We start from the raw sequence: 71,534 nt of genomic DNA, 5'->3' as shown, positions 1-71,534 counted from the left end.
CTCCTGAGAGCAGCTCCAGCAGGAAAGCACTTCGGACAACCAGAGCAAGCATTCCCTGGCCAAATTTGCTGTTTCCTTGCTCACTTTCATTACACTGCCTTGGGCAAATTCTCAGGTGGAGCTGGACCTGAATCTCACAGAATCACAGAACATCCTGAGTTGGAAGGGACCCACAAAGGTCATTGCACCTGACAGCAGCAAGAATCTCACCATATGCCTGAGAGTGCTATCCAAATTCTTCTTGAACTCAGGCAGGGTGGAGGATGTGACCACTAAAGCTTGAGGGCTTTAAGTCCACTGACCCACTTTAAGTCCACTGACCCACTTTTGAATTTTCCTGCATCCAGAAACACTTATCTGACAATCACAGCATCACAGGATGGTTGAGGTTGAAGGTGCCTTGAAGCCCATCCAGTCCCAAACCCCAGACATGGGCAGGAACACCTTCCATTAGACCAGCTTGCCTGTCCAGCCTGGCCTGGAGACCTTCCAGGGCTAATCCTTCCAAAATGGCTCAGTCTGGAGGTGCTGTCTTAAGAGAAGGATGAAGGTTATAAAGGAGCTGGAATCTGACATTTGGAGACCCAAAGGTGAAGGTTCTTTGGGCTTTGGGAAAGAGCTGCAAGGCTTGGCCAGGCTTCCCCTGAGTCAAACTTACACAGCCTCCTCCACAAACAAAGGGGAGAACAGACACATCCATTCCTTTTCCTGGCCTTGGAGCTGGTAAAGGTGGCACTGCCAATGGTTTGCTTTATTCTAAGAGGTGGCAATTTAAATCACATGTGCATGGTGTTCCACTGCTGTGCTCCAAATCTGTCACAGACATCTTTTATGAAAAATCTTTTCCTTAGGATTTTTCCTCCTGAGAAGCTGGGAGGCTTCAGGAACAAAATGTAAACAATGATTATCTGCTGCTGTGGAAAGCAACAGGTGGATCTGTGATTGGCCCATGTTGGTTTTTTCTAATTAATGGCCAATCAAAGTGAGCTGGCTCGGACAGATAGCCCGAGCCACAAGCATTTGTTATCATTCTTTCTTTTGCTATTCTTAACTAGACTGCTGATGAAATCCTTTCTTCTATTCTTTTAGTATAGTTTTAATATAATATATATCATAAAATAATAAATCAAGCCTTCTGAAACATGGAGTCAAATCCTTGTCTCTTCCCTCATCCTAAGACCCCTGCGAACACGGTCACACTGAATCCAGTGGGGTGAGATGGATGGGATGGGATGAGACAGGGCTGGGGCACCATCACTGAGGTGCTGAAGGGGCTCTTGACACATCTGCACATGCTGGATGTGGTGATTGGAGAGAGGATGGAAAGCCAGTGCCAAAGGACAGCTCTTTAAATGAAAAAGCAGAGCAGAGACAGCCCAGAAACCACCCTGCAAATGTCCTTAGAGACTGGTAATATTTCCTCTGACTGGCCAAAGAGGGCTTCCTGCTGGTCTGTGCAAACAACCCCACTGTATTCGTGGATTTCTCAGGCATCTGGGGACAGGTGGGGTTCAGAAAGGAGACCTGTCCTCTGCAAATGGGGTTAAACAAGCCCCAGCTGCATTTTCACATATCCTCAGTGGGGATGCAGCTCTCTGCACCACACCCAGGAATTGGAAACTGGGCTGAACCCCAAGATATCTGTCTCTGACAAAATGAAGACAAGCTCTGAGCCACAGAAGAGCTCTCTTCTTCCTGGCTTATCACCCTGCCAGTATAAAAGTCAAGAAGTGCTTAGCTGTTGTGGTTTGTAAGGATAATATTTCAAGCCTGAGGAAATGCTTGTTCCTGAAAAAAAAAAAAACCTCCAACATTTTCAAGAATGAACTTTAGAAATAATAAGCTTTTTCAAATTATATCATTTGTTTCCCATAAACCTGGCCTGGAAAGATTAAGTGTTCCCCAAGAGAGCAGAGTATTTGAGATGGTCCTGACCTCTCTCCATGTGTAATGTGCGTTGTCAGAAGGGCTTTCACCAGGTGTTGTTTGTTTAAACAGATTTCTGGTGATGGCATGGCTACACATGACCTTTAGGGACTGGGCTGATAAGGAAGGAGTAATTAAAACAAACCCCTGAAAGCAGATATAGAGACCCATCAGGAAGCCAAGGATGCAGATGAAAGTGCACTGGCCCCACAGCTCTGGAAAAAAACCCAAAAAAAAACAACGGGGAAGAGTCCTGTGGGTTTTGAGATGTCTGGAAGAGGATAATATTTCTGGGCAAAGAGATTTTGGGTCAGTCTTGGGGTTACAGCAGCATGTTTTCAATAAAAGTACAACTGTATCAATGCACCTTCCTGCACTTACAGTATTGGTGTCTCAACAGAAACAAACCCAAAGACCTCAAATCTGCTGAGATCAGAAAGGGTTGCAGTGATTTATTGATGATTTTGAGGTGGGGAGGTTCAACAGGTGGGAAACTGGCAGAGGCTAGGCAACATGTACATTTCCACTTGGGAAACCTATGTCAGAGAGCTGCTTTTGGATGTCTTAAACTCCAAGGGAACATCCTAATTGCCAGAACATCCTTTTGCTCTGCAAGAGGTCTCAAGTCCCTGTTCCTTCTGTACTAGGGCTGCTGCAGGAGCCAAACAGTTCAGCTTCATCTGTTCCTTATCCCATTTCATTTATTTGTTTCACATGGTTTGCTATTTCAGAACAGTGAATCATCCTAGAGTCTCTCCAAGTGCTTGGTTCAGAACTTTCCCCTCCCAGGCACCATTCCTCACCTACTCAACTTGGCAACAAGCTATGGGTACTAACCCCCCTGCCTTACCCCTGGTGTGAATTTAGTATGTTTTGAGCCTGTGAAAAGATTTTGCATTAAAGCCTGGGGCATCAACTGATGAAAAATGACTCAGAAACCACCGTAAGTCATAATTCTTTTCCCCTCTGTGTCCTGGCTGGGTGGGAGTCTAGGGTGAGGTGATCTGCCAGCCCTCCAGGTGCTAATGGGAACAGATGGAGACATTCCTTCTCTTTCAGGGGTGCTTGGTTGGGTTTCCCTCCTTTTTGTGCAGGTGATGAGTTTCTCTTTGTCTGTTAACTGAGAAACAAATCAGTGGGAGCGTTATCTCGGAGGCATCTACCCCACTTTTGAATGCGGTTAAAACTGGCGAGCTGGTTCAAAAGTTTGAGGGTGGAGAGGAACCAACAGGCCATATCCTCATATAAACCTTGTTTCCTGAGGTAAAAATGGCTTCTGCTCCTTCTGCACAAATCTCACTTCCTTTGGCTGTGTAGCAGGCAGCTAATTGCTCATGCTTAATAAAGAACTCATCTGTTCACAGCTTGCCCTGACTAAGTCAAAGGGAATCCTCCTTCACTCTCCAACTCTTTCTGCCACCACCCACCACCCAAACCTGCTCTGCCTTCCAGGGTCTTGGAGGCTTGAGATGTGCTTTGATCCCAGGCTGAGCTCTCTGAAGAGCAGCTCTCTGCACCTGGGATGTGTCCAGCCATTGTTATCCCGGTGCCTTTGAAGCTGCCTATCTGCAGTGCACTTCCCTGCACCGCTGTTTTTACTTCTCCAAGCCCTTTTAACAGCCCCTTCACAGCTGCCTCTGCCTCCACCACAAGCATTTGGCACTGCAAAACCAAACAGGGAAGTGGAAGAGTTAATTAAATATTCCCCCCTCCACCCCATGGCTCTGGAGCTCAGGGATGCTTTCCTGTGCCCAGTGTACCACTGGCTCTTTCCCACCAGAACTGCTGGATTCTGCCACATCTCCAGGGCTGAGAGCAGCACAGTGGGACAAAACCAGTCCAGCCATCATGCTGGTTGGAAATCAGCCCAGGGGAAAATCCCTGCTTCAAACAGCTCTGAGATTTGGAGGGAAGTTTTAGCACAGGACCAAGAACTGATTAGTGAGTGGGGATTTTTTTTACTGAATGTATTTATCCTCAGCTCATTGCCAGGATCCCCAGGCCTCTGGCAGTGGTAAAACAAGCCAGATGTTGAGATATTCAAAATCTAAGCAGGTTCCCATCCTGATCAGCTTTTGCTCCATCCAGCCTGCCCTTGAACCCCTCCGGGATGGGGCATTCACAGCTTCTCTGGACAACATCTGGGAGGTTGTGACAACCTTGCCACCCTCACAGCCAATATCCAATCCCTTCCTAATATCCAATCTAAATCTACTCTTTCGGTAGAAGAACAATCACTATAGAAGATTACAATGCATTTTGGGAGTTAGGTGAAATCTCGAAATGCGTGCTGGTTAACGGGGAATGAGTAAATGAATTTTTCATTCAATTTGGCCTTTGCTGGTTAACTGGGAATGAGTAAATGAATTTTTCATTCAATTTGGCCTTTGCTCAGGACAAGTGGTTGAGTCTCCCCTCCCTGATCTCACTTATCTTTGAAGCTGTGGGGAGTTCATTAGAGTTGTCTGTCTCAGAGCCACTAAAGATTAAGGTGTGCATACATTAGCCCAAGGAAAACACATCAAGCCAAGGAGACAAAATAACCCAGGCTCAGCACTACAGCTGAGCACAATTGTGCGCTGCATATGGCCCTGGATCTCTCTCAAGTAAGTCTGATTCTGCACAGGAATAATTCAGGGATGAATATGGGATCTATTTGCAGGTCAGCCTGTCGAGCTCCAAGCGTGACTCCCAGCAGAGGTTACTTGGAACGGAGCCCACGAGTCCCACTGAGATTCCCATTGAGATACATATAGACCATTGTGTATTGCACATTAATGCAGGGTAATTATGTCCTTCTGGAAACCTTTCAAGTCAGCATTCATCATTCAGAAATCGTCTTAAACCAGTTTGTGCTGCTCTTGTGCTGGAAAGTGAATTGTGCGAAGCTGGCAGCCATAAGCACCACTGCAGCAGGGTGTATAAAAGCCCTTTCATTGTGCACTTGGTGGTTTTACTGTAGCTTCCCTGTCTCATTAAGAAGCACCATAATTCACTGCAAAAATCTGTGACTCCTGCAGCATCCAGAGCCTCTGGCTTGCTGAGCACGAGTGACTCCAGCCTGAGCTGTGGTGGGATCATTGCTCCACATCCCCAAGCATGCCATCAGGAGAGAGGCTGGGTGGAAACTCCCCTGGAAGTTGGTCCAGATTGCCCTTCCCAGGTGGCAGGGCTGTGCTGGCTGGATGGGAGTAGGGCAGGAGGAGGAACTCAGCCTCAGCAGCCATTCTCAAGTTGAGCTAATAAAGAGGCAAGCAGGCATTTGCAAATATCACGCTGGGCAAATTCTCCAGGGCCTCTGTGGCAGCTGCAACATGAAAGAGATGATAATGAATATCTCGTCTGTTCCGTGGCCTTTCGGGCTCTTCCTGAGTTTGCAGCAGGAGTGTGGTATGCAAAGAGCAAGCCTCCAGCCTCGTGCACCAAATTAGGTGGTAAAAATAATTGTGAAGCAATTTGCGGCTCAGTTTCATTACGTTGTTTTTTCCTTTCCTTTAGGAGCTGCAGACACATAGGAATAGCCTCGAGACTCCTTTGGTGAAGATCTTCCAGCTCAATTATGTTTTCCACCTCATTTCAGTGTCCAGCATGTAAATGAAGGATGATCCACCCTGGCTGCTGGTGGAGGGAAGGAGTGAAACTGAGTTAAAAACCCCTTTGAAGAGTGCATACAAAACATTGCTGCCACTAAAGCCAATGCTAAAACTTCCATGGATCTCATTACAGACAGATTTTCACCAGGCTCCAATTTAAGTGGAGCTGCTCACATCCTTACAACAAGCATCTTAATAAGTTTTGCAAACTTGAAGCCTTAACTCATGGTCCCAGCTGCTGGATGTGGGGAAGATATATTAGTCCCGCTTTTTGCCATGTGGAAGACTGCTCTCTACATGACATTAATTGCTCTCTGCCTCACTTAATAAGAGTCTGCTTTCAGCAGCCCAATATAACCATGTAATCAGAAGAATTTCTGTTTATTGTTAAAATGTTTTCATGCCTAGAAAATGAAGACTTCTGGAATGTGTCTGATGGCAGCACGACATGGGCGTCGGGAGCGAGCGTCTGGAGCGCTGGGCTGGGATTTGCTCCTCAGCCTCCCCATGCCCTGCTCAGCCAGGACCCACAGCCCAGCTAGAATTTCATTTCAGTTAAGGATCCTAGGGCAGAAAGGGCATTTCATGAGAAGAGAGGGAATAGTGTGCCTGTTAATGCTGCCTGTGTGCTTGGGGGTGTGAGCACACACAAGTGATCCATGGCAATCCAAAGGGATGAGCAGCTGGAAGGTGTCCTGAGCACAGGCACCATTCCTGGAGTGAGGGTGACCTGTCACAGGTGTCAGAGCTTTGCCACAGCAGGGATGGCATGGAGACATCATTGGTAATGCCCTTCTTCCCAGGATAATCCCATGCCAGCTGTCCACACCACCCCTCACGGGATGCCGTGCAAGGAAGGAGGGGACAGCCTGTCCTTTGGGTGCCAGCTTGCACTGTGGGATGCTGTCACCTTCAGCCATGTCCCTGGCAATCAGCATCCCCTCTGGATCTCCCCATCCCAGGAAATTGTCCCATCTGTTTTCCATGGAGAGAGAGGGCTCCAGGGTAGGTGGATGTCATTCTAAGGAGGGACTTTCTCCCAGGTGCTTTCATTTCTTGCAGGAGCTGTGCTGGAGAAAACCTGGGTCAATAGAAGACATCCTCCCTCCAAATCAAAATCTCATACTGGTGCTGGTGATTTTTAATTGGGCAGCACCCTCAGCTAAATTAACTGGTGCTCATCTGGTTCTTCCTGCTGCACACTCCCCCACCCAGATCCCAGACTAGCATCCACCTGGATCTAATTAGAGCTGGGAGAAAATGAAGATTTTTGAGAAGCTGTGCCTGGAGCGGGCATTTTTCAGAGGTTCTTTTGCCTGAAGGCAGCCACAATGCAAGAAGAGCAGGCTGCATGTCAGGGGACAGATCCCCAGCGTGTCCCCTCTCTAAGCATCCCAGAGAGGGGTTCCTACAGTGCTCAGCTGCTGTGGCAGCAGGGATACACATGCCTCAGGCATCCCCTGCCCTGACTGGCCTTGGCTTTACCTATTTATTTCTTGGTAAGTGCATCTGAGCCAGGAAAATTACTGGTTTGGCTGCTTCTCCCTTCACCCATGAGTGATTTTTTTCATCTGCAGGCAGCCACCTGTGTGTTGAGCACAAGGGACTCAGTAAGGACTGAAAAGCACAGATTTTAAAAATTTTTTTTTCCATTGCATCCTGCACGTTTCCAAGGGGAGCCCCTTCCCCTCTGCCAAGGTTCAATGCAGCTCTTATGCACTGGATCCACACACACACACAAAAAGCAGTAAATACAGCACAGAAGCATGCTTTGTGTGCTCTCCTGCCTGAGAAAAGTGGTGTAGAGCAAACTAGGGTTTCAAAGCTTCCTTCGATAGGAGCTTTCACTCCCTGTGGGATTTGGGGCACCATGGAGCCGAGCTAACTCAGCAAATGTGTTTACTTTTGTGAGCTGGAGAGCCACAAGGCAGGAATTCACAGCAACCCCAACTTCTCAGCACAGAACCAATAACATTATGAGCACCTCAGGGCAGCAATGAACAAGGGCTTCTTTTATAGGCAGGGAAGTGTAATACAAAGTGATTCTCGGCCACAGGAAAAGGGAAAATCGCCCAGGTAAACGTGCAGTGGGAACTGCAAACTGGATTCTTTCTGAAAAGTTTAATAATTCTGTGTTATTCCATGAAAGCTTTCCGGTATTATGAGCAATAACCCCCTCCTCCATGTCTACATGTTAAAGTAATTAGATTGCAAAATGCAATGGCTGCATAATGTATCTATGGCTTTTGTTATTTAGCAAGGATTTTTTGGTTTGTTTCTCTACCCACATGAGTTTTATTGAAGTCCAAAAGAAATCAGAGGCTAAAATAAATGGTAACAAGCTGGGTGCTCCCTCTGGGTCTTCAGCCTCACTGACACACACATTTCTTCAACAATTTCTAGGAAATGTAAAGCCAAATTAGAAAAGCCTCAATATGCCAAGATGCTGCAAAAGATGTTTGGCTGCTCCTCAGGAACTGGTTCTGTGGATCAGCTCTTTAAGAGTGAGGATTTTCCCTTCCAGGCAGCCCAGCACACTGGTGTTGCTAAATGAAATTACACACGAATCACCAGGGCAAAGGAAAAGGAAAATTAAGTGTGCCATTCCTCAAATAAAGGGCTGCAGTGTATCACCTTGTCAGGCTGGGAGGAAACTCCAGCTTATGAGGGAAATAGCAGTGTTGGCTCTTTTCTGAAGATGGAATTTAATTAAAGATACATGTATTTGCTTTATATTTTTGCTTGCTGTTTGACCAGAGAGGAGTTGGGATATAAAGCCAGGTGCTTCCTAGAGAGCTGAGGGTAAAATCCAAGGTCACATCCTGAAGGGACAGTGGTGGCCTGTCAGGAGAGGGAGCTCTGAGCACACCACCCAGCTGGGAGCCCTCTCTGCTGGCTCCCAGATTTCTGCCCACACCTTCAGCTCTGTGCTCCCTGTGCTCTGTGTTCCAGCCAGGAAAATGGGATCCTCCCCAGGGCACTTTTGGTGCCCCCAGAGACAGCTGGAGGCTGGGTTTGGTGCCTGGCACAGCACAGACCATCATCCCCACATCCCTCTCCGTGTTTATGGGGTTCTGGGGAAGCTTTCCATAAGCAGAGGTTCTTCTTGGGGGATTTTAACACTTGCAACTGTAACACCAAGCAAGATGTGTCGTGCAGAATGCTCTCAGCTAAATAAATGAACCCCAGTTATTTAAATTTATGCAGAAAGGCTGCAATAAATGGAAGAGTATTTTTTTTTAAATGCATGTCACACAACGATTCTACAGAAAATGGAGATACTGAGGAGTGGTTATCAGCTGCTGGGATCCAGCTGATCAATATGTATCAATCCAGAGGACAGTAGAAAATGATGAATAGAGATTTCCATCATCATATTAATTCCTGTAGTACCTGATGACTTCCCAGTCCCCTAATTAATTTATCCTCATGATCTCTGGAGTGTCCTGAAGGGGAAAATAAGCCCAGACCAACACACAACTTCATTTCTAGGCCTCAGCTCTTGGCTTGGGTCATGGAATCACAGAATGGTTTGGGTTGGAAGTGAGGGTGCCAAGAGAGGATGGATCCAGCCCTGTCCCAGACCATCTCAGCCCCACTGCAGACCATCAGGCCCAGATGTCCCTCATTCCTTCTGCAAGCTGACATGAGATGGATCCATCTCATGAAACCCCTGAGCTTTGAAATGCAGCCCAGCAGGTAATGTGGTGAGCCCACAGAGATGGTTGTAAAAAGGCACAAAAGGTGCTGCCTGCCCCAGATCTAAAATACACTTTCAGCTGTAAAGTGTTTAGTTTCCTTGATTCCCTTCTAGACCACAACCTGGCTAGTGTTTCCCTGTGCTGGGATTTACCTTTCCAAGTGATTTGGTCATTGTTTCCACTCCAGAAGCTTCTCAGATGGGGAGAGCTTTCCCTCTCTGAAGCATTTTTTCTCTCTGTGGATAAAGGCAGTCCTTTGTAAATCAGAACTCTCACCTTGAACATGAACAGTCCCAACCACGATTTAATAAAAACCAAAGGTCACAGTGGGAGCCAAAGCAGCTGGGACCAAGAGGCTTCTTTGCATCTCTAAATGTTGTCCTAATGCTGAAGAGTGTTGCAAAAAACAAATGTTCTTTTCTGGAAATCAACACCAGCATTTCTCTGCTTCTGGCTGCTGCCAAGAATGTCCCCCTCAGCACAGGATGATCCAGCCCCAGCCCCAGCCCCTTTTTGCTGCTGGAAGTGATGGGCTTGGTGTAACAGGCTGTGACCAGTGCTGGGGCTTACCTGGCCATCCAGTAGCAGGGTTGTAACTTCTCCCTGGAAGATTTTAAAAATCCAGGGTAAAATACAATGAAAACACAAAGGGGCTTGCTTGGCACGTAGCATCGATTTCTGTCCCCACAGCTGGCTTCATGTGATAGTCTGAAATATGACTTGTAATATTATGAGATCCAGAGTGATCTTCAAATCGATGATGTCCCTTTAAAATGACTTTCAAAAAAATCCCTTTAAAGTAGATGACAGATTTTTAATACCACCCGCAGAGTTCAGCATGTATCAGTGTCACTGTTCTTACACAGCTGTAGCAAACCCTCCATCTGGACTTTAAAAGATTTGACTTTAAAAAGGAAAAACAGCAAACCCCCAATCATTAAGCAGGACCTATTTGCCAGAGATCGATGAAATTAAAGAGCACTCGTGTTAAATTACTTCCATCCAGCATGTATGACACATTGAATTTGTTACACTTGGGAAATCGTGATATTCCTTCTGCTATTACGAGGCAGAAATACAAAAATTCCTAATAAAAGAACACACACACTCACACATGAAAAATCAGCTTCTTATGGCATTTCTCTTTGAAGTTGCTGTGGCTCAGTGCCAGTGAGAAGTCCCAGACTCATCTGCAGCTGCCTTGCTGGACCCTTTGTGCTAACACAGACATTGGACTTGCTGCCAGAATTTGAATCTGTGCCCCCCTTTCTCTCAGACTATATGACCAGCATAGTGCTTTGCAGGCCCAAAAGGGATCCTCCTTTTATTTCTTTTTAAAATTCTGTTTCTTGATTTTCAGAAGATGCAAACTGTTGCTGTCTCAAGTGCAACAGGTGACCTGCATGGAGAGATCTGTCACAGACATCTTTTATGGAAAATCCTTTCCTTAGGATTTTTCTCCTGAGAAGCTGGGAGGCCTCAGGAACAAAATGTAAACATTGATTATCTGCTGCTGTGGAATGCAACAGGTGCATCTGTGACTGGTCTCATGTGGTTGTTTCTAATTAATGGCCAATCACAGTCAGCTGGCTCGGACAGAGAGTCCGAGCCACAAACCTTTGTTATCATTCCTTCCTATTCTATTCTTAGCCAGCCTTCTGATGAAATCCTTTCTTCTATTCTTTTAGTATAGTTTTAATGTAATATGTATCATAAAATAATAAATCAAGCCTTCTGAAACATGGAGTCAGATCCTCATCTCTTCCCTCATCCTCAGACCCCTGTGAACACCGTCACAGAGATCTGCACTTCAGCAGCCAGGGACATTGTCTGAGAGGGGAATTCACCTTCTACAGCAGCATCTTATCCTCAGAGTCTGCCCTCTTTAGCAGATTGTTTGTCCAGGTTTTGATGGCCATCTGTCTCTTATTTTGTGCAGGTTATCCAAGGATACAGAGCTGGAGGACTCATCCGAAGAGCTGTGGGGGCTATCTGAGGTGTGAGCTGTGAGCATCAGAAAGGAACCATCTCAATCCAACGTGCAGAACTGTTGAGAAGCAGGACAAGCCCCTGTGAAGCTTTGCCTCCTCCTCATCCTCCCACATCCCAGCATGGGCAGACCCTGCTTCCATTGGGAAATGTACAAAGAGCCAGGAATCCAGCTGGTGTGAGGGAGGGGAGAGGGTGAGGATGCAAGAACATGGAGAAGAAAATGAGGAGGAGTTGATTTTTCTTGATATCTTCCACAGTCTGACCTTTGTCATTGTCTTCTATGGAGAAATTATCTTTTTCATCAGCTCTTTGCAAATTCCTTGTGAGATGTATACAAAGAGGATGCCCTAGACTCTGATGGATGGAGGGATGGACATGGATGGATGTAAGGACACAAGGAAAAACACAACTTCTCCTCTCCTGCTTCTCCACTTTTCCTACACATATCTGTCCCATCACTTATCACTTCCCTCAATCTTGACAACTGATGAGAAAATGTTTAGGACTCAAGGTCTCTATTTAGTTTTCTAATCAAATAATTTAAATGTATGAGTTGACACAATAGGCAAAGAGCCATAAGTCCCACTGCTTGCTATTATGTGTGATTCTTCTTTGAGCAAATATATAATCACAGCCCTAAGTTATAATAATTATGTAATATTTCTTGATAGAAGCAATTGGAATCCATTGTGTAGGGAAGTAATTACAGCCTACTTTGGTTCCTTTGTTTCTGAGTGGGTGGCATTTATGGGCAAAAAAAATTATGCATGCTCAAAAATCTTTATAAAATGTTGGGTTCTCAGAAAATCTTGGACCTCCTCGGATGCAAGGGATTTTTAAGGGATAATAAAATCTTTTTATTTTCTGCAGAGCAAAAATGTATATTAAGTTAACCATGAAACATTTAGTTCGACGGATGAAAGAACATCAAGGCAAATGTTTTCCTTACAAAAAAAGAGGAGAGTTTATAAATTTACACATTCAAATAAGCTTGATGGGTGTGTGCACATGTTCCCTCTCTCACACACAGAAGGTATGAGCTGCTTTTAAGATGACACCTTAAATATGGATTTTTATCCTGTAGCAGTTTCATGTTGGAGGGTTCTTATTTGTAATTAAATTTCTGAGAAAACCTTCACAGTAGTGACAGAGCAAAAATTGGCTTAAAGGAATAAATTAACAGTAATAGCACAAAAGAAGAAATGTCAGGCAGACTGCTACAACACTCTCTAATTTGCTTTTTTGATCACATCAGCGGAGGTCTGGAAATAACCAGATGCATTAACATTTATCTAGGAATGATAAAAGTTGCCATCCTGCCAGATATTCAGTTGGTTTATTAATTACCAGCAGAAACCTGAGATGAGATGTGTGTTGGTTTAACTTCTTAACTGCTCACTGGTGAATGTTTTTAAAGGGATTTCCTGCAGAGAAATAAGAGATGTTTGGGAAATATTTTTGAAGCTTGAAAACAAAAATGTTAAGTTTCAGTTCCTGCCATGATCTTGGTAAGTCTTTCATCAAGTGTATGGGGAACTGGTAAAGGATGCAGGAAGTGGGCTGAAGAGGAGGAAAGATCATAGGAACAAAAATATTTATCCTGGAGGTATGAGGTGGCCTTTTCTACATAGCAAGTGAAGGGGCTCTTCCAATAACATCGCAATGTTCTCAGTCAATCCTGCACCCATTGCTGTCGTGCTGGGTGCCAAAGTCGCTGTTGAAGAAGCTGAAATTGGTGTTTTCCATGTCAGAGTCCTCTGCAGTCCTGCCAGTGCCTTTTCTGACTAAATCTCATTGCTGAGTGGAGATTAGGTGGGACATCTCCCAGTCAGGGCATGTCTGGTGCACTAAGCATTTCTCCACTCAGATCTGCCTATTTTATCTGCCTGCTTCCCGTGGAAAGCTTTGCAAGTGGCTTCCTCAGATGAAAAGAAAATGTGTTATTTTCCTCGCTCTGCACAAAAGCCCAGATATTTTTGTTCCTTTTGACTGCTTCCTGATCAATAGGCCAATTTTAGCTGGTGACCCTTTTCAGAATGTTCTCTTGGCCACTAGAGATTCTCTAATTTGCTCAAAAATTGCCCTGGTGAGAGCAGAAATAGGCAGCATGACCCCAGCCCTGTGCAGTGCATATGCATGGGCTATATATATATAATTCCCTGTTTCTTCTGGGTATAGCTCCACATGCAGTCCCCCATTGGAAGCCTTTTCTCTGTGGCTGAGTAGCACTTAGGATGAATTTTTTTTATGTGCATTTTCAAGATACACTTTTTCATGTGTCAATTTTTATTCTGGATGCCTGCTGCCTAAAAAAGTGATGGCACGATAGCAAAGCCCACCCTCTTCCACATATTTTGACTAATTGCCTCAAAACATCCTGTGTTAGATCCAGGCTGTGCTCTACACCCACGTCACCACCATTTTTTCATACATTTTGTTTTTTTCCCACTGGCTTTCTGAAGCAAGGCTGCCAAAGCAGCCCAAATCCTCAGAGATAAATCAGGGTCAGAGTTGGCTGCTCCTGAGTGGAGGAAACCACAACTGTTCCCTATCCTAAAGGGCAGCTCCTATAGCTATGGAAAACTTCATTTGCCAGGAGAATAAAGGATAAATTCATATTGAATTAGGTGGGAAGCATAATTGGTGGGTTTGGACAGGGTTTGAGGAGGTTGCTGCTGCCTTGCTTATCCCTGGCCATGGGCAGCTCCTATAGCTGTGAAAAACTTCATTTGCCAAGAAAATAAAGGAACTTCAGACTGAATTTGGTGGGAAACATAATTTATGGGTTTGGACAGGGTTTGAGGAGGTGAATTTCTGCTGCCCTGCTCATCCCTGGCCATGGAGCCTGGTTTTCCTCCAGATCTGAAGAGAGAATTCCAGGAACACACGCTTTCAGGGATGTGCCAGCTCCAGAGCTGCTGCTTGCCTTATTGATGCTTGGCATTGAGATTCAAATTCTTTTTTGAAAGATTGCAATTTACACATCAGTGTTATTGTAGCAGCAGAGATTTCTTAATGACTTCCTGTCAAGTACAAAATGCAAGCTAATTTCTGATCCTAGAGAAGTGACAAAGACATTTTCAATGACAATGTTTGGTACAACCAAGACACTGTGCTTCTCCAGGTCAGTATGTGCAGCTCATCCTCCTGATGTCCTTCACCCCCTAAAAGTAGCCCAGCTAGATTGGGAAAAGTCCAAAAAAACCAAATTAAAAAATAATTTGTTTTCACATGAATCTTAGAGTGATTAATTAATACTATTGGTTCCAGAACATGAAAATGTGACCCACCCCATGTAAAAGCTTTTTGGAATACGCCTGATAACTCCATAGTATTACTTCCTTCAGCACCAAGTAGTAATAAATATTAATATTAATAATATTAATAGTTATTAATATTATGGGATGTCCTTTTCTCTTATTAACAAAATATAACAAGAGAAAAAGACATCACAGAAGCCAAACATCTCTTATAATTCATGAAAGAGTTAACAGGCAATCCTACACCACGCAGGGAGACCTTTGCTACACATTTTTAATGGCCTGGGCTCTTGGTAGGTGAAAGGAAAGTTCCAAGCAATAATTCAGGTTTAAAATACTGTCTCGGTGCCAAGTAATCAAACTAGTTTTAAGTGAAGCAATTAGCAAGCATTAGAAAGGCAGCTATTTCCTGCTTGAAGGTGGTAAACTCTGTGTCTCTTATTATGATTTCTCTGGGGATGTGAGTAATGGGCTACAGAGCTTTTTTGGGGGGGTAGTGGGGGTTTTTCTTGCATATGTGGAAATAATGGCAATGTCCTAAATCCCTGCCAATTTACTGGATACAGATGACGATGAGGGTGGAACAAAGTCCTTACTCTTTTCTGGTGGTTTGTGCAATATGTGTGCCAAAATCTGTAAGGTGGTTTTCTCATTAGGTCCTTAAAAACAGGTTTTTCTTCCCGGTTCTGCCTCACCAGATCCCCATTTCTGGGACCAGGCTGGTGGTGGAATGAGCAGATGAAGCAAAACCTGGTCATTCTGCTGCTTTTGCTAGGTTTTGTTGGGGGGGTTGATAAAACACAGGTGGGGACCACGTCTCCCTGAAGGAGGGTTTTCTCCTTGAAACCACTTGGTTTTCTGCCAAGGGGAGCTCTCAGAGCTGCATTTCCAAGGCAAGGTGGTTCCTGATGGGTGCAGCTGCATCAACAGTCTGTTTGAACCTAAATGGGTGCTTTTGGAGCCAATCTGTCACTTGTCCTAATTTCCTACACTTTGTGAGCAAAATTTACCTAAACTTAACCCTGGAGTGCCAGAGCAGATTTCTCCCTCAGTGCCCCTCTCCTCCACCACAGCTTTATAAACTGGCATCCACAACTGGGGCTCCTTGGATTATTGAGAAATCCTTCAGTTGGCTCTGCTGGGCTTTGAAATAGGCTGTAGGGGCTCAAAGTGAATGGACATGCAGTCAAATAAAGGGGAGGAGCAAGGCTGACACCCTGCCAAAATTCAGGACATGTCCCTGAAGTCTCAGCAGCACACAGGGCAAACCCCTGCCCAAAAGGGGAACCTCTGCATAAGGCCCAGAAACAGAAATTTCATGAGTTTTTCACTGCATTTTATTATTTTTGTTTCAAACATTGGGGGAAAAACCCCACCATTATCTAAATGAAAAGGGTGAATCTTAGACAATATTAAAATTAATTTGCTTTCTATCATTTTTATTCCTTCCCTGGCAAATTCAGAAATAGGTTGGAAAGCACAAAAACCAAATTCTTCAACAGCATTTCACATTTTGGCCAGCACATGACCTTATCTGGTACTGAGCCTGATGAAACTAGCTTTATTTTAAAAAACCTGGCTCATAAATGTGATCAGGTGGAATTTTATGTAAGCACCAGCTGAAACCTGTGCTGGTACAGTTATTGCTGTGCATAAGCAAAAAAGGAAAGCACACAAAAAAAAGCCATAGAATCTTACCTCAGGTTAAAGAAACAATGGGAAGTTTGGCAGAAAATGGGGAATTGCATACTTTTATTAAAAGACTTGAATTTGTGTAACCACAGGAAGCAGAGGGATAAGGTCCCCCTCCCAATCCCTTGGATTTTCAATCCATTTGTTTTTTTTTTCTGAACATGTAGGACAGCTTGGGTTTTTCTGACAGGGTGTCTAGATATTGAAGGTAACAACAATGGTGCTTAAACAATCAGATTTTGTGGCTGTTCTGGGAAGAAAAAAGCAAAGAGGAAGAAGCAGCATCCCCAGCATGATGGATCTCAACCCAAACAGGTACTGGCAAAAGAACCTCCTGTTCTGGAAAAAGGGAATGCCTGTTTTCCAGCTGACAACTCAGCTGATGAGTCTACCAGCTCATTGAAAAGCCTCTTGCCTGCTCTTTATTTCTTATTATCGTGGCATCTGTGCAAAATTTGGTGGTTTTCACAGCTTTGATTTTCACAGCCAGGTTTTTCCAGTGGAGGCATGAGTGCCTTCACAGCAATCTAAGCACCTTCCTGGCAGGCTTGAATTCACAGAGAAACGAGCCACAGGTTGGAAACTATTCAGCCACAGCTGAGAGATGTGATATTTTCCATCAGAAGGTGCAGTGTTTGTTTTTTAAGAGCTTTGCCAGCCCAGCCTGCTTCAGATGGGAATTTTTCTGTGTGTCTCTTCAGACCCCTCAGAGATGGGCACTAATTACAAGCTGCTGCTGGTGGCTTTGGTCCCCAGCTTGTGACCCCATGAGCCAGACCCCAGGGTGAAGCTCTCATGATTGCAGACACAGTCAAAGGCCACCTGTGCTGTGACCAAGTAAAGTGCCGTGGAAAAAAAGCACTCTGAAAAATCCTGCCTTGTGCTTTCTCAAATTAGCAGATGCTTTTAATGCTGTTGACCTTCCTGTCTCTGCAGCTCTGCTTCCCATCTCCAAAAACAGGGATAATGGTATCATTTGGTGGCACAGGGCACTGCTGAAGGTGCACCCATTAGTGCTGGTGGGGTTTTCAGTCTCAAAGAGAGAGAGCTCTTCACAGGAATGCTGAGCCCAGGGTCAGAAATGTGTGCAGAGGGAACGAGGACAGAATCTGTGTGATGAACAGGGAGAGAAAAACCCAGCAGCCACCCAGTGTGGGGATCTGGATCATTGTGGATGGAGCAAAGCAGGGGCTGATGGAGGGCACACAAACAGGTCTGTCGTCACATCTTTCAAGACTGTGCTCTAATAATGTATGCAGAGGAGAATAAACCAAAGCGGATGGCACTCTGTGTGTGTCTGTGTGTCTGTGTGTGTGTGTGTGTATATAGGCACAGGATCTAATTTTAAATTAACAGCTAGGGTGAAGCAGTCATTTTGAATGGTGAGATTCACAGGCATGAGTGTGTGAAGTTGAGGGTGGCTGTGAAATGCATATTTATCAAAATAAAACAAAATTAAATAAAAAATATAAAATAAGAAAATAAAAAATAAAAAAATAAAATATTAAAATAAAAATAAAATAAAGGAAAATAAATAATAAAATAAAAACGAAAATAAAAAATAAAAAAATAAAATAAAGGAAAATAAATAATAAAATAAAAGTTAAAATAAAAAAGTAAGAATAAAATAAAATAATAAAATAAAAATAAAATTTAAAATAATATAAAAGAAATAATGAAATTAAAATAAAATAAAATAAAATAAAATAAAATAAAATAATAAAACCAGAGACATTTCCAGTCCTGCTATGGATTGATGCCTGCTGACATCAAAATCAACAGAACAGTAGACCTGTGGTAGCAAAGAAATCTCAGGGCATCCTCCCAGGCATTTCAGGATGACAATAACCAGGGCTGTTAAGGCTGACCTCAGAGGCTCAGGACTTCAGAAACCAGGATCCTTCCAGGGTGTCCACCCACCCAGACATGGGCCAGGAGACCCTCCTGTACTGCAATGTGTCTCTGTCTGGGGTCTCCACTGCTTCCACTGCTTCATCTGCCCCTGCCTGATCCATCTCCTCCTGGCTGCCTTTAGCTGAGACCTGCTGCATGTTAAGATGATATTTGTTGTTCCTGCAGCCCCATTTCTTCAGGGCTGGGGTTGGAAAGGCAGAGAAATGGTTGTGTTGCACATCTGGTGGGGTGGTAACCTCTGGTGAGCTGGGGCTGCCCGAGGGTTGTAAACCTCTGATCCATGGGGATGGTCCCTGCAGGAGTTGGGATGTGAAACACTCCTGAAATATTCAATTGCTTCTGCATCAGCATTTGGAAGCAGAACAGCAAGATTTGCATCTTACAGCTTACATTTGCTATCAACATTCTCCAAACTCTCCTCACTACCTCTCCCCCACCCCAAAAGTAAATGTCTTTTTTTTAGGCATTTTATTTCCAATCTGAGTGTCTAAACTTCATTCACTGAGCTGCTCAAGTCTGAAGATTGAATTCTCTATATCCTCTCTTCACTCCATTTTCTTTCAGGCAGGTCTGATCACTGCTTGAAATATTCCCATTCCATGCAGCTGATGGAGATTTTTCACAGTGGAGCACAGAGCAATTCCACCTGAGCACAGCAGTGCTGCATTATTAGCTTGGGAAGCTATGACCTTGAAGGCTTTATATTTAATTTATTTCAGCATTCCAGCCATAGAGATGTTTGCTCTGATTAGACCCAGTAAATTACCCTCCACAGATGAATTATCAGGGGATTTTCTTCTATTTTTTTTTTCCTGCCCATTCTCAAACAACTCAGAATGAGCTTGGATACTCAGGTTTGTGTGGCTGGAAATCTTAAATTACTTCTTTTCCACAGCACAGGTCTCCAAGCAGTTTACAGTGAATTCTGAACAATTTCCCATCATGTGTGTGCCATTCTGTCACCCACTGGCTAATCTGATTATCAAAACTTTTCAACAATGAAATAAATCACAAATTATCTGCAGTTTTGACCAGTGATTAGCAAATAGTGGATCCATGGGGATATCAATTTCTGCACTCCCAATAAGGTTTCATCCCTGGAGGTGTTCAAAGCCAGCTTGGATGGGGTTCTAGGTAACCTGAACTGGTGGAAGGTGTCCCTGCCCATGGCAGGGGCTGGAATGAGAAGATCTTTAAGGTCCCTTCCAACCCAAACCATTCCATGATTCTGTGACTCTGTGATAAGTCATTCTCTTGCCATTCTGATAAGGAGGTGATATCTCTTAGCAATTTAGAATAGGAGACAGAAACAATGAAAAAAAACCCAAACAACAGAAGGTCTTAATGAAACTCAACAAATTGTCATTTTCTAGAGTTAAGTACCTTGACTCATATAATCTGCTATTGCAGTGACCATGCCTTCTCTAAATGAATAATGTGCTTGCAGAAATATTTCTTATTCTGGTAATAGAAAAGTGAGAATTTCTTCTTGGTGTGTGAACTTCAGACACACCAAGCAGAGAGGAGGAGCGCTGAACCAAATCTTTAACATTTTCTGGTTCCATATGAGGAAAAGGCATGTTTTTTCTGCAACATTTTTTCCACCACAGATATAGCAAATTCTTGCAGGCAGCTGAGTAATAGGAGCTTAATTCTTTATCACTTTTGCCCCAGCAAGAAGCCTCTGTGTGACTCTGAGCCAAATGCAAATGTAAAGCAAAGCACATTAGCTCCAGTCACCCTGCAAGGACATTTTGTTTTGCATTTGCAGGAGCTCTAAAATCTGCACATGGGCAGTCCCTGTGGCTTATTCTGTTAACAGGAACTTTTTCTGAGCTTCCCTAATTCAGTCACCCGCAGCTACACGAATATTTCCCTAGGGGAGAGAGGGTTATGTCAGCATTTAGAAAAGGGCTTTTCCCAGAATGACTCAAGGAGTGAAAATAAAGATAGATGCACACTTCTGGAGGTGTTTTTCTCCTTGGGAGACATCTTTTCTCCGAGCAGGAGCTGTGCAGGCGAGGTTTAAGCCAGTGTGCTCAAAAAGCCTGTCAGGACAAGAGTTCACCCTGTGAGACCCAGGGCTGTGCCACCTCCCCTCTCAACTGCTGGGTTTCCTGCAGGCTCCTCAGCTTCACCTCACTTGTGATGAAATTTGCCTGCTCTCCCCTCTCTCTGTCCTGACATGCTTCCAGCCCTGGGCTTGGGGACTCCATCAGGATTTTATTGCATTTGCAGGACGAGCTATCATTCCAAAAAGCATTATTTGCTAATTCCTCTGCAGCTCCATGAGAAAGTTTTCCCCCACAAACTCATTTTCTAGCTTAGGTGAGGATGGAAATGATGGGAGGTGGTGGCTCCAGGTACCCTCACATTTATTTCCTAGCAGTGATTTGGATAATGTTTCCCAGCTCTGGGGGGAAGGAAGGCTGGATTTTTTGTTTGTATGTTTGTTTGTTTGTTCGTTCTTATACCAAAGGCTGGAAATTGTGATTTAATCCTTGAACTGTGTAAATTAAATCCTAAATGCAAAATGACTGGAAAAGTCACGAAAAGTCACGGGGGTAACTTAGCCAGGAAATAGCCCAATCAAATGGGTTTTTTGGATCAAAACTGCTCAAAGTGTGTTTTGTAATTTTCATACCCAAAGAAGAAGTGTTGCAATAAATGAGGACACTGATTTAAAGTCTAGCACAAAATACTGACACAAAATTCTCTTGCACATTAGCTCTGTTGCTTTGGGGTCTGCATAGCTACAGGCAAGCCAGAGCCTTGGCAGGTCAGGGGAACATGTTTGAGCCTGGGCTCCAGTGACCTCACTAACCAAACAGATGAAGCTAAAAATAAATGCAAGATGTTGTAGACATACAGGAGCCCCTGTTCCCTGCACTGTTTGCAAAAGGAAGAGACTGATTCTCCTGCTTTCAGTTTGTTGTTGGAGATAAGAGCTCACATCAGACAGTTTGGGTGGGGGGGTCCTTGGGGCTCATTTTCCCAGACAGCAAATACTGCATAGAGATCCTCCAGAAATCCCTCCTGCTCTCTGCATTCCTATTCCCTAAATACTTCAGGCCCTCACATTTTTATGGCTAGATAATGAGGCCAGACCAAATCTGTCATCTGATCTCTCTGCTAATGTAGCAGACACAGCTTTCCAATCCCAGCTTAAGCCGATTTTACTTAACTGTGACCTCTGTAGCTGATGGGAGCTGAAACAAAACTCCTTCAGTTTGGGTCCTGGAGTTTGGACAATATGTGATTAAAGCTCTCTACAAGTCCATTTGAAAATCCATAAATGACTGCCTAGTCAACATGCTGAGTTTGGAGTAACCATAAATTATCTTAAGCAAATAATTTGCCTCGATCACAGAAGTGGAATTTCATATTCACAAACAATTTGAGAATCAAAGGGGACTGGCAGAGAAAGATTACAATAGACAGCAGACCATTTGCAGCTTTCCCATGTAACATGGACTCAAAATGATTTCAGCAAAGGTTGGATGTGCTGGGCTATGGGACATGAAGATGGACCTCCATGGGTCTTAAGGAATCTGGTTTTTTAGAGGCTACAAAAGCAGAATTGAGTGATGGCAACAGGTCATGAAGGTGAGAAACCTTTGTGTTGACATGGCTCTTATTGCCAGAGCAGGCTCCATGTGTCTTCACCCCAAGATGATAGTGGAAAGCACATTTCTGTAATTTAGGGGAGCCCTGGGAGAATTTACACTGATTGGAGCAGGCACCAGAGGTGCAGCTGGGACAGCCCAACAGGCTGAATTTCGCCATAGAAAGTCTCACATCAAACAGCCCCACTGTGACAGCTGATGCTGGCAGGGTCTCCACAGATGTGGCAATCTCTGCACTGTGCCCTGTGCAGGGGATAGGATGTTCCCATTGTTCCTTACCCTGCTAATTAGCCATGGTCTGTTAATAGCAAAGCTGTCAGGTGCAAAGGGAACTCCCATGGGCTGGACAGGGAGATTTGCCATCCCCACCACAGCATCACTCCCCACATTGAGGCAATTTCCTCCTTTTTGTATTTCAAAGGGAGTACAGGGGAACAGGGCTCTTTGGGTGATATTTTAAAACATTTTTCCTGCTGGCAGAAGGAAAAAAGGCTTCCAGAAGGAGACCTGACCTTTTGCTGCTGTGGTGCTGACTCCCAGAGAGGCCCATTGAATTCCTCCCCAATGAGAAAGGACTTTGTTTCTGCACCACAGAGGAGTTCACTGAGAACAGCCCCATTTTCCTGCCCATCAGCTGGAAAACTTCCTCTCTTGGGGCTGGGCTGATGGCTCACCCTGTCCCCTCTGCATGGGGAGGCCACCACACACCCCACAGAGGAACTTCCCACCCAGGAGCAATTTGGTCTCCAGCACTTCTTTTCCAGGTGATATCAAGGTGCTCCACAGGTGATCTTCAGTCTGGGGAGGTCCAGGAGCTCTGACTAAAGCCCAAAGGCCCTGGGTAAATCTGATCTGCCTCTGATCTTAAAAGAGCCTCAAAAGATTCCTCCCTCTCCAATGGAGGGAGAATTTGGGATGTGCAGACAGGTCCTTTCCTCCAGGAAAGGCAGAGATGTCCTCTCCAATGTTTGTTTCTGCCCTGTGCCCCAATCTCTGCTTTATGCAGTCAATTCCCTTTGCTCTCTACTGTAACAAACCTCATCTCATCCCTCCATCCCTCCTTCCTTGCCCTGGGGCATGCTGCAGTAGAAGGGATAAACAGTTTCCCTTCCTTGCTCCAGGCTGTAATGCAACTTTCCTTATTTTCCCTCTCTGGTCTCCCAGGATCATCTCTAATGGACTTTACAGGTTAACCCCTGTGTCAGCTCAGCTCTGTGCAAATTTGTAATAAACAAAACCCCAGAACACATCCTTCTTCTTTTCCTTCTTTTTTTTTTCTTTTTTTTTTTGGTGAGAATAAAGAAGGAATGTGGTAGGGATGTGTCAGCTGTAACAGCTGAAGCACAGGAAGGGGAAGCAGTTGGACCTGGGGTGAGAATCGAAAAGAGTTTCCACCAGGGGCACCCTTGGGATGCAGGAGGTGAAAAGGGAGAGAAAAGGACTGAAAATACTTGACAGAAGGGAGATGAAAGAGGAGGTTCAGTCTTCCATTTCTCCCTCCTGTTGGGCTCAGCAAGGATGTACTTGTTTGAGAGTCACCCTTTGTTTCCTTGGCCTCGAGTCCCATTTCTGCTTTGGGGTACATCACTGGGCCTCACCTGCAAGGTGTTCTCTGAGCAGATTACACAGAAACTGCTGCATCCAGATCCCTGAAGAACTTGAGTTCCAGTGACTTTGTGCAGAGCCAAGATGCACCACACACCCTTTTCCTGGTGAATAACAAGGGCTGGAGCTCGTTTGCTGTGTCACAGCACCTCTGAAGGGGCTGACACGTTTCACCAAGCAGGTACAAATAATTGCTTTACACTGCACAAAGGCAGTCAAGGGCCAGGGACTGGCTGTTAAAATGTTTGCAGTGACACCGTGCCAGGCTCTCTGACGGGGAATTCACCTTGTTGTAATTAATTCTGAGGCTCTGTCACTGGATCTAGTTCTCCTCAGATAAAGCTGGTGTTAAATAGGCTCAAAAACTTGCCGTGTCAGTCCACTTTGTACTTGAGAGGAGATGAACCTCGGGGTAGGGGGAAGGGAGGGGAGGGAAATATGCTGAAGGCTGAGAGACACTGAGATATGCTGGTAATGGGGCCAGCCAAGAGGCAGAGGGAGAATAAATAAACATAATTTGGAAGTGACAGTCTGTCTGGCATTGTACTGCGGTCTGCTAAGATTTCTGTTTTTAAAGGATGCAGTAATTTAGTGAAAGCAATATGGTGAAAGGGCTCCGGTATTATCGATTAGCTTTGATCCATAAATTTCTGCTGAGCTCCTTGAAAACACATGAGATAAGGATGCAGGACAGATGGAGGACAGATCCAGATTGATGTGCAGGTCTTTATGGTGCTAACACCACAAAATGTGACCTTAAGAACAGCTAGAGTGGGAATGAAGGGGTTTTCACTAGTCTGTGGCAGGTCTGATTGGGTGTAAAACTGGTGAGATCATGGTAATCATAGAAAGTACTGAATAGTTTGGGTTGGGAGGGACCTTACAGATCACCCTGTTCCATCCCCTGCCAGTTCCATGGGCAGGGACACCTTCCGCAACACCAGGCTGCTCCAAGCCCTATCCAACCCTTCCAAGGATGGGGCAGCCACAGCTTTCTTCTGGGCAACCAGTGAAACTGATCTTACTCAAGCCCTTCAGGTCCTTCTATACTTTATAGAAACTGTGTTGGGCTGCAGTGATAGGGAAGCCTGTTTGAAGGTATCTCAGGATACGTGTGGATCCCTGTGGAGATGTCTTGCTGAGCTGGCAGATGGAGGGGAAGCAGAAAAAACCCATTCCAGTGGCTGACAGAGCTGATGGATCACTCATGAACCATCATGGATGCTGAGCTGCTCCCAGTATCCCAATGCATCCTTTCTGTCACCCATTTGCTCTTGGTTTTAGGTGAGTGGGTTGCAACCCCTTGGGGCATGGGAATTTTGTGAGACAAACCTTTATTCATTATGAGGCTCTCTCTACTTGAGGTTTCTTTGCAAGCTTAAGTTGGGCAGAGTTATCAGAAATGCTTTTCCCCACTGGCAAATTCGAGCATCTGAGCCCAGTTTGGAAGAAATTTGACAGGTGAGGTTTCCACAGAGCCTGGAACTGGCAAATGCATTGCAAGGTGCCAGTGAGCCTTTGCTGATTTTTCTTGGTGACCCTCCAGACAATCACATTCTCAGGTTCTGGTGATTCAACATTTTATTGCATCAGGGATCAGCTGTGGTCACATCTGGCAAAGCCAGTGGCACCTTTCCAGCTGTCAGTGCTGTGCTCAAGGGTGGAGTTCCTCCAGAGAAGCTGAGTGAGGAACAGACCATCCCTGTCTCATGGCTCAGAGGTGGAAGGGAAACATTTCAAGTGCTTGGTCTTGCAGTGATCTCCAGAATGCTCCAAGGACAACCAGGGGAAATGTGGGCTTTTCTTTGGACCATCACTCCTTCCTCATGGGTTTTTACACTTGCTGAGCTCTCTCCCACAGCATCAGGTGCTTTTGCAGATGGTGCCAGAGCCCTCTTGACTCATCCTCCCACAGAAGTCTGCACCCACCTGGCTCCAGATCAGTGACACGTTTCCCATCCAAACATTGACTGTTTTTATGGGATTAGGCCTCACATGCTGGTCTTCAGTGGCTTGGATCCAAACCCTAGAAATGTCCATGAAGAAATTCCTGTTTGTTTCAGCTTTGGACCTAGCGCCAAGTTCTCAGCACTGTGCTGAGCACAAGCCAGGATCCTGCTGAAGGCAATATCTGATGCAGTACTATGTCACCCCTTTGGATTCCCTGTCTTCAGCTTTTAAACCCCAGAAAACGTGTTTTCCTCAGCTCCCTAATGGTTATTCAAGAACACAAGATTGGAAGATGATTCCTTGAATCATCAAGGCTAATCCCCTGTTTCTCTGGCAACCATGCCACTCAAATCTTTGCATAAATCTCAGTTCTGACTGTAATTAATCGGTTTGACCCTTTAAACCATGGCTAGCCTCTCATGCATGCTGCATCCTTCTTCTGCCCAACATGCAAGTGTGTTGTAGAGTCTTTTCTAGCAGAACTTGGCTGCTGTCATTATCAGCTCACACCTTCTACTCCCACCCCATCTGTGCCTGGCACTATTTTCATGCATAATACATCGATCATCTGCAGCCTGGTAGGGGGGAAAATCATCACTTCAAGTCACTTGTCTGAATTCAAGCCACATCTGAGCTGTATCCTTTGCTGAATTCCATATCCATGATTTGATAAAAGGGAGGGAAACCAGTGAGAAGACTTCAGGCTCCTTCTGTCTGCAAGGACTCCAAATCAAATATTGTGTTTATAGGCCTGTGAGAGCCTTGCGGGCCACAGTTAAAGCTGGTGGAAATCCATGCAGATCTGATGGACTCTTGCAGCAATGCCAGCTGATACTGGGCAAAGGATAAGGGCTCCATTGTGTTTGCTTATCTTGGTTTTCTGCAGTGCAAAGCCTCTCCTCTTTGGCAGGTTGGATGGGCCCTTGTGAGTATTTGACTGATTTTCAACCCTTCTGCTCTTCCTTTACACCAGCATGGCTGGGAAGAGCCCTGGTGTTTCACTCTGGAATTGACAGATCTTCAAAGAGACCTGTACACGTAGCAAACTTGATTTTGAAGTCTCTCAGGAAGGCTTTGAAAACAAAGGCTCAAATTCCAGAGTAAGTAGAAAGACCTTGGTTCCTAGTGGTGAAAGCTTCCTACCAGAATTATTCCCAGAGGCAGTACAGACTTTACGTTTTGCCTCATCTAAATGCATTAGGAGGAGTATTAAATTTCACATGTGCTGCATATTGATGTAATTCTCCTGACATGTCTGTTTGCACCATTATGAAATAAGGGATTTCCTTTCCCTTTCTTTCCACATTTGCCTGGCTCCCTAGGGATCTTGAGGATATGATCCATTGGCATACAAGGATTATGCCTTTTACACAGAGGACTTAAAAAAAGCTTTGTCATTGGGCTAACAGAGGTCTCGGGACAGCATCCTGCATTAGCAGTGCTTGACTTAACTGACAACCTATGGCTGGGAGAGATCCATTAATCTTCCATGTCACCATCCCTCCAGGCCCTGCTCAAACTTTGTGAGGATGGAAACTTTGGTACAGGAGAACCCTGAGGGTCTTTTCATGTAAAAACAACACCTCTGTACCCTACAAGCATTCCCCAACCCAATCTGGCATTTCCTTTTGTGGTATTTTTTTAAATGTCATGTTCAGGGGGAAGGGTGTGGTGTGTTTAAACAAACAGCCCCCAAATATCCCCCCCAGTTTTCTGCAGGTACAAGGTAAGGTTGGAGGGTGCTCTGCCACCCTGCACACCCCTCTGCAGCCCTGCAAGGGTGACCAGCAATGCCCTTTGGGTCCCAAACCTCTGTTGCCTCAATGCTTGGTTCTGCTTGTGGCTTTATTCTGCATCACAGCTCCACGCTTCGACAGGGACAATGCAAATTCCAGCCTTGAGCAGAGCTCAGGGCCTTTTCCTTCCCTATAAATGTTGAATGCATTTAATCTTGTGGGCAGTAAGGAGAGGGCAGAGTTCAAGGGAAGAGGAGGCAGAGTTGGGATTTTTTAAGCCTTTTGTTTTTTTCTTAACAGGCAAATTTAGATTGCTGAAAGAGAGCCATAAAACGAACTTAACAACCCGAGGGAAATAGAGGAGACAACCAATTCCTTGAAAAGTCAACACTGACCTTACTACAGAGACTTGAGGGCATATTGTCTTCTTTCTCTGGGAACACCTGTGCCAATGCTCTCAGATCCTTTACACAGGGCTGATTGCTCCATTTCTCAGCTCATCAGCTGGATGGGACACAGGAACGTGCACTGGAAGAGATGAATATGTATATGGTTAGAAAAGGCACCGGAGAACACGCCTTGCTTTTAACTTCAGCTAAAGTTGATGGCAGAGAACCTGTGATTCTTCAAGCAAAAGTTAAGAAATTATATATATATAACTTTATATACATATACATATATATACACATGCACATATATATACATGTATATAATACATGTATATATATATTTTTATGTATATATAACATATATATACATAAAACATATAACATATATATAACATTTTATATATATATTACATACATATATAAAATCACCTATATGTGTTTTATATATATGTATATATGTGTGTGTGTGTGTGTGTGTGTGTGTGTGTGTGTGTGTGTGTAATTTTATATATGTATATAAAATAATGAGCACCTATACACAGGGAAGCACCCATGTGGTCTACATCAGCATAATGTGCTCACAAAATGCTTTCATGCACAGCTATAAACCACATTCGTTGATTTTGTCTGTGATTCAAGCACTTTATCCAGGTGGACTGGAAACCCTCTTGTCCATCTGTCCCAGGCATAGGAGCAGGGACTGAAGGAGAAATCGGTGAATGGGGTTTTTCTGCTCGGTTTGTGCTGTGCCTCTTTCTTGCTTGGGTTGATGGTGACATCTGGAGGCTCTGTCGTGTGTGTGCACAGTGACTTTACAGAATCCTAGAAACACGGCATGATTTGGATTGGGAAGGATCTAAAAGACCATCATGTTCCAAACCCCTGCCATGGACAGGAACACTCCCTAGGCCAGGTTGCTCCAAGCCCCATCCATCCAGCTTGGCCTGGAAAAGGGCTGGGATGGGGCACTCACAGCTCCTCTGGGCAGCAGTGCCAGGACCTCAACATCCTTTCAGGGAAGAATTTCTTTCTAATATCTAACCTAACCCTGCCCTCTGTCAGTTTGAAGCCCATTTCCCGTTGTCCTGTCCTTCCCTGTCCTTGTAAAAAGTCCCTCTTCAAACACAACACACTTTTTGTCTCAGCTGATGGACACCTGTGCATAAAGGGTGTTTACCTGTCATGTAGGCTGATCCCAAAAATCAGCCATTATCCATAATCCCAGAGGGAAGAGTGCTCTGCCTGTTCTTCTTTATGCCACCTCTCATCATCCTGCTGTCACCACCTAAGACAGATGGCCTTGGCGGGGGAGTGAACACATTTCTCATTTCTGTACCTCACTGCTCTGCTTTTTGGCATGTGTGAAGTAAGTGTGGGCTTTGGGGGGTTGAGCATGAGTTTGCCATTCTCTGGTTTTGTCCTTGAACCATACTCACTGAGAAAACCCTGTGCCAAAGCAGGGGTCTCTGTAGAAATTTCCTGTCATGTTTTAACTTCCCAGAAGAGTAGCTGGAAGGCACCCTGGCTGCCACACCAAACTCCAGTATGGCTGAGCACTGTTCACTACTACAAATGCCATAATGCAAATTTAATGCACCAAAAATCGTGCTTCCCCCTTGATACCCCCAAAGGATGTTTTCCACCTTCACTGATTGGTTTGCCAAGGCAGGCTCAGCCCCTACAGAGATAATGACTGTGAGATAATGACTGGGAAGTGTTGTTACCAAACCCCAGCCCAGAAAATGACCCATGTTTGAGCAAAAAAGTGTGGGCATCTTGTATTCAGGCTTTTGCTCAGAGACCTGCTGCAAGCAAGGAACAGAGTTTTACAACCACTGCTGGAAATTCCTCTTTTTTGCTTCCCCCTGTCAATTTTTGGCTATTTGGCATCACCCAACTGTGCTAGCACTGTTGTTATTGCATTCAGCCTTTAAGCACTTTGGAGGCCTTGTTGCTGGGCCATGTTCTCCAGGAGCTGCCCATGCATTTCTGGGACTCTGCTGCACCCATCCTTCATCCCATCACCAGCTTGAAGGCTGTAAGGAAGAAAGAAATCAGGAAAAAAAGGAAGAAAGGAAAAAAATATTTAAAAAACGTATGTGTTGGACTTTTAGACTGTCAATTGGGAAACTGGCTGAAGTTCTGCAGGGATTGGCATTGACCTCTAATTGATTTATATCTAATTTGGAGCAACATACAGGCCCCAACCCCAGCATTGATTTGTGACAGAGTTGCACAACAGAGTCACTGAATAGTTCCTACATGCTTTGTGAAGATGCAGACTGCTTGGATGAGGAGAATTGGTTTCCAGCAAGTGGAAGGTGCCCATACTGGGCCTCTTGCATCTTTCAAATTCTCAGGCAGTGCATATTTTATTTTGAGATTAATGCCTGGACTTTTGAAGCTGAGAATAGACAGATAAAACCTGCTTAGGTCTCATCTTGGTTTCCAGTAAATCTCCAAAAACCTTTAAAATTTAAGAACTTGTCCTTGATCTTAAAGCATTCAATGAGTCATTTAAATGAAGGGAACAGTGATTGCTGCGGGACTTTCAGCACAAATTCTGACTTATGCTCTTTTCTAGTCTTGATGCATGATTTTCTCTATGCCAAAAGATGAACAGTCATCTTTTACTTTGAGAAGCTGGATTCACCTCAAACCACATTTGTTCTTTGAGAACATCAGCATCTTTCTGGCTAATCCCTCTCAAGGAAGCCATCAGTTTAAATTGTAAATTTTACCTCCTTCATTTTTCAATGACTCATGCTTGTTATTATTATTGTTCTGCTTATCAGGGTATCTCTCTTTGTGGGGATGTATTATTTCATGCTTCAGCATCTCACCACAAATTACATATGTAGTTTCCAACCACAAATGTAAGAGTAATAGAAAGAGAAATTTGGAAAGTGTTTATTCAAGAGACACATCTCCTAAATCATGTCTGGTAATCAAATGGATTCAATAATTGCCCTAATTTTAACTCAGCATAATGAGCCTTTCCAAACCCATGGCTGAGAATTACCCTAATTGAGTCCAGAACCACTCGTGATAGTAAATGCTGAATTTTCTAAGCAGATTGAGTTCCTGTTCTGGGTTGGAGGTGGGACTGGCTGCAGGGAGGCAGGAGCATGGACAAGGCTCTCTGGAGGCAGCATTTTTACTTTTCCCCCAACTTTTTAGCCCCAGAAGGCCTAAATGTTGTCTTTACCCGTGATGAAATAAAGTCAGTGTTGCCCAGGCTGGTCCTCAGACATCCCATCAGACATTCCCCCAGACATCCATGTGAGGGATCCCCAAGGATTCCCTTTCCTCACACTGTGAGATCTGGTGTCAATCTATGTTCAACACCACTTTGAATCCTACTGGAATGGTATGAGAGACTTGGCTGGCACCAAAACCTGGGGTTTTTGTTTCTTTGAGTGTGATCATGAGGGATGGATTACAAGCAAGCCTTTGTAGAGTGATTAGTTCTGTTTGTTAAACCAGTTCTGAGCTGGATCCAGCCTTTTGGTCACGAGGCAGGCAAGAAAGCACAAGTCCAAGTGTGACAGAGTGGAAAACAGCATGTGTGTGGCCCATGCATAGCAATTGCTGTAAAAAAAAAAACAAAACCCACTGGCTGTGTGATGTTACATTAGCCAAGGTGTTCCACTGTTTTCAGTAGTGCTTCTTCTTCCAGAAAAAAAAGAAAAAAATCTCTCCAAATGAACTGGCTATTAATTGAGGAAGACCTCAAATGATCCCTAACAGCCCATATACTAATTAAAGACAGATCAAAGTGTAGCTTCTCCTGTTCTCTCTGGAGGCAATTGAATTTCTGAAGGGAAAAATAATTCCTCATGGCTTTTCCTTGGTTCCAAGTGCAGAAGTGCTAGTGTTTCCTAGCTGGCAGCAAAGATGTGGGTGATGTATGAGGAGCAGCAGAGATTAAATGCAGGAACATGCTGCTGCCATTTAATCCCAGATAATATATTTCACAATCCTACTCCTGGAGTTTTTCAGCAACTGGTTTAATGTATTGGAAAGTATTTGGCTTGCCTTGGAAATGTTTCCCATTTGAAAACAAGCTGCAGTGGGAGAGCTGGCAGTGGCACAGGAGGCTGCTCTGTGAAAACTGGATTTCCCTGTGTGGCACAGTGGGAATGGGTCACAGGGAGAGCTTTGAGAAACTCCCAGAAAAGGCTGTACAGATCTGCCAGTGGAAAACCCTTCTGCTTGGTCTCCAGAGGATTTCTGTCCCTCTGTCACTTGGCAGAACAGGGATTTTGGAACGGATTTATTCCTGGTTTCTGTCCCTTGGGCAAGGAGAACGTGCAGAAGAACAGCAAAGCCTGGCTTATACTCATGAATTAAAAATCTTGGGATTATTTTAAATCTCCAGATGTGGAGTAGAATCTCTGCTCTAATTCTGCTTTCAATTCAAGTCTATTTTTTTAACCTCAACAAGTAGAGAATCATTGTCTGGGTCTAGTTTATCAGTAAACAATTCCAGGACACCTGGTCCTAGCTGAGAGAGCCAGAGGTCTGACGCACCAGTTTGGGATACACTGAATTTTCTCTGGGGCTCTGTTACCTGCACAGGAATCAACAATTCCCCTTTCCAGGGTGATGTGAGGATAATTTCTAGTGTTGTTGTGCAATGCTCTGAGGATGATAATGCTGGAAAAGGCTGCTTGCTCCAGCCCTGGAGAGATTTGTCACTGTGCCTAAGCCCTTTTGGAGACAGATTTATCATTCAGCTTAAGAACGAGGAACAACAGCACATCCAAAAAAAGTTCTCCCACCCTGGCTTGCAGCTTTCCCAGGCTTTCCCCTTGCCTTTCCCAGCAGAGAGGACCACACACCCTTTGGTGCTGGTTCTTCCTTTCCACATATCTGCAGCTCCTATCTCCATCCCTGGTGCTGCAGGAGGCACTGCCTGCCCTCCAGGCTGCTGCAGAGGGAGCCAGCCCCTCCAGGCCCTAGATCCTGCACCCAAAATTGCCTTTTTGCACAATTTTTTCCAGACCAATCCCTTTCCCTGTAGGACAGGGGGTGGGAATGTGTGCCTTGACCCCAAAACAGATTTTGTGCAAGGGAAGGTGCTGCATGGGGCATGTGGTGGGAATGATGTGCTGCCAGTGAGGATCCTTCTTGTGATGGAAGATGTCACAACCTTCTTGTGATGGTTTGCTGGCAGAAAGCCACCACACCTCCAACTGGCCTCCACAGAGCTGTCTCAGTGTGGGCATAAGGCAGGGACCTTGGCTGCACCAGGCTGAGGTGCTCATCTCCATCTCTTCCTGGAGAATGAGGCATTTTTTAGCCTTTTTCAAACTCGTGTGAGCGGGATAAAAATACAGGGCAGTGACAAAACAGAGCTGCAACAGTGGGAGGTGGAGAAAGGCTCCCCAAACCTGGCAGGGATGTGAAGGAAAAGGGTCTGCAGCACACAGCCACTGGAGGGCACAAGGAGCAAAGATACAACCCTTCTCCAAAAGGCCTCTGCTGGAGTAAGGATTTATGAATGGGCAGCCTCCTTTCTCACAGCAGCTGAGCTTCTCCTGAGCGGTTTTATTTTTATATATTTTTAGTTTTAATTTTTATATTTTTTTAATGGATGTGTTTTCTGTGCTCCCAGGGTGGCATCTCCAGTTGAAGGGACACCTCAGTTCTGGACAGCCCCACCATGGCCATTCCTGGTTAATATTTCCTGGATCCTCTGGCCTTGGGTGGCTTTTTCAGTCCCTCTAGGCCATATCCTTACCCGGGAGCATGGCTGGAGGGATGAGTTAAAATGCCTGCACCCTGTGGCAATAACTACACAGGACAGATGTGTCACAGACATCTTTTATGAAAAATCCTTTCCGTAGGATTTTTCCCTCCTGAGGAGCTGGGAGGCCTCAGGAACAAAATGTAAACAATGATGATCTGCTGCTGTGGAGTGCAACAGGTGGATCTGTGATTGGTCTCATGTGGTTGTTTCTCATTAATGGCCAATCACAGTCAGCTGGTTCGGACAGAGAGCCGAGCCACAAGCCTTTGTTATCATTCTTTCCTATTCTATTCTTAGCCAGCCTTCTTATGAAATCTTTTCTTCTACTCATTTAGTATAGTTTCAATGTAATATGTATAATAAAATAATAAATCAGGCCTTCTGAAACATGGAATCAGATCCTCATCTCTTCCCTCAACCTGAGACTCCTGTGAACACTGTCACACAGATGGACTCCTGGAAGGGGAAGTGCTTGGGTTTCAAGGCTCATTGTAAAACACCCATGAGGGCAAAAAAATGAGAATTTGCCCTATTTTGCTCCAAAAGGCACTGCCTGGCTCTGTGCTTGCTGTTTACAGTCAGAGGCCATGGGATGTCTCTCTTGCCCTTCCTGAAATGTCTAAAGAAAGCATCTTTGGTCACTCTGTGTTACAATGGGACAGCTGCAGCCTGTTCCAGGGCTGAGTTGTGTTATTTGTCACAACAGGGAGTAGTGGGAAGGAGCTGAGGAAACCTTCCATTCCAGACACCAGGAACTGGCATGGAAGGAACAATGAGAGGCTGTGCAAAATGACTACTGCACCCCAAGGCAGGACCATCACACCCCCTAAACCAGCCCTGACAGTCCCTACATTAGACTGGGAGTGGGGTTGAAAATCCTGCTGGGAAGGGCTGGGGAAAAAGAAAAAAAAAAAAAGAAAAAAAAGAGAATAGAATGATGCCTGGAAAATAATAATGTGGGTTAATGCTCAGTGAGAGGGGAAAACAGAGAGGTGAAGAGATCCCTGCCTGGGAGCATCCAGCTGCTTTCTCTGCCTGCCTCTGGTGCCTGCTGCCCTTCTTTGATTTCAGTCAGGTTTTGCTCCTGCTGCCTCAAAAATGTTTACTGACAGTGAGACATATGAGGTGAGAAGTCAGCCTTGAGAGTAACACTGGAAAATAGTTTCTGGAGGGAAAGAAAGTGCATGTTTGGCCAGGTCTACATGCCAGGTCTTGAACCAGCAGAATTGCTTTGGCAAGAAGCATGACTCTGTTTGACTGAGATAGTTATGAATCCAGCTTCAAGGCTGACTGCATCTTTATGACCTGAAATTGCTTTATAGCTGTAATTTATTCTCCCTTTCATACAGGAATAACTCTGGCATGGGCTGGTCATGCTGTAAGTAACACCCAGAGGGTGAGCAAAAAACAATTATTCAGTCTGACTAAAGAGGAGCTTGAGGGGCTCACAGCAACCTGTCAAGTGACAGCTTCAGCATTGTCAGAGTGAGGGATTGGTGCACTAAAGCCATGGACTGGCCTGGGGGGTCCTGTGGGTGCTGATGTGAGCTCAGCATTTGGGCAAGTTCATGGATTTTGATGTACAGAGCCCACATCCTGCATGGGCAGCCTTGTGCCAGGCTTGGCCCCTGTGCTGGGGCATGGCAGAGCTGCTGATCCTGTCCCCCTGTCACTGCTGGGGGACACATCAGGCATGGTCAGAGAAGGTGTTGGGCTGGACTGACTTTTGGTGTGACCACAAACACACATGAGATCTTTCACCTCTATGGCTGTGTCTACCCCAGCTGCTTTGCCAGCTCTTCAGGGTTGGGTTTCCATGCATCTTTGGCACACAGAAGGCCTGTGACACATAGATCAACCCTTTCGAGGTCAGAGTCTTCATCCAGGAGTGGCTTGCAGGCCAAAGAGCACATCTGAAAAACCATGCCCAGATCTGACATCCTTTTTTTTTCACCTGGTTGAAGGTTTAGACTCCACTCACCCTTGGAAAACAGCAGCACCACAGAATCATTGCTAAATGGCTTCACAGTTCCTATGGAATCAAAACACAGCAGCAAGGACTCCTCCCTTCAAACTGGTCTCTCTTCTTATGAAAAACTTACAGAATAAAATTATTATAAAACTTGAATTAAAGACACTGATGCGTTTTTTATGAACACCATCAGAAAGGTTTTTCAGAGCCACAGGGATAAAAGCTGAAATTGCCTTTATTCAACTTAGAATAAAAGAGGAAGAGGTAGAATCAATCATTTTTAACATGCTAACCTTTTCATAACCCTGTCCATTAGATGCTTCAAGTGTCTCTGAACTGAGCTCAGGTCTTGTCATTTAAACATGTCTTTCAGACCATAACACCTTATCCAAAATGATGGCTCAAGTCAGGCACCTATGAAGTTATATACCCTTATTTCTTCTTCCAAAAGTGCTGTGCAATGCCAGAAAAGCTTCTGCATGTCAGTTCCTGGAAGAGACATGATTTCTTGCAAGCTGCAAAATCCAAACAGAACCAGCAAGCTCTTCCATGCCCCTCCTCTGCATTTTTGTGAGAGCACCTTAAAAACACCTTGCAAAGCAAGTGCACTTCTCAGGCTGTGAGCACAACCTAGCTGCAAACTGAGGAGCAAATTTCTTACCATTAATATCCAGGCTTTGTGTAACTGTAGTTCTTGAGTTCTAAAAGGTCATATCTCAGCAAAAGGCAGGAGAAATTTTATTTCTATAGGAATTTCTTTAGAATAATTAACTAGCAATTCTCCAATGAAGAATTGAATTCTCGACTCATTATGGCTATAGTTTTGCTATTAGAAAACACTTTTTTTTCGTTTTTTGTGTGTTCAGAATCTGCTGTTAATGACTCCATTTTCATTGCATCCCCTCCAGCACGTGGTGGTAGTGGTTCTTCTTCTGGAATAAATTGAACAGGCCAGCATCTTCTTTGCTGGCTTCCTACATTGTCCTTACTCACCTTTCCAATTTGCTGGAGATCCTTGACAATTATTTTTTCAGTATCTTCTAGTACTGTTGTCAATAAATTAAACAGCAGAGCAATCCAGGCAAGGCCAAAAAGAATCCAAATGGCCACAAGCACTCGATAGTAGGAAAAGTATTTCCTGTCAGACTGTTTGCCTGAAGATAAGGGGGGAGAAAGAACGAGAAAATTAAAAAGTTAAAATTGCCTTGCCAGTGTAAAGTCGCACAGCCTAATGAATTCATCAGTATGTTTTATATTGAGTACTTTAAAGTGACTTTTTTGCTGTAATGGAGACTCTCAGCTCCAGAGCATTAGGTTAAGGCTGGGCAATTCTCTTATTGTTGCAATGAACTGATATATGAAATAAATATGAATCAAATACGCTGGCCTGTCAAATGACACACTGGAATTGAAGTGAATCATTCTGTGATTCTGTGATCCTGTGATTGAGGTGAATTATCATCAGAGCAGGTTATTTTTTCCCCCTTACTACATATCAATCCCAGTACAACTGCTGCACGTACAGGTAAATGAAATAATGTGGGAAGTAGTGCTAAATTGTATTGTATTATTTTGGAATTACACCCAAACTCCCAAAGCACAAAAAGCAGAGCACAATGGGCCACTGTAACCACACAACCATTATTATCTGGGTAATTGTCATTCCCTGTATTTCTATAGTGTGATTACAACCTAATAAATATTTCCTTTAAATTACAGGTACCTGCGAGCACACAGAGAGAGCAGCTGCAATTCCCACCTCACTTTTGAATGGCTTCAGGAGCTTCCCCCATTTAAAAAAATACATTACTGATGAGAATTTACTGACACATGCCAAGAACAGAACTTTCTATGCTGGAAACCAGTGGACCAAAGCTAATTTCATGTAGTCTGATCCTCTTAGCATCAGCCAGGACTTCACACCTGGTGTTCTGCATGGGTCATTTTGTTTGACCTCAACATACAGAGAGCATTTGCTTGGTTCCACACAATATTATCATCATGGTACAGGTGGTGTGGCCCTGGCATCTGCAGGAACACTTGGTGATATTGCTTATGGAGCGCTCCAGGTCACTGCCAGAGGTGATTTGACATAGTGGATAACACAACAATGTGCATGGAGAGGGAGACCACCACAAACCTTGTGGTGAACCTGCCCAGAAGGAGCCCAGGTGCTGGCAACTCTTTTCAATTTCTGCATAGATTAATGGGCAAGATTTTTGTTCTTTGTTATCCAAGAGCTCTGAAAATGGGGCAGCAGTGGGCAGGTTTGTCCTCATGCATAGATATCTAACAGCTGTTTCTTTTTCTGCTGCTGGCAGAGTTGGCAAAGGCATTCTCAGCCTTGGTACAAAGCATAATATCCTTGTATTGTTAACCCAAAACTGGACTTGAGCAGGGAGTATTCAGTTAACAAGTCCAGTGAGTTTCACCCTAGAGGTATCAACTGTATGTTCATGTATTCCCAACAGTTAAACCCAGGCTGAGCCATCTTCCCAGCATGTCTGCCTGCCCCAAACCGGCTCAGCTACACACAATTTTGAATTACTAAAATGCAAATCAACTCAAACCTGTTCTGTTCCACTTGGCCAATGCAAAACCATTTATCATCTGTCAGCAATTCTCAGTGCAGTCATTGATTCTGCTTGTTTCATTGTGAAGATGTGAAGCATTAAACTTATCAACATTTTATTACTGTTGTTAAAGCCAATTAAGATAAATACTGGCACAGAAAAATATTTTAGATCGAGTTAAGTCATTCTAATGAAGATGAAATCATAGAGCCATGAGGCCTATCTAACTGTTATTTTTAATTAACAGTTAGAAAGTTAAAATACAATTAATTGTTTTTGTAAAGCAATATGGCTGCAGAGGAGTGCTATGAAGTCATGGTTTTCAGGCTGTGACTTGCTGTCATTATAGTAAAATACACCTGTGATTTTGACAAGGAAAGACAATGCAACATTTTGATGCTCAGTTTTTCTCCTGCATGGCACCAGCCCCTCCCCATAATTCTGTACAGCAGACTATTTCATGGAATAGATTTAGAGAAATTGCAGTCAGCAGTGACACATCAGTGCTTGGAAAAGTTTGTGGGCTCCCTCTGCCAAAGTCATCAGCCTGATGTAAGAAATCCTTCCAACAGAGAGGCTCCAAGGCCTGTCTAGCACTTCTGCAAGGCTTGAGAGCCTGGGGTTTGCTGTGTGGTGAATGTCTGTCCTTCAGAAAGGTGTGTGAGGCTTCCAGACCCTGTGTGGGGACAGCACTGGTGCAAGTATTAGCTGCAGTTTTCTTTGCATATCCCTGCTGAGGAGACGTTCAGCTGGCAAGAAGATGGCACGACAGGTTGTTGTAGAGAAATCTTGGGTTCTCCGTGGAGTTCAGTTTCCTGCTTCTTCTGTGGTCACTGATTTTGCTCCTGGTAATTATTTTGCAGTTCTTTTGGAAATTTATTCCATGGAGAGTGTATTTTGTCCAGCAGATCCACAAAAATGTTTTGATAAGCACTCCAGCATGCTTGAGTGCGGCTTAAACAGTGTTTCTTCAGGGGAAATCCTAATCTGTGGTTTGTAAGGATAAAAAACCTCCAGAAATATTCAGGAGACTAAAGAAGGCCACTTCTGCACTTTTATATTTAACCCCACTTCTAATACTGTGAGTAGATTTCCCCAATTTCCCATGGATGGGATTTCCACCTCTTAGTCTGTTGTGTGAAATCATATATTCTGAAACATGATCACTTATTTCTTCACTTTACACTGTGAAACCTAAATCTGAGATGGCTAAAGCAGTGATACACACCTTGTTTTGTACAGCTGTCATAAACTGTTGCCTCTTGGTAATAAAAATTCCCTCACTCTTCCCTAACCAGAATACTTGTCTTCTTTGTACCCCAAAGAACTTAATTTCCTTATATTTTGATGATTTGGTGCTTTTATCAGCACATACAACCCCAGAGAAGTGAGTATTTCCCCCCAGAATTGTACAAGGCAAAGACTTTTGACAGATTTGTCTCTACAGTACATTCAGTCAACCCATGGGGATTACAGTCATTATCCTGGTGTTTGGATGTGTTTCCTCTCTGGAATCAACCTTACCTACAACATAATCTCCGAAGCCAATGGTGCTGAGGGTGATAAATGCAAAGTAAATTCCTTCACTGTAGGACCAGCCCTCTGTTATCTGGAAGAAGACTGATGGCAAGCACAGAAAAACCAGGATCCCCGTTGCCAGGAAGAACAAAAGGGTCAGAAATTTGATCTTCTTCTGAAAAAGAAACCAGTTCAATTATAATCATGATTTGAGACAGAAATAAGCTATATAAAATAGTGGTTATTCAAAGTGGGTGGCTATCTGGGATCAGGAGGATCTGAAGGACTTCTACTGAGTGCTTTTCCTCTGGAAATACCTTAATCCTGCTTAGAAGCTGTGGGAAGCCAGGTGTTATGAATGTTGCATATCCACAGTGGCCCTGGAAGATGTAGTGTTTTACCTGATTGTATCAATGACTGTTACTATTGGAGAAATACCTATCTAATGACATTTACCAGAGTCAAACCATTTCCACTTTTCACCATACAACTTCATTTTTAATTTTTAGGTATTTAGGGTTGGCACCTAAATTCAGATTTGCCTGGGAAAAGAATATTTTTTATACAAACTAATAGCACCATTTCTGACAGGACTATCTTCAAGAGTCTTAATTACTGACTTTATTTCTCATTGCATCAATGCCACAACTTGGCTCCTAACCAGTGGATATCTCACTGAAAAAAAAAGGAAACAAATCCAAAAACTAATGAGGTCTTGATAAAGAGACTTTTAAACCATTCTACTTCCCAGCAGTCATGGAGGAGCTTTGACTAGAGAAGAAGACTTGTTATATGTAGAGATTTATTAGCCAGACACACATAGTTTCTATGTATAAAATTTTCCAAATCCAGATTGCCTGGAAATTAATGGCAACTGCTGGATAACTTCTCATGTCCTCATGTATTGCATACATGCTTGAGTCTGTGTCTGATTGAGCCTTATCTTCTCATGTTCTTATCTTCTATGTTTAAATTTGCCATATATGACAAGAAACTCAGTAATCTGAACAGGGTTATCTGTAGCAATCATACTTTATCCTGAAAGAGAATTACAGTAGGAGACACAGAAAAGCTATTCTCACTTCCTCAGCAGTGCTGAGAGAAGGGGAGGAGCTGAAAATAAATTGGGGCATAAACCAGACAAAAGCCATCCTGTCTGTAGCTTGTTACAGGTGTCTCCTCATCTTTCAGCAACCAGGCTCAAATGGACAACTCCAGCCTGATGCAGTTAAGGGTGGAGGGAAACTAAAGGACTGGGTAATCAGTTAGGAGGGGTAGAACACTATGCATTGAGTTAAAATCCACTAAAAGCTCTACATCTCACCTAATTTTTACAGCTTTGCACAGCTCACCTGCTTTTTGCAGCCTCCAGGTGATGTTTAATCACCCTGACTGGTTTTAAAGGGATGCATGCACTTCCCTAGGGTGTTGGCTCCTGAGATAAGTGTCTCAAGAAATGAGGTGGGATGCCCCATCTCTCCACTGATTGCTGAAGGGGCTGGATTTCTGCCATCTAGATGGGAAGACAAAATGCATGCCTTTGTCTGAATATCTCTTCTATGGCTGACATGTCTGCTTAGCTCTGCAAGTGAAAAACGGCTCTTTTCCTGCCCTAGAACAACATCTAAAACAGCACAAGAGCAAATACAATCGAGGATAAGGCAGCATAAAACTTGAGAAAAACACTAGAAATGAGCATATAATTGTGTCTGAGTAAATAAAACCAATTACCTTTCTCATTCCTTTCTCGTACAGGAATTTCCCCAGCTTTTTACAGAGCAGTGAGAGCATCTTACCGACACGGTGCAGAAAAACAATGTTCAGAGGGATTCCAAAAAGAGCAAAAAACACACAAAAGATCTGTCCCCCAGCAGTTTTAGGATGTAATGTGCCATAGCCTATAAAAAAAAAGATGGGTCAGAGGAGATATTCCAAAGAACTGCAGCAATTCACAGTCATATTCACCCTTTACTCCAATCCAGCCTGCCTTTGACCCTAAAAGATGTGGCTAGTGCTTCTCAGCCCAAATGCACTTTTTTTTTTTTTTCCTCTGAAAAAGGCAGTGAGCAGATGAAGTGGTTCACCCTGCATGTCTGGGGGAATGCAGAAGCACTGTGTGTTCCCAACACAGCCTTAGTGGGAACAAAAACACAATCAAGATTTAATTATGGGAAACATGCTCTGTCCTATGACAAACACATGGAAAGTCAGAAAATAGAACTCTGAGGATCTGGAAGACATCAGAGCTGGAGTCCCAGGCTGTCAGGATCACATCTCCAGCTTCTTGTTGATTGGCCTGTGTGTTAGTGACCTCCCTGGCTCCATCCCAGTGAGCTGCTGTGTCCAGATACTGACTCCAGTCCCAAGACAGTGCAGTGTGCATTAGAATTGATGGTGCTAATTAGCCCAGACCTTGTTGGTGGCTGATTTATTCATGCCCAAGAGACATTTGCCTTAAGGTCCTACTAAGAGAGGATTTACCTAAGTAGTGGAACAACCCCAAACATGTCCTTTAATCTCAAGACTCTTGGACCCTATGAGTTATATGCCTGAGTGCAAGGATATTGAACTTTGTGTATGTCCTCATGCTATCAGTGACCCTGTGAAACTGCATTTCCCATGCACAGTTCATGCCAAGGCATCCATTATTTGGAAAATGCAATGTTTTCTTTGGGGGAAAAGACAAAACAACTGAGTGATTTTGGGCTACTGGATTTCCAAATGCATGAGCTGTCTTGTGCTCCCTGTTGCAGAAATATTCCAGTTTCAGTGATGGGTCAGAACCCTCCCCTTCTACAGCAGGAGATCTCCCTGTGGGCTCAGGCAGCACTTACACAGCTCCCATGGTGCTGGGACACTGCTGAGGCCCTTGGAACATGTCACACTCACAGATCAGATGTGCTTTTAGGGTCTGGTGGCAGTGAGGCCTTAGCAGCACTCTGTAAAAACACAGATTTGGCTTCCACTGCATGACTGTGAAGCAGGTGCCAACAGTATGGATTTTATCCTTAAGTTTGGCAGGCCTGCCCTTTTTGGGATGTACATTTGAAAGAAAGGATGAAGCAGGTAGGGGCAGGCAGGCCCTGTAAAGGTCAGAACAGCTTGAAGCAGCAGTGTAAAATTCTCAGCATTTGCCTTTTCCCCTTCCCATTTTTTCCTCCTGGCATGTTACTAGTTGAATATGTGAATTAACAGCTCAAAACAGGTTATGGAGACAGTGCCCAGGCCCCAGCAGGATTCACTTCTTTCCTTACATCTTTTATGTTTTACAGCACTCTCAGATTTAAAGCCTGGAATAAACACCAGGAAAGTGAAGTTTATCTCCCACCTACAAATATCAGCAGAGTGAACATTATAACAGATGATTTGAAAAGAAGAAACAAGTGAGAAATAATAGGAAAGGCCACTGATTTTGACAAGTCAAAATAAAACATGAAGAGCTGTGCACTGGGAAGGTCTTAGGACTAACCCATGACAACAAAGGTCTGGAGTTTTTATCCTGGGAAGTATTATCCATTCATGTCCCTAATAACCAGACACAATAAGCATCACTCACACACAAGCACACATAAATGGAAAGCATTAGACCTACCTATTGTGGAGACAACTGTGCCTGCAAAGAAGAAGGAGTTGCTGAAATCCCAGTTGCTCTCTTCAAACTGTGACTCATTTCCAACAGGGTATACTCCATTTTGAATGGCTTCAATCAGGTTCTGGGAGAGAAAGCAAAGTTTGGTATCATCATGACTGCTTTTCTCAAGAGCTTGCTGCAAAAATATTACAGGTTGAGCCAACTGCTGCTCCTCTCCTGTGAGTACCACTCACCTCCCTTCAGAGACTGTCTGACACTATTCACACCTTCACCTCCAAGGTTGGGAAGCCATTACCCAGTGGGTTTGGGTGTTCAACTTCTGCCCTGATTGTGCTGACTGCTCTAGTGGGTGTTTGAAGAGAAGTTGTTTCTTTCAGTGTGACCAAGGACCTTGTTTCTTTCAGGCCAAGCTATTTGGAAAATCACAATCCTGTGAGTGACTGGGATGTAGCAGAGCACTGGTTTAGGAGATGGGGGTGGCTGATTGCTGGATTTGGACTTGCAGTTGAGATAGCAGTGGTGGATCCAAGATCTGATCACCCACCTGTATGAGCAGTGGCTCTGATCCCTCCCAGTGCTGCATCAGCGAGCTGTGCCAGGGTACACATGAGATACACTGAGCACTTCATTTCAAGTCTGTATTTTGGTTAGTGTCACAGAATTAAATTCAGAAAAAGTCCATTGATTTTCAATGCCTGACAAACACATTCTTCTCCAAACTGTATGCATGAATACACATAGATAAATTTACACATTTGCACACATGCTTGCAAAGTTGCCTTTGAGAAGAGGTTAGAGGAACATCTGTCAGAGATGGTTTGGGTTGAGTTGAGTTGAGACTGCCCTGCCACACAAGGCTTGACTAAATATGTCTTCCACACCTCTCCAGTGCTATATTTATCAATGCAGTTTCAGACTTTTCCTTGGTTTTAATTCTAAGTGCCATTATATTTTTAACTCTCTTTTTTTTCCTTTTTTTTTTAAGTTAAAAGGAAATTTTAAAAGCAAACAGTATCCAGCTGTCCCTGTCTTTTGCAAACAGAGAACAGCGGACTGGACATCTGGAAGGCAGGCTGGTTTGTACAGAAACAACTGAGATAAAATCCAGGACAGAGCCCTGCCAGAAGCAGGACACGTGCTGGAATAAACTGCACCAGCAAAATCTTCCTCCCTGCTTCTCCCTTCACTATGTTTTTGCTGGTGTCTCAGAAAATTGAGGCTAACAAAAATAATTTCCATAGCCCTTGCACAAAGATTTCTTTGTCTTAAAAGCTCATTTTTTCCCCTTCCCTTCTTGAAAAGCTCTCTATTTTATCTTTTTTACGTTCTTCCCTACCCATAAAAAACAGGTGAAGAGGATGCATGCATGGGTGAAACAGAGGCTGAATTTCTGGCTCTGCTATTAGAAACACCAGTTCTTCCCAACATTTCTTTATTCTGTGAAGTGGCCCATTTCCATGTGGAAATGCTTCCAGCAAGGTTTTAACTCCTCATTTTCTCCTGCATTACAGCAGACAGAGCTCTAAAATACCCAAGTTGAAGAGACAGCCATAATAATCTTCATCTTCCTGTGCCATGACCAGAAATATTTCCCCCTGGCCAGGCTACTTGTTTCTCTTCTGCAGCATCCTCAAAAACGAAACTCAGATCATGCCAACCTTCTCAAAAACTAAACTCTGATCATGCCACCCTCCTTGTAACTATTTGGAGTTTTTTTGGGTTCCCCACCCCCCCCATCAAGACCTTTCCTTATTGTTTCTGTATTGCACTATCTGTGACGCTGTTCCAAGTGGCAGCTACACCTACTCATTTCAGACAGCCTCATTTTTCTTGCCATGCCCCCCATTGTAGAAGAACACAGCCCCACTAAAAGCAGAAGCAACAGGAGGCAAGACCCCAAAAAACACAGGCTATTGTGGGATGGGGATATTTAATAGCTAGCACACATGAGGTTTTGTCCAGCTACACGAGCTGTATTTACCATCAGACTGAGCTGCCTGCTCACACCAGACAGGGGTTTTCTGGAAGCATCCAAGTGACCCCAATGAGAAGCAAAGCAGTGAGAGTTACCTGTGCAGCGAGGATGAGCAGGAAACAACATCTGATGGAGAAACAGGAGGGAGAAAGGACTTCCACTCACCTTCATGAACTGCTCCATCTCCGCCACCGTGAGCTGCGTGAAGTTCTGCAGAAAAGCCTCCTTCATCTGGGCAGCTGCCATTTTCTCCTGCTTCTCAGCAGTCCTCTCCAGGGCCTGGAACACGGCAGCACCCACCAGCAGGTAGACAAAGTAGCCAGCCACCAGCAGACCTGTCTGCAGCCTGCCACTGCACATGGCCTTCAGGGCGACTCTGCAAGGGATGGGGAGCCAGAGGAGGTGACTGTAAATCCCTGACACTCCTGGGAAGCCTCCCCCGGGCAGGAAGAGCCCTCCCAGCTCTGGTTTCCTCTGGGATCCCACACTGGCAGGGACACTGTGCTGCCAGATGCATTCATTGGAAAGCTGGAAGCCGGGGGGGGGGGGGACCACAATAAACCCAACCCTCCCCAAGAAAAAACTTTCCATTCTCTGAGCTGCATGCTGTTTCGGGATTTCCTCTTGTCTGTGAAACTCTCCCTTGCTGGGTTCTCAGGAAAAGTGGGTCAGGATTGGAGCAGCTGGCAGGTGACCATCTCCTGCTCAGAAGGCTCTGGGGACAGGTGAGGATGGTCTGGAAGGGGTTCACAGGGAAGTTTGCTTGGAAAACCATTGTTTGTCCTGCTGAGTCCAAGAACAGGACTCCAGGGCAAGCCTCTGATCCCAGGAGCTCCTTCTTGCCCCATGTTCAGGGGCAGCCCCAGGGAAATGCAGCTGGACTGATCTTTTGGGCTTCACTTGTCTGCTTGCAGCACAGGGAGGTCATGCAACCCTGCAAAGCCTCAACAGGTCAGGGCAAAACATTGGACACACAGGCAAATGGCTGGGGTTGCATATGTGCCAAATCCAAACAGGTTCTTCTGCCAGCAATTCCTCTGCAGTGTATCCAAGGGAATACATTACACTGGTACTGGTGCCATGCCATCAGATCCATGGAGTCATAAAATCATAGAATTGTTTAGGTTGAAAAAGACCTCTAAGGTCATCAGACATGGTGCTTAGGGACACAGGTTAGTGGTGGGTTAATGGTCGGACTTGATGACCTTAAGGATCTTTGCCAACAGAAGTGACTTTGATTCTCTGCTACCTACAGCAATGTAGCCTCTGCTGGTTTCAGAAGGATGGTTCTCATGCATTTAGAAGTCATTTATATAAATGTCAGAGCTTGTTCCCATTAGCTTCAAGAAGAATTTGGTTGCCACTGAGAAGAACTTGTGAGAGAGGAAAGCCCTTGAATGAAGATGTTGATTTTGCAACAGACAGCAGACAGGTCTGAGCTTGGCTGCACCATGGACATCATTAACACCCATTAATTTTCTTGACTTTCTATTTCCCAGCATTTTCATTTGCTTTGTGTACAATTTCTTTTTTTTTATTTCAGCAGATGCCCTACTTTAATAATGAGAACACACTGAAGCAAATAACCCTTTGAAAAAGCAAAGGAAAAAAAAATTCTGCTCTTCAAGTCTTTGTGGTTTTATTGAGTTTGAAAACATCAAGAAAAGGCAGAGACTCTGGGATTAGCTTTGCAGAACTGGTGTAAACAAGAAGCAGCATGTGGCTTCACTCTGTCAGCTGCAGGTTGTCCTTTCACATATAAATCTGTTTGACCTTAGAGGAAAACAGGAAGACTATGAATGAAGGTAAGCAGCTTCCGAAACACGTTTGAAGATCTTCCTTAGGGTTACTGGAAAAGGGTTTGTTGAAACAGGATGTGCCATGTTTCCTTTAACTTCTTTTGAAGCTACACGTCAAAGGTGTGCTTCTTCCTCAGATTTAAATTATTGCTCTAAAATAAGGACAATTCTTTGGTGTCTCTCAGTCTTTCAGCCCCATGAGATAAGATAAAGCCCTTTACATGTACAAATGCAACACGTGTTCATCATTCTCAACAGACATGAATATAATACAATTGGATTATTTCCTCAGTCCATCTGAGGGGAAAATGGATGACAAAAACATGAAACTCATGGAAGATCATGAGAATTTCAATATTGGTGACAGCTGCAGTGGTTTGATTGTGTGGGTAAGATGCCAGGAAACCTCATCTTTCTTATGCTGTCTCCTCCAGCCTGTATATATATACTAAGTTGGGTTTCCCTCTAAGCCCCTCTCCAAAGGGGATATTTGTGCCTGCATCTCCAGAAACCTTTGATTGCAAGGAAATTTGGTGACCTTGTTTTTTCTCTAGCTCTGGAACAGGGAATACACATCAACTTTTCTCAGTCTGTTTCTTCATACAAAGAATCTTTAATAGCCTGCCTGTGTATCTTTAATTACCACTACAGATTGTTTGGATGTGAGAGGAGTGTCCCATCATACAGCATCTTGTTCATCCTTGGGTTGACACCTCCACAGGGAACAAGGGAGGGAAAACACAGTTCACTGATAGGATGCTTGCAGATAAGTTGCTTTGAGGAAGAAAGGAAGGGGGAATTCACTCAGTGGAATGCTTTACTTGAAACCATTCCTTGTAAAGGTAAGAATATTTTCCATTAGCATTGACTGTTCTCCTCTCCTTGTTTTGCCTAGATTAAAAAGTGGAAAACATGCTCCTGGTGGAGGCTGCTAGAGCTGTACTGCTTGTTATAGCTCCTGAGTGTCAGTGGCTTAAGACAAAGCACCATTACTGACTCAGTTTCCCCACAGCGGTCTGGGTACTGGGTTAGCTTGACTCCAATCACCCCACTCATGAAAACCAAGCACTTCCCAAGTGCTGGGAGCTGCCGTAGGTACAACACCCTCATCCAAAGGCTGATGCTGGCATTTCACAACTGCTTCATAACCAGCTGGGAAGGTAAATGGGAACACTGTACCTGGTGAACCAGCCACCATTACCTTTGTCCATTGGGAGATCATGAGTACATCCCACCTAGGTGCAAGTTATCATAAAAGTCATAGAATGGTTTGGGTTGGAAAGGACCTTAAAAATCATCTACTTCCATCCCTCCTGCTGTGGGCAAGGAAGCCACTCACTATGTCAGGAAAGGCCATGCTCAGGGCCCGATCCAACCTGGCCTTGAACACTGCCAGGCAAGTTAATAGAACTCTTTTTGTAAGTTAAAACAAATTTCTGCTGGCAGCACCTCTTCTCTCGAGTCTCCAACCCATTATGGTGCCATAAGTTCTGACAGACCTATTCAATAGCATTTGTTTCTCAAGAAGAAGCTGAAGAAATGGAAGTGAGGCCTCATCTCTGTAGCTTTCAGTTGTGGGAAACCAACAGATCCAGCTACCAAGAACTTCTCCACAACCCATAAATTGACAGGACTTCTGCTGGTCCAATTCCCTCGGGACTGCCCCACTGCCACCCAACCTGTAGCTTGTAGTTCCAGCAACAAGATCCACTGGCCTGCCCAAAGCTGTGGTGGGTTGGGGTGCAGTTCCCTGGCAAGGGGTGGTGGCAGAGCGTGGCTATCATGGCACTGCCAACCTCGTGCTCAGGTGCTGTGAGGGCTGGCAGCAACCTCAGGGCCCGAGAGCTGGGACCTTGTCAGGAAGGGCCATGCTCAGGGCCTCATCCAACCTGGCTTTGAACACTGCCAAGCAAGTTAGTAGAGCTCTTTTTGTAAATCAGAACAAATTTCTGCTGGCAGCACCTCTTCTCTCGAGTCTCCAACCCCTTATGGTGCCTTAAGTTCTGACAGACCGATTCAATGGCATTTGTTTCTCAAGAAGGAGCTGAAGAAATGGAAGTGAGGCCTCGTTTCCGTAGCTTTCAGTTGTGGGAAATCAACAGATCCAGCTACCAAGAACTTCTCCACAACCCATAAATTGACAGGACTTCTGCTTGTCCAATTCCCTCGGGACTGCCCCACTGCCACCCAACCTGTGACTTGTAGTTCCAGCAACAAGATCCACTGGCCTGCCCAAGGCTGTGGTGGGTTGGAGTGCAGTTCCCTGGCAAGGGGTGGTGGCAGAGCGTGGCTATCATGGCACTGCCAACCTCGTGCTCAGGTGCTGTGAGGGCTGGCAGCTCCCTCAGGGCCCTGGAGCTGGGAGTTGAGTGTGCTAACACCATGGTCTCTCTGTCCCACTGCCCCCAGCCAGGGAGCAGGGCAGACCTGGAGGTTCTCAGCAGGTTCAGCCAGCCCTGCTGAGTGTTCATAGAGCAAGTTCATGGTGATGAGACAGGATGAGTTCAAGTCACAGAGTCACAGAATAATGAGGTTGGAAGAGACCTCTAAGATCATCGAGTCCAACCTATGCCCTGACACCTCAACCAGACTATAGCACCAAGTGCCATGTCCAGTCTTTTTTCAAACACATCCAGAGATGGTGATTCTACCACCTCCCTGGGAAGAGCATTCCAGTACTTTATTTTTCTTTTGGTGAAAGATTTCTTCCTAATATCCAACCTATACCTTCCCTGTCAGACAAAATCTTTCTTTTCTGTGAGAAAAAAGTCAGAAAATCATCCTGCAGCTCAGCCAGGCAGGGCTGTGGGGACTGGGCAAGGCAGGGTCTCCTGGTGGGCTTGGCTTTTTGGGACCCATGGCTGGGCTGGGCAAGCTGGAATGAGGAATCTGCAATGCCCGTGGAACACAGACTGACAGCCCTGGTTTGGGCTGGAGGTGGATCCTGGGCCAGGGAGGACAGAAAGGAAGCTTGGATGAGCTGGTCATAGCCCTGGCAGTCATGGAGGCAGTGAGTCTGGTAAGGCAGTTAATTAACTGGAGGCAGTGTGTCTGGTAAGGCAGTTAATTAATACTTTTTGTTCCTGAGCTAGGAGAGATCCGTGACGCAATTAAGGGGCCAGGCAAGGAGGAGCCATGCTGACTTTTTCCACCTGCATTATTTACCCAGTCCACTGCAGGGAAACCCAGGCAGTGACATTCAGTGGTAACAGAGGGCAGGGAACATTTCCTGCCTGTAACACGATGTGCTGGGACAGGGTTTTCTTACGCTGAGTCCTCTGTCCTCAGTGTGTCCTTTCCTCCTCCACATCCAGTCATGCCCACAGTTTAGCCATTTTCTTTTTCTACATATGGCATCTTACTGCAGCATTATGCATTCTGTGTCCTTAAGCAGATTATTGCCTAAAATAAATTCCAGTTTAATGGAAAATATGATCAGTTTCCATGGGAATCACCATGTCATTGTGGTTGTACTTCCTGTTGTGCTTAGGGCTAAAACCATTAAATAATCAGTATTTTTTACACTTTCTTACAGTTCCCCTATAAATATCTGTTCCTCATAGTGGGTCAGAACATTCAGTCTTCAAACGTGGGTCATTTTAGTTTTTATGCTGTGATCTTATGCCAGATTGTCAAATACTTAGGCTAAAGTATTCCACAGAGATCCTCCTACTTCCTAGTTTGTTATTTCAGGTCTGCAAAGCCAAATTCCTGTGAATAGCTATCAGCTGTCAAGGAAATGGGCTGATATTCATGAGTGAAGAAAATGCTGAAGTTGCTCACTTGCCTTTGGTAGCTGGCTAAGACCTCTTGTGTTCAGGAGGTAAGGGCTGCTGTGTTAAGCAACCCAGCATGGAGAATTACTCAAGTGCTGTGTGAATCCTGCCTCACAGCATTGGACACAGTGATCAGTTGGGCCCAGAAGGAAGGGAGAGGTGTGGGAAAGATATTTTAAGAAAATTGGTTTTATTTTTCATTATCTCACTCTGATTCAATTGGTAGCGAATTAAATATGCTTTCCCCAGATGAGCCTGAGCAATCCCTCTGTTCTTGTCTCAGCCTACAAGTCTTTGCTCCTTATTTTTTCTCTCTGTCCAGCCAAGGTGAACTGACCACAAGCAGTGAGTACTGGTGCCTGGATTCCCCAGCAAAGTGAGGCACAGACACTCAACAGAGGAAGCATTTGCTCAAGATGCCATTTATTGGCATCTTTGCACAGGGTGAAATTTCCAGAGGTATTGGACTCTCTCACAAAGAGAGAGCATTCAGTGTCCATGTGGTAACAGGAGTCTCTAGTTCCAGGCTCCTTGCCACAGCCTCTTCATCTTTGGATCTGACTCCCAGACTGAGCTTTTGCTGTTAGACAATGGTGCACCAAAAATTACAAACACTGACAAAGCAGTCACTTCTCCATGTCCTGTGTGCTCAGGAATGTGGTACCTCCTCCCCAGGGAGTCAAGGATGGGTGGACACTCCTCCAAAAAAACAGTGAGGGTACAGAGGCCCTTTGGTGGTACCGCACACTTGGACCCACCACAGTCAGATCTTCCACTCCACTGTGAATTGTGTCAGCATGAGAGCTGCTCAAGCTGCAGCTATAACCCTCTAGAAGGTTCTCACAGAAGCCACACCTCTAGTCCACAACTTAACCTGCAGTTTGGTGTGCGCTTTGTGTGCATCCAGCCTCTGATTGCTTCAGGCTACACTGAAGGCCTGAGTGGGGGTGGGGATGAAAGGCAGGGCTGGCTTGGTTGGGTTGTGATTATGCTGTGACACGTGTGACATCACGGGGGACGTGTCACAAAGGGGGCAGCTCTAAAAGGCCCCAGCAGGTAACGCTGGCCCTGCATTGCTTTGGCAAGCGGTGAGTGCACACGTGGCGGGGAGGCTGGGCTGGGAACAAGGGCTGGGGCATAAACGCTGCCCCTGGGACTGGGTTCTCCCTCTGCATGCAGGGACAGCCCCTCATGGGAGAGCCTTGGGCAGGCCACAGGGCTGATGCTGCTGCTGCTGGGGCAGTGAGACATCCCTTGCTGCCTGCCAGCTGTGTGGGGCCCTTCCTGCCCCTAGATCCCTGTTATTCCCATCCCTGCTGCCCTCATTGTCATCTCCCTCCCTGCTGGCCCCATTTAAGCCTGCTCTTCATCCTCCTGTAGACCATGGACGCCATAACATTCTTTTTCATGCTTCTGGAAAGCCTCATCCAGTACGTGCAGCCTGTGGGTGATGTTTTGGATGAGGAGAAACATCTGCGCATGGAGCTGCGTGGAAAGCGTTTGGAGAGGAAGAGAATTAGGCTGGAGCAGCAGGTGGAGCAGCTCACCCTGAAACAGAGTGGACGGGTCTGGGGTGACCAGCTCTGCTTTGCTTTGCAGCCCTGGCAGGTCTGGGCTGTTGCTGGGCTCCTCATCCTTCTCTTGGGACTGTATTTCTCCTGGAAAAAAAGGAGTGATGAGGCAGAGAACAGCAGCGAGGGAGATGAAGACCATTTTTCTGACAATGATCTGAAATGGCTTCTAGACGAGCGCATCCAGTGGCCAGTACAGGACCTGCAGAGAGGCTGCGAGCGGACAATAGACCTGATGGACAATTACACAGTTTATTTTGGACACATTTTGTCAAACAGTTTCTACCCAGTCCTGCACCGAGCCATCGGGGTGGGCAGTGCCTTTGAAGGCTGGAGTCCCCGTGAGCAGGATGTGGTGTACCGCGTGCTCATCCCCATGACTCCTCCGCGAGGCCACAGCTTCCACCTGGAGCTGGACAGTGCAGGGCAGAGGCACGTGAGGAACTTCCGTGTCCGCGTGCAGCTGGAGTGCACTTGCACCAGGGAGCAGCAGGCTGAGAACATGCTGTGCTTCGTGCACCACCCCAAGGAGGAGCTGAGGAGGAATCAGGATCCCAGCCTCCTGGACACCCTGTGCACCGGCTCCTACTTGGACGTGCAGAAAACTGCCCGCTGGTTCTACCAACTGGTGAGAGCAGTCTGGCCAGCTTTGCCTCAGTCCCACAACTGGCATTTAGTGCTGCTGCCCTCCACACGCTCCTGCCAATTCAAGGTGACCAATGGCAGGGAAAGCTTCAGGATTGAGATGGTCTTCGGGGTGCGGAGAGGTGACTCTGACATCTTTGTGAGCAGCCAGCCAGGATATGCTGGAACCCCAAGCACTCTGTGGCTGGAGACCTATGATGTGGCAGAGATGAAGTTCTTCAAGCACATTGCCAGGCATGCCCCCCCAGACAGCTTGCACCTGAGATGCCTGCAGCTCTTCTCCCGTCTTCAGCTGGGTATAGGCTTTTCCACCTATACAATGAAAACGATTGTCATGCACCTCCTGAACATCATTCCCGTGTCACGATGGCGCAGGAGGTATTTTTTGCGGCGCCTGGGAGATATCAATTTGAACCTGCGCTGCTGCCTGGAGGAGAAGTGTCTTAAGCACTTTATCATAGGCAACAAGAGATTGCCTCAGGAAATTAGCTTGCCTCTGGACATTGCATCAGCTGAGCCACCCAATCTCTTCCATCATCTGGCATGGTATCCAGTTGCCCACTCCCAGGCAATGAGCGAGTACCGGGATCTTCGGCATCGGCTCACAAGTGTGCTGCTCAATGGCTGCTGAAAGAGGTGCTCATTAACAGAGCTAGGTTTGTGGGCCTCACAGGCAGTAGCAGAAAACCAGATCATAGTGCCAAGAAAAAGAGAAGAGAATGTGGGATACAGAGAGAAAAGGTAAAATGCCATGCAGCAGCCCTCTGCCATCAGCAGAGCTGTGTCATCTCGACAGTCTCCCATAGCATCCACAGTGATGACTACCATGTGGAGGCCCAGAGAAGCTGACTTCCATTGCAGGGTAGATTATGGAGATGCATTCCCCCTGCTCCTGGCTGCACTACAATATGGGAAACACTCATTAGGCCTTGGCCTTGACAAACTCCATTTGTACTTAGCCCCTTTTGAATGTATACGAAATTTTATTTGTTCCCAGGAACTAACAGGTGTCTAATTAGCACAGTTTTTTTTTTTAAGGAACAGCCTTGGAAACTTATTTTTCTTTCCTGACTTATTTTTCTTTCCTGACTTTTTCTGACTACAAACCCAAGTGGAATAACATTTTTGTTGACAAACTTTCAAATAAAGTTACAGATAAAAGACCTGAATGATGGAAAACTACTATGACTAAAGCCCACTCTGTTGCGAGTGTAAAGCAGTCTAAAGTCAGACCTTTTGAGCTCTTGATTCCCAGAACATAAGGGACCAATGTGTGTGTCTCTAACACTGAACATTGGATGGCAGTGGAGCCAACCAGGGACTGTTGGTAATAGCCAAGGCCTGCTGGTATTAACACGCTGTGAGAAAGACCAAGATTTGTCTGGAAATGGGGGAGCAGGAGGAAATATGGCAGCACTTTTCTGTGAGAAAGAGCCACAGCACAGTACAGCATAAGCACAAGAACAGGGCCAAGAAGAGGGCATGGACTACAGAGTAGGATTCAGACACCCAAAAACCATCAAAGCCATCTGATCCATGTCCAGGAAGGCCTGAAACAAAGGACTGTACATGCTAATTAATTGACATAGACAGTGGGAAACCTGTCTTTAGGGCAGAGAAACCTGTGAATAAAAAGGTAACCCCCAAGCCTGGGAAGTGCCCTCAGGACCCTGGACATCTCATAGACCAGACAGGCACAGCTGGATTGATGCTGAACCCAGGGTTATCTCCTGGACTGGCATTGCAGCCGGGATTGACATTCCATTAACTGGATCAACACTGTAACCAGGACTGGTGTTCTCTTTTTTTCTCTCTTTTCTTTGTCTTTTTCTTTCTCTCTTTCTTTAATTCATCTCTCCCTCTTTAATTCCTCTCTTCCCTTTAATTCTACCCTTTTATCCAAAACCCACTGCCATGTGCTTTGTAATAGGAGGGGGACTAATATCGATTTCCAAGCCCAGTGTGTAGTTAGTTAATAAAGTTTTCTGATTGTTTGTGGACCCCCTGACTTTTGTTACTCCTTTCAATCGCAAGCATTTACAAATCTTCGGTGCCCCCTTCCTGTCGGAGATGAAGGGGAGACGACCATCCTTTAATGCATCGAACTCCAACTTTATTGATCAATCAATCACCTTAAATAACAGTGCTAACGAACTTCGTGCATATTCTGTAATCCAATGTCATGATAGGCTAACAGAGAAATTTCTAACCACTCCTCTTGTTTTAGAATACCTACAATTGTTTATTAAAAACAGAAACCAAAACAGAAACCAGAAACTAAAACAGAAACCAGTGTTCCCAAAACTTTTACATCTGTTCTCAGGATGGCAGGCCTTCCCAGAGATGGTGTTCTACTTGTTATGGGAAGACAATCTGAGAACTTTATTGTTTATAAAGAGAGTCTAATTGTTTATAGAAATCAGAAGGCTGAGAACTGTTAGATACTGCTTTACTTTTCTCTTCTACTTTTCTCTCAATTGTATGTCTCATGGCCTCTTTCTTTAAGCCATTCCTGAAAAACTCTCCAACATTTCCCCTGTTTTTTTCTTTGAGAGAAAAGAGGTTAGTTTGCCAGGTCTTCTCTATCTTTCTACCAACCATCTTTTGGATACAACAAGGTAAGATAATGGTGAAGTTTTTCCTCATAGAAACTCTTGTGGAGGAGGCATTACCAGATGTCAAGAGAAGTGCAGACCCCGCTCTGCCAGGGCTCAGCTGCACCAAAGGCCTGAGGATAAACAGGACACTCAGTGTCAGAAATGTGATCCTGTGGAGAAGGATCAGAACCAGTGCTCAGAGGTGGAAAAATGATGACTTGCTTAAATAACAAGATCCACCCTGCGCTTGGGCTGGTATTCCATTCCAGGCTCTATCTCCGCAAATTAAAAATATCTTAGGTGTCATAATAGTAGAGCCTTTACACTGGTTATAAAGCTGTTTGGACACTATTTCCAGGTTTAGAGATGAATCCAGAGTAGCCCATGTCTGTTTATGCTGACTCATCCTTTGGAAATTAGAGTAATCAAAGCTGAACTGCAATTATCTAATGCTTGATTGGGATCTCTTCTTATAGGGCCTACAACAGAATGTTGTGTTAAAGGCACCAGTTTTCTACATCTTATTGAGGCTATATATGATGTACTTTGAGCTTTAACCCCTTTTCAAAATACACTGTACCTCCCACTGATAATAAGCTAAGATTTTTGCTCATGAGATTTATAAAGGTCTGAAACTGAGGCAGTGTTTAGCCCTGTCTCATTCCGTAGTGCCTGCTCCCAATTATGTTCCCAGATATGCCTATAATTACAGGTGTGGCACCATAAATGAAAAAGTAACAACTGATCACAACTCCCACAAAACAGAGCAACCCAAGCAGCACAATTTAGGCTGTGACATTCAAGACAGTTCTCTTTTGCCGGTCCTCTTATATGGAAAGATGATAATGATTCAATAATGTCAATCAGTTCTCTGGTCGTCCGGCAACGGCGTGTTACGGCCTTATCAGGCATTGCACAACAGGTGGTAATTGGACTAAGAAACGAAAGCTGTTAACTGTTTTCATTCATGCAACCTGGAGAGAAGGTGAAAAAGTCTGAAAATGATTCTTTCTGTCCTTGAAGTTATCACATCCACCTTTTTTCATGAGCTTCCCAGAAATGTTCAAAGTCAGTTTTCAGTTTGTAATCCTTTAGTCATTTGGCTCAAATGGCATCAACTGGGCGATTCTCAGTCCTTTGTTAATTTGGAGTGGTGAAAAGATAGTATGCATTTAAGGCACTTAAAATATTTGACTTAACAGACTTATTTGCAAATCATGTAAAATCACTTAAATCTAATTCAAACTTAACAGAATCTAACTTAACTTACTTAATAATACTTAACAAAATTTAATTTTCTTTAAATCTCACACAACTCAAACCTATATATAATTTAAACTTAGAAGACCTCGAACCCAACTGAAAACAAGCTCAACAAACTTAACCTTAGCATTTAATGGCACTTAATTGATAACTTAACTTAAACTACTTAATAACAGATAAAACTTACTATAGAAATAATATATGGCATTCACTATAACTCACTCACGGGCCCGATTCCAAAACACTCAACCAAAACAACCTTTCTCACGTTTTTTGCTGCAGCATTTATACCAAAAACACACTCACAACATCTCACTCATACAATCAATCCAAAACATCTCAACATTTTTAAACTTTTCAAAACACAGCTTTAAAGTCTAATGTTCCACCGGCCCAGCCATCCGGGCTTCTAATGTTTAAAGTCTCTGGTAATACAGGTGTTTCCAAGACAGCACAACCAACGCCGAGCCAAATCGGCCGAAACTTGACTCCTGCGTTCATTTACGCTGATCTGCTTTACAGTCTGTGCTGGGGAGAACAAAAGATCTCTCTAACTTAGGTGAAAAACATCCTGACAGCAACAGTCCTTGGTGTCGCTTGTTTAGTTTCACTAGTCTTTTAATTGCAATAGGAATCTTTTCTTTTGTTGACAAGAGTCGCGATTATTACGGCTGTTAGATCTTAAACTGTAGCTCCTGCCGGCTACGGGGCGGAGGGAGAAGCGCTCCCGCTCGAAAAAGCACTCTGAAGTCGGAATCCGCTAAGGAGTGTGCGACCACTCACTTGCCGAATTAACTAGCCCTGAAAATGGATGGCGCTGGACGCTCATCGGAGCCCAGAAAAGATGTCGGTCGATCTAAACAGCAGGACGAAAACTATCAATGCACAGCATGATTGCTCCTCCATCACCTGCTCTCTGATGTCCAGTTACTGTTCCCAAGCAGCAACTGGCCGCCCGTGGACATCTGGCCCCCAGTTCACACATGAGGGCGATGCGGCTCCGGTCACTCCCCCCGCGGCGCTCTTTGTTCACTTCCGGTGCGGCGCGGCTTGGTTTCTGCGGCGGCGGCTCCGTTCTCGGGGCGGCGCGGCCGCTCCCGCGCGGCAGCTCCTGCGGCGGCGGCTTTTGATTTTCCCGCCGCTGCCTCCGGCGCGCCCGTGCCGAGTTCGGAGTAGCACAGCACTGCAATTCTACCATAAATCACCGAATTCACACATTTCCGTTAATCCGTAAACCATATGGAAAATCCCTTTACCGTAACTATAAGTCCAAAGTCCTGTTAAATCCTTCTGCTAATTCATCTCTGCTTTGCGCTGCGGGTCACTCCCTTCGCGGCGGTTCAGCTTCGCCCGCGGTGGCTCCCTGTTGCGGGGGATTAGAGGCAGGAAAAGGTACCGATGATGCAGCAATGGCTTCTGTTGGTGCTTGGCATTCCCGGCGCAAGCGGCCCGTGCCTTCGCAGCATTTCGTGCGGCCCTCTTTATTTGATGTTGCAAACGCAACTGACGCGTGAAGAGGTGCAAGAGCGGCTAACACTTGACTCTGAGAGGATTTTGCTTGTTCTTGTAAACCTATTCCTATCTGTTTAAATGCATCTACCACAAAAGCTTCAAATGTCTCATCTTTGCCTTGCTTAATTCCCATATACACTGGTATCCCTCCTGGTTCCTTTACCATATCTATCGCGAGTCTGACTAACCGCATTGCCTCCCGGCACTTTTCTTGACCTATTAAAGCTTGTGCATCAGTACGAAGGAAACGTCCCAGACCCATAAGTTCATCAACAGTGACACCACGCAGAGGGTCACCCGGCTGTCTCTGAACTACCACACACTCACTAACAAGTATCCGCCAATGATCATTAAACAGCAATTGTTGATGGTGGGTAAAGATTAATTTAACTATGCCAAGACAATCATTAACGAGGAGGATACTGGTGTTAAAAATATAATCAAGCATTTGCTTAGCTGGTCCGCTTCCAAGTCCAAACTGACTAACAGCAGCTTGCAATTGAGATAACAATTCCCAGTCAAGAGCACTAATTGTGGCTTGAATTCCTCCACCAGCCTGAGGGTTAAAGACAACCGGACAAGCCAGTTCTCGAGCCGAACTTATCAGCTCTTGATCTCCCTTGTCAATTGCATCTTTGGCCAGGGCAGCCCACGCATCTCTTCTATCCCTGGCAATCGTCACCGCCAAATCGTTTTCCGACCTAGGGACCGACTGATTGCTTTTTGGGAACGGAGTATACGTTTGTGGCCCCGGCTGCTGTGAGATAGCAGATACGGGAGAGTCAGAGGCGCTCTGTGTAGCCTGCGGCAAAGCAGACAACAAGGCACCCCGCGGAGCTTGGCTCGTTAGGGGGGGCTGCGAAGCGGGTAATAAAGCAGTCTGCGTAGCCTGGTTTGTAGGCTGGCTCATAGCCGGGCTTGTAGCCTGGCCCGTTAAGGGGGGCTGCGCGGCGGGCAGCGAGGCGGTCTGCGCCTGGCTCATAGCCTGGCTTTCCGAGGGAGGCGGTGAAGCAGGTAATAAAACTGTCCGCGTCGCGGGGCCAAGAGGAGTTCCCGCGTTCTTATCAAATTCCCTATCTTGATCGCATTCTTTGTTACGATCGTAAGCGGCAGTAGCCTGGTGAGCAGCCCTTTTTTCAGCTTGAAACTGTAAGAGCTCGGTGTTAACAACCCGCCATAATTTACCCAACTTCCTGACAGTTTTATCATCATCTAAACTAGCCTGCCACAATAAATCACCAAATTTACGCCACTCAGACAATACGTGAACTATATGAGGATTAACAAAGATTCCCCTCTCTACACCATAAACTAAAAGACACGGTAATTCATTCTGTAAATCAATTCCCTTAATCTGCCTCTTTTGCAGAAAAGTTATAAAAAGTTCATATGCGGCTTGCCGGTCCATACCTATATAAATGAGCGCGCTCTGCAGCACCTCCGGCGTCGGCCACACGTACCAAGCTAGGACCCGTCTTTTACGGTCGCCTAGGGCCGGCACGAATCGGCAGACTCCGTCCGCTTTGTCGGCAGACTCCGTCCGCTTTGTTATCGTGCTTAATGCCGTTCCGCAGCTGCTCCTCGGAACCTGGACACCTTCCTCACCTCCCGTGGTATTCCGTTATCCCCAAGAGCGTTCCTCGTAATTCGATATCACGTCCGGGGTCGACCATTTGTTGGAGATGAAGGGGAGACGACCATCCTTTAATGCATCGAACTCCAACTTTATTGATCAATCAATCACCTTAAATAACAAAGTTAACGAACTTCATGCATATTCTGTAATCCAATGTCATTATAGGCTAACAGAGAAATTTCTAACCACTCCTCTTGTTTTAGAATACCTACAATTGTTTATTAAAAACAGAAACCAAAACAGAAACCAGAAACTAAAACAGAAACCAGTGTTCCCAAAACTTTTACATCTGTTCTCAGGATGGCAGGCCTTCCCAGAGGTGTTCTACTTGTTATGGGAAGACAATCTGAGAACTTTATTGTTTATAAAGAGAGTCTAATTGTTTATAGAAATCAGAAGGCTGAGAACTGTTAGATACTGCTTTACTTTTCTCTTCTACTTTTCTCTCAATTGTATGTCTCATGGCCTCTTTCTTTAAGCCATTCCTGAAAAACTCTCCAACACCTTCCCCTTAAGGATGGGTCGTCACACTACAGAGGCTACAAAGACGACTTTCATCACCCTTTCCTCTCATACTGTCACAGCTAGGGTGACCATTTTAGGTAGACCCAGAAACTCTTGCTGGCAGCTCCAGCTGCTCAGAGACCATGCAGGAGGCATTGCTAATATTCCTCCTTGTGGAGAGGAGAAGCTGCCCATCCTTAGACACTCCCTGGGGAAAAGCTGACACAGATCTGAGAATGCAGGACATGGAGAAGGCACTGCTCAATTGGCAGGGGAAATTGCTGCCACATCTTTCCTCTAGAGTAAAAGGATACTCATGGAGTCAAACCTAATGTAGCTGACCAGGGGGCTTGTGAGAGAGAGTGCTGTTACCACTTGGACACTGACTGCCATCCCTTTTCTGACAGAATCTATTCCCTCTGTGAGCTTCACTCAGTCTCTAATGGATCACTGAGCCAGGATGATGACACTGGTGGATGATGTGTCCCAGACATATTTTCATAAAAATCCTTTCTTTAAGATTTTCCCTTCTGGGAAGCTGAAGCCCCAGAAAAAGAATGTAAGCAATGGTTATCTGTTGCCGTGGAATGCAACAGACACACCTGTGATTGGCCCATGTTAAATGTGTATAATTAATGGCCAATCAAAGACTGAACTTTCTCTGAGACAGAGTCGGAGAGAGCTCCTTTTTTATTCATTCTATTCTATTCTTAGCTTAGCTAGCCTTCTGAGAACTTTTCCTTCTATTTCTTTTAGTATAGTCATAATGTAATATATATCATAAAATAATAAATCAAGCCTTCTGATCATGAAGTCAACATTCTTGTCTCTCTTCACCTGAAAACCCTTGTGACCACCATTACAGATGATGCTATAAGGAATGAAAGGAAATTTTTTGATCAGTCACACAAAGTCATACTCATGGTGCACCTCAACTTCTTAGCTGCAAATGGAAATATCACAGAGAAGAGCTAAACAAGCCCAAAAAATTCCTGAAGTCTACAGTGAAAATAGCTTTTTGACATGGGTACTGTGGGAACCAACTAGGAAAAGTGCCCTCCTAGACTGTTGTTTGTCCATAGAAATGCTCTTGTGGGTGAAGTAGTGATTGGTGCTGTCTTGGCCACAGTAATCAAGAAATTCTTGAGTAAAAAATCTTAAGTGTTAGGGAAAAAACTGTCTGTGGAGCTAGTCCTAAGGCTTGTGGGAGAGCAAGCTTAAGGAACTAATTAATAAGAGCACCTGAGCATGTAGTTTCAAGGGTACTAATGCCCACAAATGCTAGTCCTTTTTATGAGAAATGTTTCTATAAGAGCACAAGTCTGATAAAGAAGGGCTGAGGGAGGTAGGGTGTGGAGGCTGGTGGGCTAACAAGGAAAGAATCCACTGTACTCCCCTAGAGGGAAAACTCAGAACCACCTTTTAGGGTGAGGAAAAAGGCTCCTCCCAGCATGCCTCGTTGTGACATGCAGATTGAATGTATCCCATTGGCCCTTCCCCCTCACTCCACCCCTGTGCCCTCATCCCATTGGCCCTAGTGTTCTGTCCCACCCCTCAAGATCCCTCTATAAATCCCTGCTTTCCCAGCTTTCCCTGCCTGAGTGACTCTTGGACTGTTTCAAGGAAGAAGCTCAGTAAAGGCTCTCCTTGAAACTCCACGCAAAGACCCCATCTCTTCTTCTGTGTCACTTGAATCATAAAAGAGTTGAAATCACCCAAGATGGGCACAGACAGTGAGGTGTCTTTTTTAAGAGTCTTCTTTGGGAAGGTCATGGCACTCTGGACGCCGCCCACTGCAATATTGGGGGTGTTTAGCATAGAGAAAAAGTGCCTCAGAGGGGACCTTGTGGTTCTCTACAGCTCCCTGAAGGGAAGTTGTAGTCAGGTGGGGGTTGATATATTCTCACAGGTGTGGCAGGGCATCTTACTCTGCTCAAGAGCTGATCTGTGGTTTGTTAACTGCTCAGGTAATTCAAACAGGACCAGCAGTCTTGCAGCGAGTTCTTTTGGAGCCATGGAGCTAACAGTGGGCTGGCATCTCCCACCTGCCAATAAACATCTTACTGTTGAAGTGAGATCTGGAAAAAGAAACTGGATTTCTGACTGACAGGCACCTCACTTTATAACTATAAAAGCCATACCAAACTTTCACAAAGCAGAAGTTTTCTGTACATTTCTCTGGAAATGTGTGATGCTTCTCCTGTGGACAAGGACACTTGTTTTCAATTACTGCCATGGAGGTTAAGTGAAAGAAATCTGCATTATTATCATCATCACAGTGGTGTGTAACATTTGACTCCTGATCAGTGCTGTTTCCTTGACAAGCTTTAATATGGTTACTTTCATGTTGTACATTGTTTGTTATGCTGTGATCTACTTCTAGTTCCTTTTAGTTTTATACTGAGTCGTAAGTAACTATGACAGAGATAGTTTATCTATTATCTCCTGTCCATTTAATAAATAATGCATTTTATAAATAGATTTGATCTTTAGAACTTGCAGACAAGAGAGATTTCTTAAATATGAGCTGTTGACAAAATCTTGGGCTAAGGAGGGGCTTGTCTGAAGATTCCATTTGTCCAGTGACACAAGGAAACAAGCAGTAAGACCAAGGAAAATGACGTAAAGTTGTATCACATGTAGATATTTAGATTGGATCTTAGAAAAAGTGCTTTCATGGAAACTAATATCAAGCATGGAAACTGGCTGCCTAGGGAAATAGCTGAGTCCCCTCCTTGGAGGGATTGAAAAGGCATGGAATATTTGGGGACTCAATTTATTAATAAAGGAGGCAGTGTTAAGTTTGCAGTTGCACTGTGTGATCTTCAGAGACTCTTCAGTCTCACTGACACTGAGATTTCAGTATAGCTCAACCAGTGAGGAGTCAAAGCTTAAACTCAGTGATCCTCAAGGGTGCCTTCCAACAGAGATATCTATGAGATTGCCAATGAAGGGCAGATGAAAATAAATCCAAAAGAAAGAGCAATGGGAACTCTTTGAAGAAGCTTCACTAAAGGGCCACTCTGAGTGCCTGAGCCAGGGTGGGGATAAAGAGTGGGGTTGGCTGGATTGTGACATTTGTGACACGTGTGACATCACGGGGGACGTGTCACAAAGGGGGCAGCTCTAAAAGGCCCCAGCAGGTAACGCTGGCCCTGCATTGCTTTGGCAAGCGGTGAGTGCACACGTGGCGGGGAGGCTGGGCTGGGAACAAGGGCTGGGGCATAAACGCTGCCCCTGGGGCTGGGTTCTCCCTCTGCATGCAGGGACAGCCCCTCATGGGAGAGCCTTGGGCAGGCCACAGGGCTGATGCTGCTACTGCCTGCCAGCTGTGTGAGGCCCTGTCCTTCCAGACCTCAGATCCCTGAGGATCCCCATCCCTGCTTCACCCAATGCTAACTGCCTCCCTCACAGCACCGCTCAGGACCTTCTCTCTATCCTCCTGCAGGCTATGAATTCCATAGTATTCCTTTTCATGCTCTTGCAAAGCCTCATCCAGTACCCACAGCCCATGAGTGATGTTTGGGATGAGGAAACACCTCTGCACATGAAGGTGCAGGCAGAGCAGCAGGAACTGGAAAGGTTTTGGCTGGAGTGGGAGATGGAGCAGTTGGCTCTGGAGCAAAGTGGAGTGTGGAAATATTTGCAGATCTTAGCTGTTGCTCTGCTTCTCATCCTTCTCTTGGTCCTTTGGTTTATGGGGTGCAAAAGGAGCATGAGGAGAGAGGAGCCTGAAGAAGAAAGTGTGAGTGCAGGTGAAGATGAGGGCGGAAATGAAGTAGATGATCGTGTTCAAGAGAACATAGGAAGGATGTTAGTGGAGTGCATCCAGTGGCCTGTACAGGACCTACGGGCAGGCTGTGAGTGGACAACTGACCTGATGGACAATTACACAGTTTATTTTGGACACATCTTTATTGAAGTGAAGGGAGAAGGACCATCCGATTGATGCATCAAACTCCAATTTATTGATCAATCCATCACCTTAAATAACAGTGTTAACGAACTTCATGCATATTCTGTAATCCAGGTTCATGATAGGCTAACAGAGAAAACTCTAACCACTCCTTTTGTTTTAGAATACCTACAATTGTTTATTAGAAACAGAACCAGAGTTCCCAAAACTTCTACATCTGTTCCCAGGGTGCAGCTTTTCCCAGAGACGGTGTTCTGCTTGTTATGGGAAGACAGTCTGAGAACTTTATTGTTTTTAAAGAGAGTCTAATTGTTTATAGAAATCTGAAGGCTGAGAACTGTGTTAGGAACTGCTTTACTTTTCCCTTTTTCTTTTCTCTCAATTGCATGTCTCATGGCCTTTTTCTTTAAGCCATTCTTGAACTAAACTCTCCACATTTCCCCCGTCTTTTTCTTTGAGAGAAAAGAGGTTAGTTTGCCAGGTCTTCTCTATCATCCTACCAACCATCTTTTGGATACAACTGCAGAAGCAAGGTAAGATAAGTAAAAGCAATAAAAGAACACCTAATATCTCTATAAGGTTTCCAACCACGGTCTGAGCAATGGCTTTCACCCCAAAGGGTTAAAACCATCCCCAGCTGAGTCATAATGTCCAGCCTTATCAGGCATTGCACGACAGGTGGTAGTTGGACTAAGAAAAGAAAGCTGTTAGCTGTTTTCATTCATGCGAACCTGGAGAGGAGGTGAAAAAGCTTGAAAATGATCCTTTCTGTCCTTGAGATTATTACATCCACCTTTTTTCATGGGTTTCTCAGAAATGTTCAAAGTCAGTTTTCAGTCTGTAATCCTTTAGTCATTTGGCTCAAATGGCATCAGCTGGGCGATTCTCAGTCCTTTGTTAATTTGGAGTGGTGAAAAAGTAGTATGCATTTAAGGCACTTAAAATATTTAACTTAGCAGACTTATTTGCAAATCATGTAAAATCACTTAAATCTAATAAAACTTAACTATAACAGAATTTAACTGACCCCAAATTCTACATGACTTAAATCTATATATAATTCAAACTTAGCAGACCTCGAACTTAACCGAAAATAAACTTAACAAACTTAACCTTAATAGTATTTAACACTTAACGGCACTTAATAGATAATTCAACTTAAACCACCTAATAATAGATAAAACTTACCACAGAACTAATATATAGTATTCACTATAGCTTACTTACAGGCCTGTTTCTAAAATAACCTTTCCCATGTTGTTGCTGCAGCATTTTTATACTTAAATACAATTAAACATAAGCTTATTCAAGGTATACCTGTGAAAAAATTCTTTTGAATTCAGTCCTTGCTTTTACATCTATCACATCTAAACAAAGCTTAAAGAATACAAAAAACACAGTCATTACATCTTACTTCTACAATCACTTTAACACATCTTAAACAATTTTAAATTTTTCAAAACACAGCTTTAGAGTCTGATATTCCACCGACTGAGCTATCCGGGCTTCTGATGTTAAGGTCTCTGCTAATACAGGTGATTCCAAGACAGCATAACCAATGCCGAGCCAAATCGGCCGAAACTCGACTCCTGCATTCATTTACGCTGATTTCTGTTTCACAGTCTGTGCTGGGAAGAACAAAAGTCCCTTTAACTTCGCTTGTTTATTTTCACTGGTTTCTCAACTGCAGCAGGAATCTTTTCTTTTGTTGACAAGAGTCACAATTATTACAGCTGTTAGGTCTTAAACTGTAGCTTTTGCCGGCTGCAGGGCGGAGGGAGAAGCGCTCCCGCTGGAAAAAGCGCTCTGGTCCCGCGAAGTCGGAATCCGCTCAGGAGTGTGTAACAACTCACCTGCCGAATCAACTAGCCCTGAAAATGGATGGCGCTTGTGTCGGAGCGGGCGAAAACTCCCCTCCCGCGCTGGGCTCACTGTTTGCTGGCTGACTCTACTGCAGACACCGCTGCACCCGTTGCTATCAATGCACAGCACGATTGCTCCCCCATCACCTGCTCTCTGATGTCCAGCCACTGTTCCCAAGCAGCAACTGGCCCCCTGTGGACATCTGCCCCCAGTTCACACATGATCGCGGTGCGGCTCCGGTCGCTCCCCCCGCGGTGTTCTTCGGTCACTCCCGGCGCGGCTCCCGGGGTGGCGCGGCTCGGTTCCTGCGGCAGCGGCTTTGATCTTCCCGCTGCTGCCTCTGCTATCGCCGCTACAACGCAGCAATTCAGGCGGTTGCTCGCCGCAACTGTTGGCCATGGCGGCGCGCCCGTGCCGAGTTCGGAGTAGCACAGCACCACAATTCCACCATAAATCACCGAATTCATACATTTCCGTTAACCCGTAAACCATATGGAAAATCCCTTTACCGTAGCCGTAAGTCCAAAGTCCTGTTCAATCCTTTTGCCAATTCATCTCCGCTCCGCGCTGCGGGTCACTCCCTTCGCGGTGGTTCCGCTTGCCCCGCGGTGGCTCCCTGTGGTGTCGGGTTGAAGGCTCCCTGTTGCGGAGGATTAGAGGCAGGAGAGGGTACTGATGCTGCAGCGATGGCTTCTGTTGGTGCCTGGTCGTCCGGGCGGCATTTTTGGCCCCAATTAGTCGTCGGAGGTAGTGCTGCCGATGCTTGAAGAGGTGCAAGTGTGGCTAATACCTGACTTTGAGAGAATTTTGCCTGTTCTTGCAAACCTATTCCTATCTGTTTGAGTGCATCTACCACAAAAGCCTGCTGCCCGGTAGGAATAAGAGCCATCCTCTCTAATGCCTCCTCTATAGTCCAATTCGCACCTAAGGTATTAAGTATGTTTCTAGTAGTAGAATTACAATTTTGAAGGGCACACTGTCTGAGTAGTACCCCGCGCAAATATTCCGGCACGCCAGCTCTTTCAATTGCAGCAGCAGCTTTATCAATAAAAGCGCCAAATGACTCCTCTCTGCCTTGCTTAATTCCCATATACACTGGTATCCCTCCTGGTTCCTTCACCATGTCTATTGCGAGTCTAACTAACCTCATAGCCTCCTGGCACTTCTCCTGACCTATTAAGGCTTGTGCCTCAGTACGAAGGAAAGGTCCCAGACCCATAAGTTCATTAACAGTGACACCATGCAGGGGGTCACCCGGCTGTCTCTGAACTGCCACACACTCACTAACAAGTACCCGCCAATGGGCATGAAACAGCAATTGTTGATGTTGGGTAAAGATTAATTTAACTATGCCACGACAATCATTAACGAGAAGGATACTGGTGTCAAAAATATAATCGAGCATTTGATTAGCTGGTTCGCTTTTAAATCCAAACTGACTAACAGTAGCTCGCAATTGAGATAACAGTTGCCAGTCAAGAGCACTGATTGTCGCTTGTATGCCGCCCCCAGCCTGAGGGTTAAAGACAACCGGACAAGCCAGCTCTCGAGCCGAAATTATCAGCTCTTGATCTCCCTTTTCAATTGCATCTTTGGCCAGGGCAGCCCACACATCTTGTCTTTCCCTCGCAATCGTCGCCGCTAAGTCGTTTTCCGCCCCAGGGATCGACTGATTGGTTGTCGGGAATGGAGTATGCGTTTTTGGCCCCAGCTGCTGAGATACAGCAGATACGGGAGACTCAGAAGTGCTCTGTGTAGCCTGCAGCAAAGCGGACAATAAGGCACCCTGCAGAGCTTGGCTCGTTAGGGGGGGCTGCGAAGCGGGTAGTGAGGCGGTCTGTGTAGCCTGGCTTGTAGCCTGGCTCGTAGCTTGGCCTATAGGCTGGCTTGTAGCCTGGTGAGCAGCCCTTTTTTCAGCCTGAAACTGCAACAGTTCGGTGTTAATGACCTGCCATAATTTACCCCACTTCTTAGCAGTTTTGTCATCATCTAACGTAGCCTGCCACAATAAATCACCAAATTTACGCCATTCCGACAACTCGTGAACTGTGTGGGGATTAACAAAGATTCCCCTTTCCAAACCATAAGCCAAAAGACCTGGTAATTCTTTCTGCAAGTCTATCCCCTTAACCTGCCTTTTTTGCAGGAAAGTAATAAAAAGTTCATATGCGGCTTGCCTTTCCATACCTATTTTGTAAGCGCGCGCTTTGCAGCTCCTCAAGGTCGCGGCCGCATGTATCGGCCAAGCCCGTCTGTACGGTCGCCCGGGGCACGGCACGGATCGGCGGGTTGTCCTCCACTTTTTCTTCCACACTTCTTTTGCCGTTCCGGCTGCAGTTTCGATCTTCGGAACCCGACCCTGGCTTCACTTCCCGTGGTGTCCGCTATCACGTCGGGGTCACCACATTTTGAAGTGAAGGGAGAAGGACCATCCGATTGATGCATCAAACTCCAATTTATTGATCAATCCATCACCTTAAATAACAGTGTTAACGAACTTCATGCATATTCTGTAATCCAGGTTCATGATAGGCTAACAGAGAAAACTCTAACCACTCCTTTTGTTTTAGAATACCTACAATTGTTTATTAGAAACAGAACCAGAGTTCCCAAAACTTCTACATCTGTTCCCAGGGTGCAGCTTTTCCCAGAGACGGTGTTCTGCTTGTTATGGGAAGACAGTCTGAGAACTTTATTGTTTTTAAAGAGAGTCTAATTGTTTATAGAAATCTGAAGGCTGAGAACTGTGTTAGGAACTGCTTTACTTTTCCCTTTTTCTTTTCTCTCAATTGCATGTCTCATGGCCTTTTTCTTTAAGCCATTCTTGAACTAAACTCTCCACACATCTTGTCAAACAGTTTCTACCCAGTCCTGCAAAGAGCCATCGGGGTGGGCAGTGCCTTTGAAGGCTGGAGTCCCCGTGAGCAGGATGTGGTGTGTCGTGTGCTCATCCCCATGACTCCTCCGCGAGGCCACAGCTTCCACCTGGAGCTGGACAGTGCAGGGCAGAGGCACGTGAGGAACTTCCATGTCCGCGTGCAGCTGGAGTGCACCTGCACCAGGGAGCAACAGGCTGAGAACATGCTGTGCTTCGTGCACCACCCCAAGGAGGAGCTGAGGAGGAATCAGGATCCCAGCCTCCTGGACACCCTGTGCACCGGCTCCTACTTGGACGTGCAGAAAACTGCCCGCTGGTTCTACCAACTGGTGAGAGCAGTCTGGCCAGCTTTGCCTCAGTCCCACAACTGGCATTTAGTGCTGCTGCCCTCCACACGCTCCTGCCAATTCAAGGTGACCAATGGCAGGGAAAGCTTCAGGATTGAGATGGTCTTCGGGGTGCGGAGAGGTGACTCTGACATCTTTGTGAGCAGCCAGCCAGGATATGCTGGAACCCCAAGCACTCTGTGGCTGGAGACCTATGATGTGGCAGAGATGAAGTTCTTCAAGCACATTGCCAGGCAGGCCCCTCCTGGCAGCTTGCAGCTGAGATGCCTGCAGCTCTTCTCCCATCTTCAGCTGGGTATAGGCTTTTCCACCTACACCATGAAGACGATTGTCATGCACCTCCTGAACGTCATTCCCGTGTCATAGTGGTGCAGGAGATATTTCCTGAGGCGACTGATGGACATCAGCGAGAGACTGCTCTTATCCCTGGAAGTGAAATGCCTCAACCACTTCATTGTGGGTAACAAGAGCCTTCCTGAGGAGATCAGTTTGCCCCCAGATGTTCAAACAGCTGAGCTACCCAATCTCTTCCATCGCTTGGTGATGGATCCAGTTGTCTGTTCCCAGGGGATAGGCGAGTACTTGGACCTGCAATGTCAGCTTGTAGCAATCCTTAAACCTGATGATTGAAAGAAATTCTCCTGCACAGAGCTGTGCTTGTGCTGCTTGCAGCTGGCAGCAGAGAGCCACCTCCTAGTAAAAATTTGGTGCTTTAGGGAGAAGAGCATTTGTGCAAAGGCTCTGGCAAAGGTCCCACAGCCTCTCCTGCCACCTCAGCTGGCAGAAAGCCATGGGAGGGTGTATTCTACCTCCTTGTATCATCTAATTTTTCAAAAGAGGTCAACCAGATCAACATGAAGCCCTGCAAGAATTTCCCCCATCCTAAGAATGCGCATGAAGAAAGCACATGCCGTACATCAAGGGCGAAAGTCACCAAACCCAACCTGCAAGATGCAGGTTTTCCCTGCCTTTGAGAAAGGCCAAAAATTGAGGTAAGAAAGTAAAGGGAATGTGGGAATGAAAAAGAAAAAAAGAAACAGGGCAAAAAGGACCGAGAGGAAAAATTAGCACTGCTTGCGTGGGATGAGTCAATGAATGGAGTCTCTCCTTCGTCCTGGGAGGAAAACCTTTATGGAACCATTGGACGAACTGTGTTGGAGATCACCTGGAATTTTGTGTATATAAGACTCTAGATTTTTATTTCATAGATATTGATATCATGTGTACAAATTATATACTCATAAGTTTATAAATTATCATATAAGACAGTAAAGCAATATTCTCACAGAAATAATATTAAAAAAACATGTAAATATTATGTCATGGTAAGAAAGAATTCTAAAGAGCTGAATATGTGATTCTGTTAAAGTAATAACTGGAGAACACATTTTAGTTTCACTATCTGTTCTGAAATATATTAATACTGTTAGTGCATTTATGTCTGGAAAGTTTCTCATAAAATAGATATAATTATTACATATAAAACATACATATTGTGCATATACTATATACATTATATATTATTATAGCTACATAATATATGTTATATGCCATATATATATATTATATATATGATACAATTTTTATGTACAAGTAAAGCCTTATCTAGTGTTGCTATCTGCCGTATCCCATATTAACGCTCCATAGTTAGCGCATTTCAGAGTGGAAAGCTGGAAACTACTTAACACTAGTTTCAATAAAATGCAAATTTGCAGAATCTGGGGTGTGCAAGAATTTATAGATCTCAGTCAGGCCTATAGTAATGATAAATGTCACACACTGAGAATCTGGGCTCATGAATAGACTCCTTACAGCTAAAAAAAGAAATGAAGTCAAGCCAATCCAGCCGCTCAGATCACAGAATCCCAGAATGGCGTGGCGTAGAAGCATCCTTAGAAATTGTCTTGTTCCAGCCCTGCTGCCAAGGGCATGGACACCTTCCTCTAGGCCAGGTTGCCCCAAGGCCCATACAATCTGGCCTGGAACACCGCCAGGGATGGGGCAGCCACAGCTCCTGTGGGCAGCATGGTCCAGGCCTCAGCAGCCTCCGAGGTCAGAATTCCCTGCCCATCTTCAGCCTAAGGCCGCCCTGTGTCACTGGGAAGCCACTGGCCCTGGCACTGCCCCTGCAGGCCCTAACCAACAGCCCCTGTGCAGGTCTCTGCTGGCTCCCGGGCAGGGACTGGAAGGCCGCAGGAACGTGCCCCTGGAGAAGGCCTTGGAGAGCGCTGGGGCCAGCAGTGCCGCCATGAGGGCAACAAGCGGGGCCTGGGCTACCAGTGGGTGCGGGAGGGCACATGGCGGGCGCTGAGGCCCTGGCAGCAGGAGCTGGGAGCTGTGCAGGGCGGCCGGCACAGAGCCCTGGGCACCTGGAGATCTGCAGCCCTCACAGCTGAGGAAGATGCCCGGACACAGGCAGCTGGGGACACGGGGCCATCCCGGGGCAACACGGGCTGGG

At 45.2% G+C, this 71,534-nt stretch overlaps 2 protein-coding genes and 1 pseudogene across 2 annotated transcripts; 2 read left to right on the top strand and 1 right to left on the bottom strand.

Moving 5' to 3' along the window:
- Positions 1–35,882: 35,882 nt before the first annotated feature.
- Positions 35,883–45,129, bottom strand: LOC128943894 (potassium channel subfamily K member 16-like). Its single transcript, XM_054286862.1, has 5 exons — positions 44,935–45,129; positions 42,795–42,915; positions 40,934–41,100; positions 39,209–39,377; positions 35,883–36,265 (listed from the first exon to the last, which is right to left on the bottom strand). Exons 1-5 carry the CDS (start codon positions 45,127–45,129, stop codon positions 35,883–35,885), a joined length of 1,035 nt encoding a protein of 344 aa, XP_054142837.1.
- Positions 45,130–51,517: 6,388 nt separating this feature from the next.
- Positions 51,518–53,191, top strand: LOC128943782 (inositol 1,4,5-trisphosphate receptor-interacting protein-like 1; annotated as a pseudogene).
- Positions 53,192–66,537: 13,346 nt separating this feature from the next.
- Positions 66,538–69,706, top strand: LOC128943781 (inositol 1,4,5-trisphosphate receptor-interacting protein-like 1). Its single transcript, XM_054286691.1, is given in 3 exon segments — positions 66,538–66,598; positions 66,655–66,684; positions 68,694–69,706. Coding segments are annotated over 3 exon segments (1,104 nt in total).
- Positions 69,707–71,534: the final 1,828 nt, after the last annotated feature.

Source organism: Melozone crissalis, unplaced genomic scaffold (genome assembly GCF_028551555.1).
Source record: "Melozone crissalis strain CALT ecotype California unplaced genomic scaffold, PUWL_Pcris_2 ptg000056l_1, whole genome shotgun sequence".
Lineage (NCBI taxonomy): Eukaryota > Metazoa > Chordata > Aves > Passeriformes > Passerellidae > Melozone > Melozone crissalis.
Note: the sequence above shows the minus strand (reverse complement) of the source record. Positions and strands in the feature narration are given on the sequence as shown.

Excerpts from the sequence above, each read along its gene's own strand:
- LOC128943894 (XM_054286862.1), bottom strand. The coding sequence starts at position 45,129 with ATGTGCAGTGGCAGGCTGCAGACAGGTCTGCTGGTGGCTGGCTACTTT. Across the intron at positions 42,916-44,934 it reads AGATGGAGCAGTTCATGAAG|AACCTGATTGAAGCCATTCA; the intron begins GTGAGTGGAAGT and ends TTTCTCTCCCAG. Across the intron at positions 41,101-42,794 it reads CACAGTTGTCTCCACAATAG|GCTATGGCACATTACATCCT; the intron begins GTAGGTCTAATG and ends TTTTTTTTATAG.